Here is a 72089-nt window from a genome sequence, read left to right on the forward strand (position 1 = left end):
GGCATGTGATTTAAGAATGTTGACACTAGCAATTAGAAGGCAAACAGCATGAGGGATACAGAGCGGTAGTTAGTAAGGCACATAGGGTGTAGTTTGTTTCTGACAAAAGGGTGACCGCTACAGGCTTAAAGTAAGAGGGCAAAAATCCAGAGAATAGGGAGAAATTGAAGATGTGGGTGAGAGTGGGGACTAAGAGATGCAGTAAGGTGTGAGGGGATACGATCTAGAGGGCATGTGGTAGAGGGAGAATAGAAGATGATTAGCTTCCAGCTCTGTAAGAGAAGAAAAGGAGTCAAGTGCAGAAGGAGATTTGGGAAGAAGGAGAGAAGGGGGAAGGGACAGAAGGAATCTCCTTTTGGGTGGCATCCACCTTGCCTCTGAAGTAGTCAAATGCTTGAGGAGAAGTGAAGGAAGGATGGCAAGTGGGAGGAGAAGGTCAGTGGAGGGAGTCAAATACAGAGAAAAAAAACAGCGTAAATTAAATTTGAGTGTTGATGAGTGTGGAAAAAAGTAGTGTATTTAGCCCTAGAGAGCAGCTTTATACAGGACAGGAGACATTTTTACTGTAGAAAAATCAAACAAAGTGTGAGATTTCCTCCGTAGGTATTAAGAACAGCGAGTGGAAGTGTGATGAGTGTGTTTGGGAATTTAGCCAAAGGTGTGGGTTAGAGGGATGAGTGTGTCAGAGCCTATAGGGGGCATATAGATAGGAGGATAGCATTGTAAGAGTTAATAAGATTGTTAGTTTAAGCAGAAAGAAAGAGAGAGAAGAGAGAAGAGAGGTTAGAGTAGATGTCAGAGGAGAGTTTAATTAAGCAGAGGCAAATCAGTGGGACAGGTAAGATGCGGTGAGGGGAATGACTGATTGTGACTGATGAGAGCAGAAGAGGTTATGTACAACTAGAGCCTTGTTAGTAAGAGTGGACATTCCAGAGGGCACAGGAGAAGGGAAGAGAAAAGTAAGGAAAGGAATGTGGATTACATTAGATAGGTTAACACTCTTAGTAGGGAGGCCTGATGTGTATATGAGCCGGTCCAAGATTATAAGAGATATCCCCCAACATCAGCGAGCATAGAAGGAGACACAGAGATAGGTGTAGAGAGAGACAGAGATAGGGATATGTAGAGAGAGAAGGGCGTCAAGAGAATGAGACAGATAGGCGTAGAGAGAGGAGACATAGAGAGAGGGGGCTTTGAGAGGGGGGCGTAGAGAATGAGGGAAGGTGGAAGAGAATAGGATGTGCAGGAGTGCATTTCATTGAGCAGTGCAGAAATAGCTGCAATAGAGGTCTGTACAAATGGTGCTTTGTGTAGACACATGCAAAGGTAGGGGAAGGAAAGTGTATAGAACATGTGGATAAAAGCAGGAGTGTGGAAGTTAGAGAAATTAGAAAAGTTTTACAGAGGAGTGAGGAAACAGTAAACAGAAAGAACAAGAGAGAGGTTACATTGGGATGACGTGCTGTGGTAGAGAGAAATGCTAGGAGAGAGCCTCCAGATATTAGAGGACATGAATTGAGAGAGCAAATGTATAAATCAAAACCGGAGGGGGAGGTATAGCACGAAAGCTTGCACAGCAGTTGATGAAGATTATAGTCTTAAAGTTGCGTGTACCTGTCAGGGCACTCAAGAAGGTCAATGCTCACAAGTGCAGAGTTCATGAAGAAATGCTGAATCCAGTTCCCCTCCAATTTAATTTTAATATAACTTTTTCATTCTTCATTACTGCAAAAAGCAAACAAAACAAAACCACATTGCATTACTATTTTCAAAATGGATTGAATGACATATTCAACAGTAACTGTGTGATGCCAATATTGCCTTCTCACTCGTAGGCCAGTACGGTCAGGTACCCAGTACTGATAAAACAATAAGTGCCCGTACTAAGTACCAATATGAATTATAAGGAAATGTAAAATCTCCAGGTCTCTCTCCATCTCTGCAACAGATATATGGATAAGCCCATATTAAGGCATCACGTGACCGGAGCCGTCACTGACTGGGTATACGCAAAGATGCAGGGAGATGCAAAGAAAGGGAGGGAGAGAGACAGGGAGAAGATGGGAAACGGAGGGAGGCACGGATGGCAGGCCTCTCTCTTTCACTGGTGCATGCAAGGAGCTGGTCCCAACATCCACAAAGTGTGTGTGTATTATTGGTTGTGTTTTATGGCGGTAGGAGGATAGTGTGTATATTGTGTGTGTGTGGGAGTATTATATTGTGTGTAGGGTATTATAGTGTGTATATTATGTTGAGGTGCAGAGGAGAGTGTTAGATTGGGTATCTTGTGTTAGGGGGTATTGTGTATATTGTGTTTAAGACTATAATATTATTGGGGAGATTATTATTGAGGAGGTATTAAAGTGTGTATTGTGGGGAGTATTAGTGTATGTATTATTTGTGGGTGACAGATGCTGTGGGTAGGCCAAGAGTACGGGCCAGACTAAGGTGGAGACTTTCTGTACTCTGCATACAGGACTCTACATGCACTGCAGAGGTGAAATTCCCCCAACTCCAATTTGCTACACTCTCCAAGAGAGAATATTGTGATCAGAGGTGGAAGATGAGCAGGGTCACTGCCCAGGGAGTAGCCTGTCAGGGGGCATGGAAATCTCTTTTGGTGCGTATGTTGCCACGTGGCATTGATTGACCGGTCAATTAGCACTGCTTCCTATCACAGTGACATGATCCGGTGCTGTGATCGGTTGCAGCGCTGACCAAGGTGTGTTAGTGCAGCAATTTACAGGGAGGGAACAGAGGTTGTGGGTGACAGATGCTGGGGGTAGGCCAAGAGTACGGGCCAGAGCAAGGTGGAGATATTCTGTACTCTGCATGCCCATCCTGCATGCCCAGGACTCTGCATGCATGCCAGTGGCTGTGGGGTGTGTGTGTGTAGGTATGCCAAGTGTCAGTGTGCATAAGTAAGTGTGCTGTGTGTGTAAGTAAGTTTGCCTGTGTGGCAGGAGGTGTAGGGGGGTGGGGGGCGGGGGGCGGTTCAGCTGGAGGACTTTACCCAGCACAAAAGCACATAGATGCCTCTGATTATATCACCCCAAATGCTGATAATATCCTGCTGTAGATGCACTTTACAGAAGATGATACAGATGTCATCAGTGTTTGGTGGGTTCATTAAATCAATCCATCATATAATAGCCACACTATGCATATGATGTACTGAATCAGTAACACCAATCACAGGAAGACATCTCCATGGTAGGGGTAGTGTTGAAGTTAACAAAATATGTCCAGCACTGTGGTGTGGAGCCCATACATAATAATTGTGCACATTACCAGAACAACATATTGTCAACTGCATGATCATTTTGCTGCTTGTAGTGTATACTCTTGTCCTGTGCAGTGTTGTAGTAGATCCGTCTCTTCGGTGTTCACTGCAATAAAAGTAAGACATTGCATTAATATTACAGAAGTTTGGGGGCTGAAATCCCACTATGCTAATGACAGTTTCCCTTTGCATAAGATTCTTGTGATTATATCTCAATGATGATCAATAACAACTACATCATAACACAGCTGCTCTATACAGAATATGTATTTGCCATCAATGGTCATGGAGGCAATATGTCACACAATGTACATATATAGCAAGGATTATTTCTTCCTCTGGTGTATTATGATGGGAGGGTGAGATTCTGCATTATCAGCATCAGTAAATCTGTAGGAAACTGAGTGATATTCTATTTTTTAATGCAATATTAGGGTAAAATAAAGCTTGCTGTATCTATAGCCATGCTCTACCCATGATGTGCTGAATCAATGACTGCAGAGCGATTTAGAGTGGTAAACATGACTTGAACTCATCTCTGAATAGAGGGTAGCACAGTAGTGCAGAGTAGAAGGTGAATGTATCTCAAATGGAAACCCTTAGCAGCTGTGTGGGGAGTAGACAGTACAGACTGACCAAGTAAATAGTAAAAAGTAGTAACTTCAACATTACTTGGTTTTGTTCTCCACTCCTGTTTTTCTGTTCTTTAAATCACTAATACTGATGCCATATGTAACCTGTACTGAGAGTTATATACTCTACTGGCCTAGATCAAATTAAATGATGCAAACAGGATCCCTCCCACTCAAGATTCATATGATTGCACCACCTCAACCTTTCATAGCAATAACATAGAACTGCAGCAGTGCGCTACTGCACATGTTCTTGTTATGAATGGTAGTAGATGTGGTCTTTGGGTCAGTACTTCATACTGTAGCCACACTCTATTCATGATGTATTGAATCAACAAAAATCTGCATGGTACAGATCACAGGAAGGGGTGGAGTAGAGGTGAATATGTCCAATGCGAAACCCTTAGCAGCCGGATTTTTTGGAGTCAATAAAACGACAAATACTAAATGAGAAATATACACATTGCTTATCTGTCTCTGTGTAGTCATTTTCCTCCTCTTCAACTGTCCTTCAATTTTCTATTTTGCAAGAAAATGAACACATGGCTTCAATATTCACTTCTGTTCTGCAGTCTTTCCTCTTGAAATAAAAAAGTTAAGCATTGCATTATTATTATTATAATTATTATTGACGATACATACAATGAACCTTGCTCCAAACCATGTGATACAAAGCAAATCCACCTCCCTCCCACAGCTGTGCTCCTTCTAGAGCTTCTACCACACAAGTTATTCATGTCAGTGAAACTGTACTGCAGTCCCGGTCTGCACACAATCTACTGAATCAATGACATCACACTGTGTCACACAATGTCATGCTAACGACAGGAAACAATCTTTGTATATATCTTTGTATATATAATAATAATAATAATAATAAAAAAAATAAGACAGGACAGACACTCCTACATTGCAATCAATAGAAAATAACTGGGACAGGCACTTCAAGGATGCATACGGTCCCGGATAAACTGTAGCTACCTATACACGTGTGCCTTGTCTCTAGACTCTGCATATATCTCTATTTATATACCACCCATTGTGTACTCAGCGCTTTACAAGAGAGACCAAAAAGTACAGGAAATTATTATACAATAAGTTCAACAAACAAAAACAGACAATAGGAAAGTAAATCCCTGTCCTGGGTAGTTTACAATCTAAGAGAAATGTAAGGAGACTTACAGAGAGACAACAGGTGGGGGAACAAGTGCAGTAGATGACAATGCTTGTCCTTAATGGTGGGTACTTGTAGTATAAAGCACTTCTTGGGAACAATAGTTAGTGACTGAATGAGTGACAGTAGCAACGAGTAAAAGCTATTGAAATGCTTCATTTAAGTTGTGAATTTTAAGGTTGATCTTAAATGTGGGTGGAAGAGGGTATGTTGGCATATACTGAGTGTGTGTGAGTTTCACAGGTAAATTGATGGGAAAGGGTTTCAGGCAAGAGAGCGAGTGCGCAGTAGAGGTGTAAGAAGTATAATGGAGACAGCTATTAGTAGAGCTTAGGAGACGAGGAAGGGCATAACGAGACCAAAGATGATATGTAGGAAGGAGCAGATGAATAGAGAATAGTGTTGGACTGGGTCCTCAACTATAAAAAAATGGGTAACGGGTACCCGGCCAAAATGAAAGGTTCTACCCGGTCGGGTACACGGTTTGGCACTTACCTTCCGGGTGGCGGTGACATCTAGGATCAGCAGCAGTCCTGTGAAGGTGGCAGCATCTGTGGTGTCTTCAGCCGGCGGGGGAGCTGCAGGCTCACAGACACAGCTTACCTGCTTCGGTGCTGTGGAAGTGATTCCTGCAGCTCCCCCCGCCAGGTGAAGACACCTCTGATGCTGCCAACATCAGAGGACTGCTGCTGCTGATCCTAGATGTCTTAGGAAAGGTAAGTATAAAAGATTATTTCCAGCTGCCCTGACATTACCCGACGCCGGGTATTACCCGGCCAAGTCCACTTCTCAGTGGCCGGTTTCGAGTAATGTCCGGGTAGCTGGAAATGTGTCGGGTAACGCCGGGTACTCGGTACACCACTAATAGAGAACCTTAACAAAAAGGTAAGGAGGAGAACTTTGTAGGTGATCTGAAACTTGATGGGAAGCAAGGAGAGGGATTTAAGGAGGAGGAGGAGATGAGCAGATACTGTTGTGGGAGAAAGGGAAATTATTCAAGCAGCAGAGTTTTGGATAGATTGCAAATGAGAAAGTTGTGAAGCAGGGAGCCCTGTTAGCAGTATGTTAACCCATACGATAAGGGCATGCATTGGCGTTTTAGCAGTAGATTGACAGAGAAAAGGGCAAATCTTGGAAATATTACAGAGAAAGAATCGACAAACTTTAGCCAGTGTCGTGAATGAAGATGGAAAGGGAAGAGTCAAATGTTACTCCTAGGCAATGTGCTTTCATGACAGGATGATGGTAGTACTGTTTACTGCGATGGAGAAAGGTGATATTAGGCCAGATTTAGGGGGAAATATGAGGAGCTCAGTTTTAGACATTAGGTTTAAGGCAGAAGAGTGTCATCCATGGAGGATATAGCCAGGAGGCGACCCGAAACTAGGAACTAAATTGCAGGAGTGACGGTAGGGTGGATAGGTGTGTGTATCATCTGCATAGAGATGATATCAAGGGCCAAAATAGTTGATAAGGTCAACTAGTGATAGTATGTAGTGAGAGAGGTCCCAGAACAGAGTCCTGAGGTATACCAACAGACAAAACAACAGGAGACAAAGACACGTTAGCAACAGAGATGGAGAATGTGTGATGGAGAAGTATGATGAAAACCAGGATATAAGTTTGCTGCGGATACGAAGAAAGAGTTTAGAATATGAATGAGAAGAGTGATTGACAGTATCAAAAGCAGAAGAGAGATCAAGCAGGATTAGTAAGTAAAATGGACCTTGGGAATTTTCTTTATGTACATAATTGGTTACATTGGGAAAGGCAGATTGTGAAGGGCCCAGAGGAGCATGTGATTTAAGAATGTTGATCAAACGGGAGATCACAAGACGTTCTAGCAATTAGGAGGCAAATGGTAGGACGGATACAGGGCGATAGTTAGAAATTCACACAAGGTCAAGGTTATTTTTGAGAATAGGGGTGACCACTGCATGCTTAAAAGGAAGAGTTGAAAGAGCCAAAGGATATGGAGGAATTGAAGATGTGGGTGAGAGTGAGAATATAGGATTGAGAGGGCATGTGGTAGAGGGAGAAGAGAAGATCAGGTTCCAGCTTTGTGACAGGAGAAAAGGAGTCAAGAGTGCAATGAGATCTAGATAGAAAAAGAGAGAGGGGGAAGGGAGAGAACGAATCTACTTGTGGATGGCATCCACCTTGCCTCAAGTGAGCAAAGGCTTGAGGAGAAATAAAGGATGGATGTTAAGTGGGAGGAGAAAGTCAGTGGTGGGACTCAAATACATAGAAGACAGTGTGAATGAAATTGGAGTGTTGATGAGTGAGGAAAAAGTAGTGTTTGACCTTAAAAAAAGGAGCAGAGTTTTACAGAACAGGACAAAGGTTTAGTGTAGAAAATCAGACTGTGAGATTTCCTCCATAGGTGTTAAGAGCAGCAGTGTGATGTGATGAAGTGTGATGAGAGCGTGCTTGTGAATTAAACCAATGCATGGGTTAGGCTGCGTCTATAGTAAGCACGCAACAGATGGCAAAGTTAGCGCATGCCTGTCGCTCCAGAAATCCCTGCACTGAGGTCCGAGGCGACGGGGAGGCCCTGCATCGCTCGCACGCACTGTGGACAACCAAGCGTGTGCCCATGATAATCACGGCCTTAGAGGGATGAGTGTGTCAGAGCCTAGAAGGGGCATATAGATGATGGAGGAGGAGGGAGGAGGAGATGATAGCATTGTAAGAGTTAACAAGATAGCTAGTTTAAGCAGAAAGTGAGGAGAGGTTAGAGATAAGGGTAGATGTCAGAGGAGAGAGTTCAATTAAGCTGAGGTATCGAGTAGGACAGGGGTGAGGGGAATGAGAAGTGGTGGATGATGAGAGCAGAAGAGGTCATGTACAAATAGACCATGTTAGTCGTAGAGCAGACATTCCAGAGGGCACGTGAGAAGGGAAGAGTAAAGTGAGACAAGGAATGTGGATTACATTAGATGGGTTAATACGCTTAGCAGGGAGGTGGAGAGAGAGGCAAGAGGCAGAGGGTGGTGTAGGGGTAGAGGAAGAGATGTTGCATGTACCTTGTCAGAACATTAAAGAACGTCAATTCACACTGGTGCAGAGTTGATGATGAAATGCTGAATCCAGTTCACGTCCAATTCAATTTTAACAGAACTTTTTCATTCTTCATTACTGCAAAAAAAAAAGTAAAAAACAATGCATTACTATTTTCAAAATGGATTGAATTCCCCCACCAATGACTATGTGTTACCAATATATCCCTCTCAGTCCCACTGCAGCACATACTGTACCAGTGTGAAAGTAAGAAGGTACACAGTACCGGTAAAACAATACGTGCCGGTACTATGCACCATATGAATTATAAGGGGATGTAAATCTCCCAGTCTCTCTCCATATCCGCAACAGAGCAGGCTCCGGTCAGTGGCATGGATGCCCATATATGGGTATGCTCATATTTGGGCATCCCATGTCACTGACCGGAGCCGGCTCTGAGTATAGGGATATATGCGGAGACGCAGAGGTGCAAGGAAATGGGAGGAGGCACGGTGAGAAACAGGGAGAGACCACAGGAAGATAGAGGGCAACAACTTCCACAAGGTACTTGTATGGGTATAATTGTTTGTATTTTGTGCAGAGGGGGTAATTTCAGATAAAATACAATTCTCCACCCTCTACGAAACAATTCCACTTTGTTCAGTAAGCCAGAAAGTCTTGGTCCCATGTGGACTGAATTTAATGCAAATAAGGTCCTTAATACACAAGTAAAGAATAAAGTTACTTATTCTCTACTGTAAGAAGTGCCACATTGCCCACTATTTGGGTCCTGTGCCCAGATTGTGACCATGCATGGCAGAGGTGAGATTCCCCCAACTCCAATTTGCTACACTCTCCAAGAGAGATAATTGTGATCAGAGGTGGAACTAGGGGAGGGTGTGAGCAGGGTCACTGCCCAGGGAGTAACCTGACTGGGGGCACGGAAATCTCATTTAGTGCATATGTTGCGGCACTGCATTGATTGACCGGTCAATCTGCACTGCTGCCTGTCACAGTGACATCCTGATCGGGCACTGTGATCAGCTATAGCACTGACCCAGGTGAGATAGTTCAGCACTTTACAAGGAGGGAACAGATGTTGTGGGTGACAGATGCTGGAGGTAGGCCAAGACTGTTGGCCAGAGTAACGTGGAGACTTACTGCACTCTGCATGCCCATCCTCTCCCTGACATCAGGGGAAGGAAGTGGCCCTGGGTGTGTGTAGGTATGCCAGATGTCAGTGTATGCATAAGTAAGTATGCCTGTGTAGTGGGAGGTGTAGGGGCGTTAAGCTGGAGGACTTAAAACAGGCACAAAAGCACATAGATACCTCTGATTATACCGCACCAAATGCTGATAATATCATGCTGTAGCTGCACTTTACAGAAGATGATGCAGATGTCATCATTGGTTGGTGGGTTCATTAAATCAATCCATCATATCATAACCACACTGTGCATATGATGTACTGAATCAGTAACACCAGGAAGACATCTCCATGTTAGGAGTAGAGTTGAAGTTAACAGAATATGTCCAGCACTGTGGTGTGTAGCCCATAAATAATAATTGTGCACATTACCAGAACAACATACTGTCAACTGCAAGATCATTTTGCTGCTTGTAGCGTATGCTCATCCTGTACAGTGTTGTAGTAGATCCGTCTCTTCAGTGTTCACTGCAACAAAAGTAAGACATTGCATTAATATTACAGACGTTTGGGGGCTGAAATCTCACTTCGCTGCGGACAATTTCCCTTTGCATAAGATTCTTGTGATTATGTCAATGATGATCAATAACTGCATCATAACACAGCCGCTCTATACAGAAGATGTACTTGCTCTCATTGGTCATTGAGGTAATACGTCACACAATGTACAGATATAGCAAGGATTATTTCTCCCACTTGTGCATTATGGCATTATGATGGGAAATGTTGTGAGATTCTGCATTATCAGCATCACTGAATCTTTTGGAAATTAAGTGATATTCTATGTTTTAATGCAATATTATGGGTGATCAGCCGGTAAAATAATAATAGCTTGCTGTATCTGTAGCCATGCTCTACCCATGATGTGCTGAACCAATGACTGCAGAGAGATTCAGAGTGCTAAACATGACTGGAACGCATCTCTGAATAATGGGCAGCAAAGCAGTGCAGAATAGGAGGTGAAAGTATTTAAAATGGAAGATCCTTAGCAGCTGTGTGGAGAGTAGACAGTACAGACTGACCAAGTAAATGGTAAAAGGAGTAACTTCAACATTACTTGGCTTTGTTCTCCACATTGAAGCTTTCCTCCTCTTTAAATCACTAATACTGATGCCATGTGTAACCTGTACTGAGAGTTATATAATCTACTGGCCTAGATGAAACCATATGATGCAAACAGGATCCATCCCACTCCAGATTCATAGAATTGAACCACCTCAACCTTTCATAACAATCACATAGAACTGCAGCTGTGCGCTACTGCACATGTTCTTGTTATGAATGGTAGTAGATGTGGTCCTTGGGTCTTTACTTCATACTGTAGCCTCACTCTACTCATGATGTATTGAATCAACGAAAACTTGCATGGTTCAGATCACAGGAAGGGGTAGAGTAGAGATGAAAATATTCAATGTGAAACCCGTAGCAGCCGGATTGTGTGGAGTCAATAAAACGACAAATACTAAATGGTAAATGAGAAATATACACATTGCTTATCTGTCTCTGTGTAGTAATTTTCCTTCTCTTCAACTGTCCTTCAAATTTTCTCTTTTGCAAGAAAAGGAACACATGGCTTCAATATTCACTTCTGTTCTGCAGTCATCCCTCCTGAAATAAAAGTTAAGCATTGCATTGTTATTATGATAATACATACAATAAACCTTGCTCCAAACCATTTGATGCAAAGCAAATCCACCTCCCACCCACAGCTGTGCTCCTTCTAGAGCATGCATGTCAAACTCCAGTCCTCGAGGGTCCCAAACAGGCCAGGTTTTCAGTAGGGATATCCTGAAAACCTGGCCTGTTTGCGGCCCTCGAGGACTGGAGTTTGACATCCTTGTTCTTGAGCTTCTACCACGCAAGTCATCCATGTGAGTGACACTGTACTGCAGTCCTGGTCTGCACACAATCTACTGAATCAATGACATCACACTGTAAAGGCAATCTACAAGATGTATTAGTTGTCCACACTTCCGAAATGTTACTTTTATGTCCAAATCACTTATTCCCATGACCTGATATTTGTATTTGTTATTTATAGGATTGTCACAAAGAGTTGATGAGGTCACCAAATGATAGTATGTAGAGAGAAAGAGAGATCTCAGAACAGAGCCCTGATGTATACCCACAGACAGATCAATAGAAGACGAAGACATGTTAGCAACAGAGATGGAGAATGTGTGACAGGAAAGTTATGATGAAAACCAGGATAGAACTGTGTTACGGATACCAAGAGAGAGTTTAGAATATGAAGGAGGAGAGTGATTGAGAGCATCAAACGCAGCAGATAGATCAAGTAGGATTAGTAGGGAAAAGTGACCTTGGGAATTTGCTTTAAGCACAGTCTGTAGAACGAGCTGTACGAAAGGCAGGTTGTAAAGGATCCAGGAGGGAATGTGATTTAAGAATGTTGACATTCTAGCAATTAGGAGACAAACAGCAGGAGGGATACAGGGCGGTAGTTAGTAAGGCACATAGGGTGTAGGTTGTTTCTGAGAAAAGGGTGACCACTACAGGCTTAAAGTAAGAGGGTAAAGAGCCAGAGAATAGGGAGGAATTGAAGATGTGGGTGAGAGTGGGGACTAAGAGATGCAGTAAGGTGTGAGGGGATACGATCTAGAGGGCATGTGGTAGAGGGAGAAGAGAAGATGATTTGCTTCCAGCTCTGTAAGAGAAGAAAAAGAGTCAAATGCAGAAGGAGAATTAGGTAGAAGGAGAGAAGGGGGAAGGGACAGAAGGAATCTCCTTGTGGGTGGCATCCACCTTGCCTCTGAAGTAGTCAAATGCTTGAGGAGAAGTGAAGGAAGGATGGCAAGTGTGAGGAGAAGGTTAGTGGAGGGAGTCAAATACAGGGAAAAAAAGACAGCGTAAATTAAATTTGAGTGTTGATGAATGTGAAAAAAAAGTAGTGTGGTTTGGCCCCAGAGAGCAGCTTTATACAGGACTGGAGACATTTTTACTGTAGAAAAATCAAATATCAATTGTGTGATTTCCTTCATAGGCATTAAGAACAGCGAGTGGAAGTGTGATGAACATGTTTGGGAATTTAGCCAAGGGTGTGGGCTAGAGGGACAAGTGTGTCAGAGCCTAGAGGGGGCATATAGATAGGAGGATAGCATTGTAAGAGTTAATAAGATTGTTAGTTTAAGCGGAAAGAGAGAGAGAGCAGAGAGGTTAGAGTAGATGTCAGAGGAGAGTTTAATTAAGCAGAGGCAAATCAGTGGGACAGGTAAGATGGGGTGAGGGGAATGACTGATTGTGAATGATGAGAGCAGAAGAGGTCATGTACAACTAGAGCCTTGTTAGTCAGAGAACGGACATTCCAGATGGCATAGGAGAAGGGAAGAGAAAAGTAAGGAAAGGAATGTGGATTACATTAGATAGGTTAACACTCTTAGCAGGGAGGCAGAGGCAGGGAGGCCCGATGTGTATATGAGCAGGTTCAAGATTATAAGAGATATCCCACACATCAGCAAACATAGAAGGAGACACAGAGATAGGTGTAGAGAGAGACAGAGATAGCTCTATGTAGAGAGAGAGGGACGTAGAGAGAATGAGACAGATAGGCGCAGAGAGAGGGGGCGCAGAGAGAGGAGGTGCCAAAAGAGGGGGCGCAGAGAGAGGGGGCACAGAGAATAGGATATTAAAGAGTGCTTTTCATTGAGCAGTGCAGAAATAGCTGCAATAGAGGTCTGTACAAATGGTGCAGTGTGTAGACACATGCAAAGGTAGGGGAAGGAAAGAGGAGAACATGTGGATAAAAGCAGGAGTGTGGAAGTTAGAGAAATTAGAAAAGTTTAACAGAGGAGTGAGGAAACAGCCAGCAGAAAGAACAAGAGAGAGGTTACATTGGGATGACGTTCTGTGGTAAAGAGAAAATGCTAGGAGAGAGCTTTCAAATATTAGAGGACATGAATTGAGGGAGCAAATGTATAAATCAAAACCTGAGGGGGAGGTATAGCACGAAAGCTTGCACAGCAGATTATAGTCTTAATGTTGCGTGTACCTGTCAGGGTATTCAAGAAGTTAAAATTCTCACAAGTGCAGAGTTCATGATGAAATGCTGAATCTAGTCCCCCTCCAATTTAATTTTAATATAACTTTTCCATTCTTCATTACTGCAAAAAGCAAACAAAACAAAACCACATTGCATTACTATTTTCAAAATGGATTGAATGGCATATTCAACAGTGACTGTGTGATGCCAATATTCCCCACTCACTCGTAGTGAAGCACATATTGTACTAGTGTTGAAAGTAGGCCGGTAGAGTCAGGTACGCAGTACTGATAAAACAATAAGTGCCCGTCGTAAGTACCAGCTCCGCAACAGTGCGGGCATCACATTAGTGACGTGGATGAACATATATGGATAAGCCCATATTAAGGCATCACGTGACCAGAGCCGTCACTGACTGGGTATACGTAAAGGCGCAGGGAGATGCAAGGAAAGGGAGGGAGAGAGACAGGGAGAAGATGTGAAACGGAGGAAGGCACGGATGGAGGGAGTTCTTCCGAGCTTCTGCGGGCCTCTCTCTTTCACTGGTGCATGCCGGGAGCTGGTCCCAACATCCACAAAGTGTGTGTGTATTATTGGTTGTATTTTATGGGGGTAGGAGGGTAGTGTGTATATTGTGTGTGTGGGAGTATTATATTGTGTGTAGAGGTGCAGAGGAGAGTACTAGATTGTGTATCTTGTGTAAGGGTGTTGTGTATATTGTGTTTGGAGCTATAATATTATTGGGGAGATTAGTATTGAGGAGGTATTATAGTGTGTATTGTGGGGAGTATTAGTGTGTGTATTGTTTGTGGGTGACAGATGCTGGGGGTATGCAGCAATCCCTGCACTGAGGTCCGAGGCGGCTCTGCATCGCTCGCACGCACTGTGGATGACCAAGCATGTGCCCATGATAATCATGGCCTTACAGGGATGAGTGTGTCAGAGCCTAGAAGGGGCATATATATGATGGAGGAGGGAGGAGGAGGAGGGAGGAGGAGGAGATGATAGCATTGTAAAAGTTAACAAGATAGTTAGTTTAAGCAGAAAGTGAGGAGAGGTTAGAGATAAGGGTAGATGTCAGAGGAGAGAGTTCAATTAAGCTGAGGTATCGAGTAGGACAGGGGTGAGGGGAATGAGAGGTGGTGGATGATGAGAGCAGAAGAGGTCATGTACAAATAGACCTTGTTAGTCAGAGAGCAGTCATTCCAGAGGGCACGTGAGAAGTGAAGAGTAAAGTGAGACATGGAATGTGGATTACATTAGATGGGTTAATACGCTTAGCAGGGAGGTGGAGAGAGAGAGGCAAGAGGCAGAGAGTGGTGCAGGGGTTGAGGAAGAGATGTTGCATGTACCTTATCAGAACATTAAAGAACATCAATTCACACTGGTGCAGAGTTGATGATGAATCCAGTTCACCTCCAATTCAATTTTAACAGAAATGTTTCATTCTTCATTACTGAAAAAAAAGAAAAGTAAAAAACATTTCATTACTATTTTCAAAATGGATTGAATTCCCCCAACAATGACTATGTGTTACCAATATATCCCTCTCAGTCCCACTGCAGCATATACTGTACCAGTGTGAAAGTAGGAAGGTACACAGTACCGGTAAAACAATACGTGCCGGTACTATGCACCATATGAATTATAAGGGGATGTAAATCTCCCAGTCTCTCTCCATATCCGCAACAGAGCGGGCTCCGGTCAGTGGCATGGATGCCCATATATGGGTATGCTCATATTTGGGCATCCCATGTCACTGACCGGAGCCGGCTCTGAGTATAGGGATATATGCGGAGACGCAGAGGTGCAAGGAAATGGGAGGAGGCACGGTGAGAAACAGGGAGAGACCACAGGAAGATAGAGGGCAACAACTTCCACAAGGTACTTGTATGGGTATAATTGTTTGTATTTTGTGCAGAGGGGGTAATTTCAGATAAAATACAATTCTCCACCCTCTACGAAACAATTCCACTTTGTTCAGTAAGCCAGAAAGTCTTGGTCCCATGTGGACTGAATTTAATGCAAATAAGGTCCTTAATACACAAGTAAAGAATAAAGTTACTTATTCTCTACTGTAAGAAGTGCCACATTGCCCACTATTTGGGTCCTGTGCCCAGATTGTGACCATGCATGGCAGAGGTGAGATTCCCCCAACTCCAATTTGCTACACTCTCCAAGAGAGATAATTGTGATCAGAGGTGGAACTAGGGGAGGGTGTGAGCAGGGTCACTGCCCAGGGAGTAACCTGACTGGGGGCACGGAAATCTCATTTAGTGCATACACTACCGACACACTTTATTGAAGTGTGGTCGGTACCGCAAGCCGGGAAATCTCCCGGCTTGCTAGTGGCCGCCCCTCGGCGTGCCGCGCGTCATAGACGCGCGGTCACGCGTCATCGGGAGCGTGCGCCCGCTGCACGCATGTCCAGGGGCTCCCCGAGGGAGCCCTGGTGTCCCGCGATCGCGGGACAGCGGCAGGGGGTTCCGGGGGACCCGGCAGCGGTAGGGAGAGCGCCCCGATCGGAGGGCGCTCTTCCGCTGCTTCGGCGTGCGCCCGTCACACTCGGGCGCGCGCCAGGCTACTGCTGCGGCACAGAACGGGCAAATGCTCGAATAAACTGTGCCGCAGCAGTATGTTGCGGCACTGCATTGATTGACCGGTCAATCTGCACTGCTGCCTGTCACAGTGACATCCTGATCGGGCACTGTGATCAGCTATAGCACTGACCCAGGTGAGATAGTTCAGCACTTTACAAGGAGGGAACAGATGTTGTGGGTGACAGATGCTGGAGGTAGGCCAAGACTGTTGGCCAGAGTAACGTGGAGACTTACTGCACTCTGCATGCCCATCCTCTCCCTGACATCAGGGGAAGGAAGTGGCCCTGGGGTGTGTGTAGGTATGCCAGATGTCAGTGTATGCATAAGTAAGTATGCCTGTGTAGTGGGAGGTGTAGGGGCGTTAAGCTGGAGGACTTAAAACAGGCACAAAAGCACATAGATACCTCTGATTATACCGCACCAAATGCTGATAATATCATGCTGTAGCTGCACTTTACAGAAGATGATGCAGATGTCATCATTGGTTGGTGGGTTCATTAAATCAATCCATCATATCATAACCACACTGTGCATATGATGTACTGAATCAGTAACACCAGGAAGACATCTCCATGTTAGGAGTAGAGTTGAAGTTAACAGAATATGTCCAGCACTGTGGTGTGTAGCCCATAAATAATAATTGTGCACATTACCAGAACAACATACTGTCAACTGCAAGATCATTTTGCTGCTTGTAGCGTATGCTCATCCTGTACAGTGTTGTAGTAGATCCGTCTCTTCAGTGTTCACTGCAACAAAAGTAAGACATTGCATTAATATTACAGACGTTTGGGGGCTGAAATCTCACTTCGCTGCGGACAATTTCCCTTTGCATAAGATTCTTGTGATTATGTCAATGATGATCAATAACTGCATCATAACACAGCCGCTCTATACAGAAGATGTACTTGCTCTCATTGGTCATTGAGGTAATACGTCACACAATGTACAGATATAGCAAGGATTATTTCTCCCACTTGTGCATTATGGCATTATGATGGGAAATGTTGTGAGATTCTGCATTATCAGCATCACTGAATCTTTTGGAAATGAAGTGATATTCTATGTTTTAATGCAATATTATGGGTGATCAGCCGGTAAAATAATAATAGCTTGCTGTATCTGTAGCCATGCTCTACCCATGATGTGCTGAACCAATGACTGCAGAGAGATTCAGAGTGCTAAACATGACTGGAACGCATCTCTGAATAATGGGCAGCAAAGCAGTGCAGAATAGGAGGTGAAAGTATTTAAAATGGAAGATCCTTAGCAGCTGTGTGGAGAGTAGACAGTACAGACTGACCAAGTAAATGGTAAAAGGAGTAACTTCAACATTACTTGGCTTTGTTCTCCACATTGAAGCTTTCCTCCTCTTTAAATCACTAATACTGATGCCATGTGTAACCTGTACTGAGAGTTATATAATCTACTGGCCTAGATGAAACCATATGATGCAAACAGGATCCATCCCACTCCAGATTCATAGAATTGAACCACCTCAACCTTTCATAACAATCACATAGAACTGCAGCTGTGCGCTACTGCACATGTTCTTGTTATGAATGGTAGTAGATGTGGTCCTTGGGTCTTTACTTCATACTGTAGCCACACTCTACTCATGATGTATTGAATCAACGAAAACTTGCATGGTTCAGATCACAGGAAGGGGTAGAGTAGAGATGAAAATATTCAATGTGAAACCCGTAGCAGCCGGATTGTGTGGAGTCAATAAAACGACAAATACTAAATGGTAAATGAGAAATATACACATTGCTTATCTGTCTCTGTGTAGTAATTTTCCTTCTCTTCAACTGTCCTTCAAATTTTCTCTTTTGCAAGAAAAGGAACACATGGCTTCAATATTCACTTCTGTTCTGCAGTCATCCCTCCTGAAATAAAAGTTAAGCATTGCATTGTTATTATGATAATACATACAATAAACCTTGCTCCAAACCATTTGATGCAAAGCAAATCCACCTCCCACCCACAGCTGTGCTCCTTCTAGAGCATGCATGTCAAACTCCAGTCCTCGAGGGTCCCAAACAGGCCAGGTTTTCAGTAGGGATATCCTGAAAACCTGGCCTGTTTGCGGCCCTCGAGGACTGGAGTTTGACATCCTTGTTCTTGAGCTTCTACCACGCAAGTCATCCATGTGAGTGACACTGTACTGCAGTCCTGGTCTGCACACAATCTACTGAATCAATGACATCACACTGTAAAGGCAATCTACAAGATGTATTAGTTGTCCACACTTCCGAAATGTTACTTTTATGTCCAAATCACTTATTCCCATGACCTGATATTTGTATTTGTTATTTATAGGATTGTCACAAAGAGTTGATGAGGTCACCAAATGATAGTATGTAGAGAGAAAGAGAGATCTCAGAACAGAGCCCTGATGTATACCCACAGACAGATCAATAGAAGACGAAGACATGTTAGCAACAGAGATGGAGAATGTGTGACAAGAAAGTTATGATGAAAACCAGGATAGAACTGTGTTACGGATACCAAGAGAGAGTTTAGAATATGAAGGAGGAGAGTGATTGAGAGCATCAAACGCAGCAGATAGATCAAGTAGGATTAGTAGGGAAAAGTGACCTTGGGAATTTGCTTTAAGCACAGTCTGTAGAACGAGCTGTACGAAAGGCAGGTTGTAAAGGATCCAGGAGGGAATGTGATTTAAGAATGTTGACATTCTAGCAATTAGGAGACAAACAGCAGGAGGGATACAGGGCGGTAGTTAGTAAGGCACATAGGGTGTAGGTTGTTTCTGAGAAAAGGGTGACCACTACAGGCTTAAAGTAAGAGGGTAAAGAGCCAGAGAATAGGGAGGAATTGAAGATGTGGGTGAGAGTGGGGACTAAGAGATGCAGTAAGGTGTGAGGGGATACGATCTAGAGGGCATGTGGTAGAGGGAGAAGAGAAGATGATTTGCTTCCAGCTCTGTAAGAGAAGAAAAAGAGTCAAATGCAGAAGGAGAATTAGGTAGAAGGAGAGAAGGGGGAAGGGACAGAAGGAATCTCCTTGTGGGTGGCATCCACCTTGCCTCTGAAGTAGTCAAATGCTTGAGGAGAAGTGAAGGAAGGATGGCAAGTGTGAGGAGAAGGTTAGTGGAGGGAGTCAAATACAGGGAAAAAAAGACAGCGTAAATTAAATTTGAGTGTTGATGAATGTGAAAAAAAAGTAGTGTGGTTTGGCCCCAGAGAGCAGCTTTATACAGGACTGGAGACATTTTTACTGTAGAAAAATCAAATATCAATTGTGTGATTTCCTTCATAGGCATTAAGAACAGCGAGTGGAAGTGTGATGAACATGTTTGGGAATTTAGCCAAGGGTGTGGGCTAGAGGGACAAGTGTGTCAGAGCCTAGAGGGGGCATATAGATAGGAGGATAGCATTGTAAGAGTTAATAAGATTGTTAGTTTAAGCGGAAAGAGAGAGAGAGCAGAGAGGTTAGAGTAGATGTCAGAGGAGAGTTTAATTAAGCAGAGGCAAATCAGTGGGACAGGTAAGATGGGGTGAGGGGAATGACTGATTGTGAATGATGAGAGCAGAAGAGGTCATGTACAACTAGAGCCTTGTTAGTCAGAGAACGGACATTCCAGATGGCATAGGAGAAGGGAAGAGAAAAGTAAGGAAAGGAATGTGGATTACATTAGATAGGTTAACACTCTTAGCAGGGAGGCAGAGGCAGGGAGGCCCGATGTGTATATGAGCAGGTTCAAGATTATAAGAGATATCCCACACATCAGCAAACATAGAAGGAGACACAGAGATAGGTGTAGAGAGAGACAGAGATAGCTCTATGTAGAGAGAGAGGGACGTAGAGAGAATGAGACAGATAGGCGCAGAGAGAGGGGGCGCAGAGAGAGGAGGCGCCAAAAGAGGGGGCGCAGAGAGAGGGGGCACAGAGAATAGGATATTAAAGAGTGCTTTTCATTGAGCAGTGCAGAAATAGCTGCAATAGAGGTCTGTACAAATGGTGCAGTGTGTAGACACATGCAAAGGTAGGGGAAGGAAAGAGGAGAACATGTGGATAAAAGCAGGAGTGTGGAAGTTAGAGAAATTAGAAAAGTTTAACAGAGGAGTGAGGAAACAGCCAGCAGAAAGAACAAGAGAGAGGTTACATTGGGATGACGTTCTGTGGTAAAGAGAAAATGCTAGGAGAGAGCTTTCAAATATTAGAGGACATGAATTGAGGGAGCAAATGTATAAATCAAAACCTGAGGGGGAGGTATAGCACGAAAGCTTGCACAGCAGATTATAGTCTTAATGTTGCGTGTACCTGTCAGGGTATTCAAGAAGTTAAATTCTCACAAGTGCAGAGTTCATGATGAAATGCTGAATCTAGTCCCCCTCCAATTTAATTTTAATATAACTTTTCCATTCTTCATTACTGCAAAAAGCAAACAAAACAAAACCACATTGCATTACTATTTTCAAAATGGATTGAATGGCATATTCAACAGTGACTGTGTGATGCCAATATTCCCCACTCACTCGTAGTGAAGCACATATTGTACTAGTGTTGAAAGTAGGCCGGTAGAGTCAGGTACGCAGTACTGATAAAACAATAAGTGCCCGTCGTAAGTACCAGCTCCGCAACAGTGCGGGCATCACATTAGTGACGTGGATGAACATATATGGATAAGCCCATATTAAGGCATCACGTGACCAGAGCCGTCACTGACTGGGTATACGTAAAGACGCAGGGAGATGCAAGGAAAGGGAGGGAGAGAGACAGGGAGAAGATGTGAAACGGAGGAAGGCACGGATGGAGGGAGTTCTTCCGAGCTTCTGCGGGCCTCTCTCTTTCACTGGTGCATGCCGGGAGCTGGTCCCAACATCCACAAAGTGTGTGTGTATTATTGGTTGTATTTTATGGGGGTAGGAGGGTAGTGTGTATATTGTGTGTGTGGGAGTATTATATTGTGTGTAGAGGTGCAGAGGAGAGTACTAGATTGTGTATCTTGTGTAAGGGTGTTGTGTATATTGTGTTTGGAGCTATAATATTATTGGGGAGATTAGTATTGAGGAGGTATTATAGTGTGTATTGTGGGGAGTATTAGTGTGTGTATTGTTTGTGGGTGACAGATGCTGGGGGTATGCAGCAATCCCTGCACTGAGGTCCGAGGCGGCTCTGCATCGCTCGCACGCACTGTGGATGACCAAGCATGTGCCCATGATAATCATGGCCTTACAGGGATGAGTGTGTCAGAGCCTAGAAGGGGCATATATATGATGGAGGAGGGAGGAGGAGGAGGGAGGAGGAGGAGATGATAGCATTGTAAAAGTTAACAAGATAGTTAGTTTAAGCAGAAAGTGAGGAGAGGTTAGAGATAAGGGTAGATGTCAGAGGAGAGAGTTCAATTAAGCTGAGGTATCGAGTAGGACAGGGGTGAGGGGAATGAGAGGTGGTGGATGATGAGAGCAGAAGAGGTCATGTACAAATAGACCTTGTTAGTCAGAGAGCAGTCATTCCAGAGGGCACGTGAGAAGTGAAGAGTAAAGTGAGACATGGAATGTGGATTACATTAGATGGGTTAATACGCTTAGCAGGGAGGTGGAGAGAGAGAGGCAAGAGGCAGAGAGTGGTGCAGGGGTTGAGGAAGAGATGTTGCATGTACCTTATCAGAACATTAAAGAACATCAATTCACACTGGTGCAGAGTTGATGATGAATCCAGTTCACCTCCAATTCAATTTTAACAGAAATGTTTCATTCTTCATTACTGAAAAAAAAGAAAAGTAAAAAACATTTCATTACTATTTTCAAAATGGATTGAATTCCCCCAACAATGACTATGTGTTACCAATATATCCCTCTCAGTCCCACTGCAGCATATACTGTACCAGTGTGAAAGTAGGAAGGTACACAGTACCGGTAAAACAATACGTGCCGGTACTATGCACCATATGAATTATAAGGGGATGTAAATCTCCCAGTCTCTCTCCATATCCGCAACAGAGCGGGCTCCGGTCAGTGGCATGGATGCCCATATATGGGTATGCTCATATTTGGGCATCCCATGTCACTGACCGGAGCCGGCTCTGAGTATAGGGATATATGCGGAGACGCACAGGTGCAAGGAAATGGGAGGAGGCACGGTGAGAAACAGGGAGAGACCACAGGAAGATAGAGGGCAACAACTTCCACAAGGTACTTGTATGGGTATAATTGTTTGTATTTTGTGCAGAGGGGGTAATTTCAGATAAAATACAATTCTCCACCCTCTACGAAACAATTCCACTTTGTTCAGTAAGCCAGAAAGTCTTGGTCCCATGTGGACTGAATTTAATGCAAATAAGGTCCTTAATACACAAGTAAAGAATAAAGTTACTTATTCTCTACTGTAAGAAGTGCCACATTGCCCACTATTTGGGTCCTGTGCCCAGATTGTGACCATGCATGGCAGAGGTGAGATTCCCCCAACTCCAATTTGCTACACTCTCCAAGAGAGATAATTGTGATCAGAGGTGGAACTAGGGGAGGGTGTGAGCAGGGTCACTGCCCAGGGAGTAACCTGACTGGGGGCACGGAAATCTCATTTAGTGCATACACTACCGACACACTTTATTGAAGTGTGGTCGGTACCGCAAGCCGGGAAATCTCCCGGCTTGCTAGTGGCCGCCCCTCGGCGTGCCGCGCGTCATAGACGCGCGGTCACGCGTCATCGGGAGCGTGCGCCCGCTGCACGCATGTCCAGGGGCTCCCCGAGGGAGCCCTGGTGTCCCGCGATCGCGGGACAGCGGCAGGGGGTTCCGGGGGACCCGGCGGACCCGGCAGCGGTAGGGAGAGCGCCCCGATCGGAGGGCGCTCTTCCGCTGCTTCGGCGTGCGCCCGTCACACTCGGGCGCGCGCCAGGCTACTGCTGCGGCACAGAACGGGCAAATGCTCGAATAAACTGTGCCGCAGCAGTATGTTGCGGCACTGCATTGATTGACCGGTCAATCTGCACTGCTGCCTGTCACAGTGACATCCTGATCGGGCACTGTGATCAGCTATAGCACTGACCCAGGTGAGATAGTTCAGCACTTTACAAGGAGGGAACAGATGTTGTGGGTGACAGATGCTGGAGGTAGGCCAAGACTGTTGGCCAGAGTAACGTGGAGACTTACTGCACTCTGCATGCCCATCCTCTCCCTGACATCAGGGGAAGGAAGTGGCCCTGGGGTGTGTGTAGGTATGCCAGATGTCAGTGTATGCATAAGTAAGTATGCCTGTGTAGTGGGAGGTGTAGGGGCGTTAAGCTGGAGGACTTAAAACAGGCACAAAAGCACATAGATACCTCTGATTATACCGCACCAAATGCTGATAATATCATGCTGTAGCTGCACTTTACAGAAGATGATGCAGATGTCATCATTGGTTGGTGGGTTCATTAAATCAATCCATCATATCATAACCACACTGTGCATATGATGTACTGAATCAGTAACACCAGGAAGACATCTCCATGTTAGGAGTAGAGTTGAAGTTAACAGAATATGTCCAGCACTGTGGTGTGTAGCCCATAAATAATAATTGTGCACATTACCAGAACAACATACTGTCAACTGCAAGATCATTTTGCTGCTTGTAGCGTATGCTCATCCTGTACAGTGTTGTAGTAGATCCGTCTCTTCAGTGTTCACTGCAACAAAAGTAAGACATTGCATTAATATTACAGACGTTTGGGGGCTGAAATCTCACTTCGCTGCGGACAATTTCCCTTTGCATAAGATTCTTGTGATTATGTCAATGATGATCAATAACTGCATCATAACACAGCCGCTCTATACAGAAGATGTACTTGCTCTCATTGGTCATTGAGGTAATACGTCACACAATGTACAGATATAGCAAGGATTATTTCTCCCACTTGTGCATTATGGCATTATGATGGGAAATGTTGTGAGATTCTGCATTATCAGCATCACTGAATCTTTTGGAAATTAAGTGATATTCTATGTTTTAATGCAATATTATGGGTGATCAGCCGGTAAAATAATAATAGCTTGCTGTATCTGTAGCCATGCTCTACCCATGATGTGCTGAACCAATGACTGCAGAGAGATTCAGAGTGCTAAACATGACTGGAACGCATCTCTGAATAATGGGCAGCAAAGCAGTGCAGAATAGGAGGTGAAAGTATTTAAAATGGAAGATCCTTAGCAGCTGTGTGGAGAGTAGACAGTACAGACTGACCAAGTAAATGGTAAAAGGAGTAACTTCAACATTACTTGGCTTTGTTCTCCACATTGAAGCTTTCCTCCTCTTTAAATCACTAATACTGATGCCATGTGTAACCTGTACTGAGAGTTATATAATCTACTGGCCTAGATGAAACCATATGATGCAAACAGGATCCATCCCACTCCAGATTCATAGAATTGAACCACCTCAACCTTTCATAACAATCACATAGAACTGCAGCTGTGCGCTACTGCACATGTTCTTGTTATGAATGGTAGTAGATGTGGTCCTTGGGTCTTTACTTCATACTGTAGCCACACTCTACTCATGATGTATTGAATCAACGAAAACTTGCATGGTTCAGATCACAGGAAGGGGTAGAGTAGAGATGAAAATATTCAATGTGAAACCCGTAGCAGCCGGATTGTGTGGAGTCAATAAAACGACAAATACTAAATGGTAAATGAGAAATATACACATTGCTTATCTGTCTCTGTGTAGTAATTTTCCTTCTCTTCAACTGTCCTTCAAATTTTCTCTTTTGCAAGAAAAGGAACACATGGCTTCAATATTCACTTCTGTTCTGCAGTCATCCCTCCTGAAATAAAAGTTAAGCATTGCATTGTTATTATGATAATACATACAATAAACCTTGCTCCAAACCATTTGATGCAAAGCAAATCCACCTCCCACCCACAGCTGTGCTCCTTCTAGAGCATGCATGTCAAACTCCAGTCCTCGAGGGTCCCAAACAGGCCAGGTTTTCAGTAGGGATATCCTGAAAACCTGGCCTGTTTGCGGCCCTCGAGGACTGGAGTTTGACATCCTTGTTCTTGAGCTTCTACCACGCAAGTCATCCATGTGAGTGACACTGTACTGCAGTCCTGGTCTGCACACAATCTACTGAATCAATGACATCACACTGTAAAGGCAATCTACAAGATGTATTAGTTGTCCACACTTCCGAAATGTTACTTTTATGTCCAAATCACTTATTCCCATGACCTGATATTTGTATTTGTTATTTATAGGATTGTCACAAAGAGTTGATGAGGTCACCAAATGATAGTATGTAGAGAGAAAGAGAGATCTCAGAACAGAGCCCTGATGTATACCCACAGACAGATCAATAGAAGACGAAGACATGTTAGCAACAGAGATGGAGAATGTGTGACAAGAAAGTTATGATGAAAACCAGGATAGAACTGTGTTACGGATACCAAGAGAGAGTTTAGAATATGAAGGAGGAGAGTGATTGAGAGCATCAAACGCAGCAGATAGATCAAGTAGGATTAGTAGGGAAAAGTGACCTTGGGAATTTGCTTTAAGCACAGTCTGTAGAACGAGCTGTACGAAAGGCAGGTTGTAAAGGATCCAGGAGGGAATGTGATTTAAGAATGTTGACATTCTAGCAATTAGGAGACAAACAGCAGGAGGGATACAGGGCGGTAGTTAGTAAGGCACATAGGGTGTAGGTTGTTTCTGAGAAAAGGGTGACCACTACAGGCTTAAAGTAAGAGGGTAAAGAGCCAGAGAATAGGGAGGAATTGAAGATGTGGGTGAGAGTGGGGACTAAGAGATGCAGTAAGGTGTGAGGGGATACGATCTAGAGGGCATGTGGTAGAGGGAGAAGAGAAGATGATTTGCTTCCAGCTCTGTAAGAGAAGAAAAAGAGTCAAATGCAGAAGGAGAATTAGGTAGAAGGAGAGAAGGGGGAAGGGACAGAAGGAATCTCCTTGTGGGTGGCATCCACCTTGCCTCTGAAGTAGTCAAATGCTTGAGGAGAAGTGAAGGAAGGATGGCAAGTGTGAGGAGAAGGTTAGTGGAGGGAGTCAAATACAGGGAAAAAAAGACAGCGTAAATTAAATTTGAGTGTTGATGAATGTGAAAAAAAAGTAGTGTGGTTTGGCCCCAGAGAGCAGCTTTATACAGGACTGGAGACATTTTTACTGTAGAAAAATCAAATATCAATTGTGTGATTTCCTTCATAGGCATTAAGAACAGCGAGTGGAAGTGTGATGAACATGTTTGGGAATTTAGCCAAGGGTGTGGGCTAGAGGGACAAGTGTGTCAGAGCCTAGAGGGGGCATATAGATAGGAGGATAGCATTGTAAGAGTTAATAAGATTGTTAGTTTAAGCGGAAAGAGAGAGAGAGCAGAGAGGTTAGAGTAGATGTCAGAGGAGAGTTTAATTAAGCAGAGGCAAATCAGTGGGACAGGTAAGATGGGGTGAGGGGAATGACTGATTGTGAATGATGAGAGCAGAAGAGGTCATGTACAACTAGAGCCTTGTTAGTCAGAGAACGGACATTCCAGATTGCATAGGAGAAGGGAAGAGAAAAGTAAGGAAAGGAATGTGGATTACATTAGATAGGTTAACACTCTTAGCAGGGAGGCAGAGGCAGGGAGGCCCGATGTGTATATGAGCAGGTTCAAGATTATAAGAGATATCCCACACATCAGCAAACATAGAAGGAGACACAGAGATAGGTGTAGAGAGAGACAGAGATAGCTCTATGTAGAGAGAGAGGGACGTAGAGAGAATGAGACAGATAGGCGCAGAGAGAGGGGGCGCAGAGAGAGGAGGCGCCAAAAGAGGGGGCGCAGAGAGAGGGGGCACAGAGAATAGGATATTAAAGGGTGCTTTTCATTGAGCAGTGCAGAAATAGCTGCAATAGAGGTCTGTACAAATGGTGCAGTGTGTAGACACATGCAAAGGTAGGGGAAGGAAAGAGGAGAACATGTGGATAAAAGCAGGAGTGTGGAAGTTAGAGAAATTAGAAAAGTTTAACAGAGGAGTGAGGAAACAGCCAGCAGAAAGAACAAGAGAGAGGTTACATTGGGATGACGTTCTGTGGTAAAGAGAAAATGCTAGGAGAGAGCTTTCAAATATTAGAGGACATGAATTGAGGGAGCAAATGTATAAATCAAAACCTGAGGGGGAGGTATAGCACGAAAGCTTGCACAGCAGATTATAGTCTTAATGTTGCGTGTACCTGTCAGGGTATTCAAGAAGTTAAATTCTCACAAGTGCAGAGTTCATGATGAAATGCTGAAATAGTCCCCCTCCAATTTAATTTTAATATAACTTTTCCATTCTTCATTACTGCAAAAAGCAAACAAAACAAAACCACATTGCATTACTATTTTCAAAATGGATTGAATGGCATATTCAACAGTGACTGTGTGATGCCAATATTCCCCACTCACTCGTAGTGAAGCACATATTGTACTAGTGTTGAAAGTAGGCCGGTAGAGTCAGGTACGCAGTACTGATAAAACAATAAGTGCCCGTCGTAAGTACCAGCTCCGCAACAGTGCGGGCATCACATTAGTGACGTGGATGAACATATATGGATAAGCCCATATTAAGGCATCACGTGACCAGAGCCGTCACTGACTGGGTATACGTAAAGACGCAGGGAGATGCAAGGAAAGGGAGGGAGAGAGACAGGGAGAAGATGTGAAACGGAGGAAGGCACGGATGGAGGGAGTTCTTCCGAGCTTCTGCGGGCCTCTCTCTTTCACTGGTGCATGCCGGGAGCTGGTCCCAACATCCACAAAGTGTGTGTGTATTATTGGTTGTATTTTATGGGGGTAGGAGGGTAGTGTGTATATTGTCTGTGTGGGAGTATTATATTGTGTGTAGAGGTGCAGAGGAGAGTACTAGATTGTGTATCTTGTGTAAGGGTGTTGTGTATATTGTGTTTGGAGCTATAATATTATTGGGGAGATTAGTATTGAGGAGGTATTATAGTGTGTATTGTGGGGAGTATTAGTGTGTGTATTGTTTGTGGGTGACAGATGCTGGGGGTATGCAGCAATCCCTGCACTGAGGTCCGAGGCGGCTCTGCATCGCTCGCACGCACTGTGGATGACCAAGCATGTGCCCATGATAATCATGGCCTTACAGGGATGAGTGTGTCAGAGCCTAGAAGGGGCATATATATGATGGAGGAGGGAGGAGGAGGAGGGAGGAGGAGGAGATGATAGCATTGTAAAAGTTAACAAGATAGTTAGTTTAAGCAGAAAGTGAGGAGAGGTTAGAGATAAGGGTAGATGTCAGAGGAGAGAGTTCAATTAAGCTGAGGTATCGAGTAGGACAGGGGTGAGGGGAATGAGAGGTGGTGGATGATGAGAGCAGAAGAGGTCATGTACAAATAGACCTTGTTAGTCAGAGAGCAGTCATTCCAGAGGGCACGTGAGAAGTGAAGAGTAAAGTGAGACATGGAATGTGGATTACATTAGATGGGTTAATACGCTTAGCAGGGAGGTGGAGAGAGAGAGGCAAGAGGCAGAGAGTGGTGCAGGGGTTGAGGAAGAGATGTTGCATGTACCTTATCAGAACATTAAAGAACATCAATTCACACTGGTGCAGAGTTGATGATGAATCCAGTTCACCTCCAATTCAATTTTAACAGAAATGTTTCATTCTTCATTACTGAAAAAAAAGAAAAGTAAAAAACATTTCATTACTATTTTCAAAATGGATTGAATTCCCCCAACAATGACTATGTGTTACCAATATATCCCTCTCAGTCCCACTGCAGCATATACTGTACCAGTGTGAAAGTAGGAAGGTACACAGTACCGGTAAAACAATAAGTGCCGGTACTATGCACCATATGAATTATAAGGGGATGTAAATCTCCCAGTCTCTCTCCATATCCGCAACAGAGCGGGCTCCGGTCAGTGGCATGGATGCCCATATATGGGTATGCTCATATTTGGGCATCCCATGTCACTGACCGGAGCCGGCTCTGAGTATAGGGATATATGCGGAGACGCAGAGGTGCAAGGAAATGGGAGGAGGCACGGTGAGAAACAGGGAGAGACCACAGGAAGATAGAGGGCAACAACTTCCACAAGGTACTTGTATGGGTATAATTGTTTGTATTTTGTGCAGAGGGGGTAATTTCAGATAAAATACAATTCTCCACCCTCTACGAAACAATTCCACTTTGTTCAGTAAGCCAGAAAGTCTTGGTCCCATGTGGACTGAATTTAATGCAAATAAGGTCCTTAATACACAAGTAAAGAATAAAGTTACTTATTCTCTACTGTAAGAAGTGCCACATTGCCCACTATTTGGGTCCTGTGCCCAGATTGTGACCATGCATGGCAGAGGTGAGATTCCCCCAACTCCAATTTGCTACACTCTCCAAGAGAGATAATTGTGATCAGAGGTGGAACTAGGGGAGGGTGTGAGCAGGGTCACTGCCCAGGGAGTAACCTGACTGGGGGCACGGAAATCTCATTTAGTGCATACACTACCGACACACTTTATTGAAGTGTGGTCGGTACCGCAAGCCGGGAAATCTCCCGGCTTGCTAGTGGCCGCCCCTCGGCGTGCCGCGCGTCATAGACGCGCGGTCACGCGTCATCGGGAGCGTGCGCCCGCTGCACGCATGTCCAGGGGCTCCCCGAGGGAGCCCTGGTGTCCCGCGATCGCGGGACAGCGGCAGGGGGTTCCGGGGGACCCGGCGGACCCGGCAGCGGTAGGGAGAGCGCCCCGATCGGAGGGCGCTCTTCCGCTGCTTCGGCGTGCGCCCGTCACACTCGGGCGCGCGCCAGGCTACTGCTGCGGCACAGAACGGGCAAATGCTCGAATAAACTGTGCCGCAGCAGTATGTTGCGGCACTGCATTGATTGACCGGTCAATCTGCACTGCTGCCTGTCACAGTGACATCCTGATCGGGCACTGTGATCAGCTATAGCACTGACCCAGGTGAGATAGTTCAGCACTTTACAAGGAGGGAACAGATGTTGTGGGTGACAGATGCTGGAGGTAGGCCAAGACTGTTGGCCAGAGTAACGTGGAGACTTACTGCACTCTGCATGCCCATCCTCTCCCTGACATCAGGGGAAGGAAGTGGCCCTGGGGTGTGTGTAGGTATGCCAGATGTCAGTGTATGCATAAGTAAGTATGCCTGTGTAGTGGGAGGTGTAGGGGCGTTAAGCTGGAGGACTTAAAACAGGCACAAAAGCACATAGATACCTCTGATTATACCGCACCAAATGCTGATAATATCATGCTGTAGCTGCACTTTACAGAAGATGATGCAGATGTCATCATTGGTTGGTGGGTTCATTAAATCAATCCATCATATCATAACCACACTGTGCATATGATGTACTGAATCAGTAACACCAGGAAGACATCTCCATGTTAGGAGTAGAGTTGAAGTTAACAGAATATGTCCAGCACTGTGGTGTGTAGCCCATAAATAATAATTGTGCACATTACCAGAACAACATACTGTCAACTGCAAGATCATTTTGCTGCTTGTAGCGTATGCTCATCCTGTACAGTGTTGTAGTAGATCCGTCTCTTCAGTGTTCACTGCAACAAAAGTAAGACATTGCATTAAGATTACAGACGTTTGGGGGCTGAAATCTCACTTCGCTGCGGACAATTTCCCTTTGCATAAGATTCTTGTGATTATGTCAATGATGATCAATAACTGCATCATAACACAGCCGCTCTATACAGAAGATGTACTTGCTCTCATTGGTCATTGAGGTAATACGTCACACAATGTACAGATATAGCAAGGATTATTTCTCCCACTTGTGCATTATGGCATTATGATGGGAAATGTTGTGAGATTCTGCATTATCAGCATCACTGAATCTTTTGGAAATTAAGTGATATTCTATGTTTTAATGCAATATTATGGGTGATCAGCCGGTAAAATAATAATAGCTTGCTGTATCTGTAGCCATGCTCTACCCATGATGTGCTGAACCAATGACTGCAGAGAGATTCAGAGTGCTAAACATGACTGGAACGCATCTCTGAATAATGGGCAGCAAAGCAGTGCAGAATAGGAGGTGAAAGTATTTAAAATGGAAGATCCTTAGCAGCTGTGTGGGGAGTAGACAGTACAGACTGACCAAGTAAATGGTAAAAGGAGTAACTTCAACATTACTTGGCTTTGTTCTCCACATTGAAGCTTTCCTCCTCTTTAAATCACTAATACTGATGCCATGTGTAACCTGTACTGAGAGTTATATAATCTACTGGCCTAGATGAAACCATATGATGCAAACAGGATCCATCCCACTCCAGATTCATAGAATTGAACCACCTCAACCTTTCATAACAATCACATAGAACTGCAGCTGTGCGCTACTGCACATGTTCTTGTTATGAATGGTAGTAGATGTGGTCCTTGGGTCTTTACTTCATACTGTAGCCTCACTCTACTCATGATGTATTGAATCAACGAAAACTTGCATGGTTCAGATCACAGGAAGGGGTAGAGTAGAGATGAAAATATTCAATGTGAAACCCGTAGCAGCCGGATTGTGTGGAGTCAATAAAACGACAAATACTAAATGGTAAATGAGAAATATACACATTGCTTATCTATCTCTGTGTAGTAATTTTCCTTCTCTTCAACTGTCCTTCAAATTTTCTCTTTTGCAAGAAAAGGAACACATGGCTTCAATATTCACTTCTGTTCTGCAGTCATCCCTCCTGAAATAAAAGTTAAGCATTGCATTGTTATTATGATAATACATACAATAAACCTTGCTCCAAACCATTTGATGCAAAGCAAATCCACCTCCCACCCACAGCTGTGCTCCTTCTAGAGCATGCATGTCAAACTCCAGTCCTCGAGGGTCCCAAACAGGCCAGGTTTTCAGTAGGGATATCCTGAAAACCTGGCCTGTTTGCGGCCCTCGAGGACTGGAGTTTGACATCCTTGTTCTTGAGCTTCTACCACGCAAGTCATCCATGTGAGTGACACTGTACTGCAGTCCTGGTCTGCACACAATCTACTGAATCAATGACATCACACTGTAAAGGCAATCTACAAGATGTATTAGTTGTCCACACTTCCGAAATGTTACTTTTATGTCCAAATCACTTATTCCCATGACCTGATATTTGTATTTGTTATTTATAGGATTGTCACAAAGAGTTGATGAGGTCACCAAATGATAGTATGTAGAGAGAAAGAGAGATCTCAGAACAGAGCCCTGATGTATACCCACAGACAGATCAATAGAAGACGAAGACATGTTAGCAACAGAGATGGAGAATGTGTGACAGGAAAGTTATGATGAAAACCAGGATAGAACTGTGTTACGGATACCAAGAGAGAGTTTAGAATATGAAGGAGGAGAGTGATTGAGAGCATCAAACGCAGCAGATAGATCAAGTAGGATTAGTAGGGAAAAGTGACCTTGGGAATTTGCTTTAAGCACAGTCTGTAGAACGAGCTGTACGAAAGGCAGGTTGTAAAGGATCCAGGAGGGAATGTGATTTAAGAATGTTGACATTCTAGCAATTAGGAGACAAACAGCAGGAGGGATACAGGGCGGTAGTTAGTAAGGCACATAGGGTGTAGGTTGTTTCTGAGAAAAGGGTGACCACTACAGGCTTAAAGTAAGAGGGTAAAGAGCCAGAGAATAGGGAGGAATTGAAGATGTGGGTGAGAGTGGGGACTAAGAGATGCAGTAAGGTGTGAGGGGATACGATCTAGAGGGCATGTGGTAGAGGGAGAAGAGAAGATGATTTGCTTCCAGCTCTGTAAGAGAAGAAAAAGAGTCAAATGCAGAAGGAGAATTAGGTAGAAGGAGAGAAGGGGGAAGGGACAGAAGGAATCTCCTTGTGGGTGGCATCCACCTTGCCTCTGAAGTAGTCAAATGCTTGAGGAGAAGTGAAGGAAGGATGGCAAGTGTGAGGAGAAGGTTAGTGGAGGGAGTCAAATACAGGGAAAAAAAGACAGCGTAAATTAAATTTGAGTGTTGATGAATGTGAAAAAAAAGTAGTGTGGTTTGGCCCCAGAGAGCAGCTTTATACAGGACTGGAGACATTTTTACTGTAGAAAAATCAAATATCAATTGTGTGATTTCCTTCATAGGCATTAAGAACAGCGAGTGGAAGTGTGATGAACATGTTTGGGAATTTAGCCAAGGGTGTGGGCTAGAGGGACAAGTGTGTCAGAGCCTAGAGGGGGCATATAGATAGGAGGATAGCATTGTAAGAGTTAATAAGATTGTTAGTTTAAGCGGAAAGAGAGAGAGAGCAGAGAGGTTAGAGTAGATGTCAGAGGAGAGTTTAATTAAGCAGAGGCAAATCAGTGGGACAGGTAAGATGGGGTGAGGGGAATGACTGATTGTGAATGATGAGAGCAGAAGAGGTCATGTACAACTAGAGCCTTGTTAGTCAGAGAACGGACATTCCAGATGGCATAGGAGAAGGGAAGAGAAAAGTAAGGAAAGGAATGTGGATTACATTAGATAGGTTAACACTCTTAGCAGGGAGGCAGAGGCAGGGAGGCCCGATGTGTATATGAGCAGGTTCAAGATTATAAGAGATATCCCACACATCAGCAAACATAGAAGGAGACACAGAGATAGGTGTAGAGAGAGACAGAGATAGCTCTATGTAGAGAGAGAGGGACGTAGAGAGAATGAGACAGATAGGCGCAGAGAGAGGGGGCGCAGAGAGAGGAGGCGCCAAAAGAGGGGGCGCAGAGAGAGGGGGCACAGAGAATAGGATATTAAAGAGTGCTTTTCATTGAGCAGTGCAGAAATAGCTGCAATAGAGGTCTGTACAAATGGTGCAGTGTGTAGACACATGCAAAGGTAGGGGAAGGAAAGAGGAGAACATGTGGATAAAAGCAGGAGTGTGGAAGTTAGAGAAATTAGAAAAGTTTAACAGAGGAGTGAGGAAACAGCCAGCAGAAAGAACAAGAGAGAGGTTACATTGGGATGACGTTCTGTGGTAAAGAGAAAATGCTAGGAGAGAGCTTTCAAATATTAGAGGACATGAATTGAGGGAGCAAATGTATAAATCAAAACCTGAGGGGGAGGTATAGCACGAAAGCTTGCACAGCAGATTATAGTCTTAATGTTGCGTGTACCTGTCAGGGTATTCAAGAAGTTAAATTCTCACAAGTGCAGAGTTCATGATGAAATGCTGAATCTAGTCCCCCTCCAATTTAATTTTAATATAACTTTTCCATTCTTCATTACTGCAAAAAGCAAACAAAACAAAACCACATTGCATTACTATTTTCAAAATGGATTGAATGGCATATTCAACAGTGACTGTGTGATGCCAATATTCCCCACTCACTCGTAGTGAAGCACATATTGTACTAGTGTTGAAAGTAGGCCGGTAGAGTCAGGTACGCAGTACTGATAAAACAATAAGTGCCCGTCGTAAGTACCAGCTCCGCAACAGTGCGGGCATCACATTAGTGACGTGGATGAACATATATGGATAAGCCCATATTAAGGCATCACGTGACCAGAGCCGTCACTGACTGGGTATACGTAAAGACGCAGGGAGATGCAAGGAAAGGGAGGGAGAGAGACAGGGAGAAGATGTGAAACGGAGGAAGGCACGGATGGAGGGAGTTCTTCCGAGCTTCTGCGGGCCTCTCTCTTTCACTGGTGCATGCCGGGAGCTGGTCCCAACATCCACAAAGTGTGTGTGTATTATTGGTTGTATTTTATGGGGGTAGGAGGGTAGTGTGTATATTGTCTGTGTGGGAGTATTATATTGTGTGTATAGGTGCAGAGGAGAGTACTAGATTGTGTATCTTGTGTAAGGGTGTTGTGTATATTGTGTTTGGAGCTATAATATTATTGGGGAGATTAGTATTGAGGAGGTATTATAGTGTGTATTGTGGGGAGTATTAGTGTGTGTATTGTTTGTGGGTGACAGATGCTGGGGGTATGCAGCAATCCCTGCACTGAGGTCCGAGGCGGCTCTGCATCGCTCGCACGCACTGTGGATGACCAAGCATGTGCCCATGATAATCATGGCCTTACAGGGATGAGTGTGTCAGAGCCTAGAAGGGGCATATATATGATGGAGGAGGGAGGAGGAGGAGGGAGGAGGAGGAGATGATAGCATTGTAAAAGTTAACAAGATAGTTAGTTTAAGCAGAAAGTGAGGAGAGGTTAGAGATAAGGGTAGATGTCAGAGGAGAGAGTTCAATTAAGCTGAGGTATCGAGTAGGACAGGGGTGAGGGGAATGAGAGGTGGTGGATGATGAGAGCAGAAGAGGTCATGTACAAATAGACCTTGTTAGTCAGAGAGCAGTCATTCCAGAGGGCACGTGAGAAGTGAAGAGTAAAGTGAGACATGGAATGTGGATTACATTAGATGGGTTAATACGCTTAGCAGGGAGGTGGAGAGAGAGAGGCAAGAGGCAGAGAGTGGTGCAGGGGTTGAGGAAGAGATGTTGCATGTACCTTATCAGAACATTAAAGAACATCAATTCACACTGGTGCAGAGTTGATGATGAATCCAGTTCACCTCCAATTCAATTTTAACAGAAATGTTTCATTCTTCATTACTGAAAAAAAAGAAAAGTAAAAAACATTTCATTACTATTTTCAAAATGGATTGAATTCCCCCAACAATGACTATGTGTTACCAATATATCCCTCTCAGTCCCACTGCAGCATATACTGTACCAGTGTGAAAGTAGGAAGGTACACAGTACCGGTAAAACAATACGTGCCGGTACTATGCACCATATGAATTATAAGGGGATGTAAATCTCCCAGTCTCTCTCCATATCCGCAACAGAGCGGGCTCCGGTCAGTGGCATGGATGCCCATATATGGGTATGCTCATATTTGGGCATCCCATGTCACTGACCGGAGCCGGCTCTGAGTATAGGGATATATGCGGAGACGCACAGGTGCAAGGAAATGGGAGGAGGCACGGTGAGAAACAGGGAGAGACCACAGGAAGATAGAGGGCAACAACTTCCACAAGGTACTTGTATGGGTATAATTGTTTGTATTTTGTGCAGAGGGGGTAATTTCAGATAAAATACAATTCTCCACCCTCTACGAAACAATTCCACTTTGTTCAGTAAGCCAGAAAGTCTTGGTCCCATGTGGACTGAATTTAATGCAAATAAGGTCCTTAATACACAAGTAAAGAATAAAGTTACTTATTCTCTACTGTAAGAAGTGCCACATTGCCCACTATTTGGGTCCTGTGCCCAGATTGTGACCATGCATGGCAGAGGTGAGATTCCCCCAACTCCAATTTGCTACACTCTCCAAGAGAGATAATTGTGATCAGAGGTGGAACTAGGGGAGGGTGTGAGCAGGGTCACTGCCCAGGGAGTAACCTGACTGGGGGCACGGAAATCTCATTTAGTGCATACACTACCGACACACTTTATTGAAGTGTGGTCGGTACCGCAAGCCGGGAAATCTCCCGGCTTGCTAGTGGCCGCCCCTCGGCGTGCCGCGCGTCATAGACGCGCGGTCACGCGTCATCGGGAGCGTGCGCCCGCTGCACGCATGTCCAGGGGCTCCCCGAGGGAGCCCTGGTGTCCCGCGATCGCGGGACAGCGGCAGGGGGTTCCGGGGGACCCGGCGGACCCGGCAGCGGTAGGGAGAGCGCCCCGATCGGAGGGCGCTCTTCCGCTGCTTCGGCGTGCGCCCGTCACACTCGGGCGCGCGCCAGGCTACTGCTGCGGCACAGAACGGGCAAATGCTCGAATAAACTGTGCCGCAGCAGTATGTTGCGGCACTGCATTGATTGACCGGTCAATCTGCACTGCTGCCTGTCACAGTGACATCCTGATCGGGCACTGTGATCAGCTATAGCACTGACCCAGGTGAGATAGTTCAGCACTTTACAAGGAGGGAACAGATGTTGTGGGTGACAGATGCTGGAGGTAGGCCAAGACTGTTGGCCAGAGTAACGTGGAGACTTACTGCACTCTGCATGCCCATCCTCTCCCTGACATCAGGGGAAGGAAGTGGCCCTGGGGTGTGTGTAGGTATGCCAGATGTCAGTGTATGCATAAGTAAGTATGCCTGTGTAGTGGGAGGTGTAGGGGCGTTAAGCTGGAGGACTTAAAACAGGCACAAAAGCACATAGATACCTCTGATTATACCGCACCAAATGCTGATAATATCATGCTGTAGCTGCACTTTACAGAAGATGATGCAGATGTCATCATTGGTTGGTGGGTTCATTAAATCAATCCATCATATCATAACCACACTGTGCATATGATGTACTGAATCAGTAACACCAGGAAGACATCTCCATGTTAGGAGTAGAGTTGAAGTTAACAGAATATGTCCAGCACTGTGGTGTGTAGCCCATAAATAATAATTGTGCACATTACCAGAACAACATACTGTCAACTGCAAGATCATTTTGCTGCTTGTAGCGTATGCTCATCCTGTACAGTGTTGTAGTAGATCCGTCTCTTCAGTGTTCACTGCAACAAAAGTAAGACATTGCATTAATATTACAGACGTTTGGGGGCTGAAATCTCACTTCGCTGCGGACAATTTCCCTTTGCATAAGATTCTTGTGATTATGTCAATGATGATCAATAACTGCATCATAACACAGCCGCTCTATACAGAAGATGTACTTGCTCTCATTGGTCATTGAGGTAATACGTCACACAATGTACAGATATAGCAAGGATTATTTCTCCCACTTGTGCATTATGGCATTATGATGGGAAATGTTGTGAGATTCTGCATTATCAGCATCACTGAATCTTTTGGAAATTAAGTGATATTCTATGTTTTAATGCAATATTATGGGTGATCAGCCGGTAAAATAATAATAGCTTGCTGTATCTGTAGCCATGCTCTACCCATGATGTGCTGAACCAATGACTGCAGAGAGATTCAGAGTGCTAAACATGACTGGAACGCATCTCTGAATAATGGGCAGCAAAGCAGTGCAGAATAGGAGGTGAAAGTATTTAAAATGGAAGATCCTTAGCAGCTGTGTGGAGAGTAGACAGTACAGACTGACCAAGTAAATGGTAAAAGGAGTAACTTCAACATTACTTGGCTTTGTTCTCCACATTGAAGCTTTCCTCCTCTTTAAATCACTAATACTGATGCCATGTGTAACCTGTACTGAGAGTTATATAATCTACTGGCCTAGATGAAACCATATGATGCAAACAGGATCCATCCCACTCCAGATTCATAGAATTGAACCACCTCAACCTTTCATAACAATCACATAGAACTGCAGCTGTGCGCTACTGCACATGTTCTTGTTATGAATGGTAGTAGATGTGGTCCTTGGGTCTTTACTTCATACTGTAGCCTCACTCTACTCATGATGTATTGAATCAACGAAAACTTGCATGGTTCAGATCACAGGAAGGGGTAGAGTAGAGATGAAAATATTCAATGTGAAACCCGTAGCAGCCGGATTGTGTGGAGTCAATAAAACGACAAATACTAAATGGTAAATGAGAAATATACACATTGCTTATCTGTCTCTGTGTAGTAATTTTCCTTCTCTTCAACTGTCCTTCAAATTTTCTCTTTTGCAAGAAAAGGAACACATGGCTTCAATATTCACTTCTGTTCTGCAGTCATCCCTCCTGAAATAAAAGTTAAGCATTGCATTGTTATTATGATAATACATACAATAAACCTTGCTCCAAACCATTTGATGCAAAGCAAATCCACCTCCCACCCACAGCTGTGCTCCTTCTAGAGCATGCATGTCAAACTCCAGTCCTCGAGGGTCCCAAACAGGCCAGGTTTTCAGTAGGGATATCCTGAAAACCTGGCCTGTTTGCGGCCCTCGAGGACTGGAGTTTGACATCCTTGTTCTTGAGCTTCTACCACGCAAGTCATCCATGTGAGTGACACTGTACTGCAGTCCTGGTCTGCACACAATCTACTGAATCAATGACATCACACTGTAAAGGCAATCTACAAGATGTATTAGTTGTCCACACTTCCGAAATGTTACTTTTATGTCCAAATCACTTATTCCCATGACCTGATATTTGTATTTGTTATTTATAGGATTGTCACAAAGAGTTGATGAGGTCACCAAATGATAGTATGTAGAGAGAAAGAGAGATCTCAGAACAGAGCCCTGATGTATACCCACAGACAGATCAATAGAAGACGAAGACATGTTAGCAACAGAGATGGAGAATGTGTGACAGGAAAGTTATGATGAAAACCAGGATAGAACTGTGTTACGGATACCAAGAGAGAGTTTAGAATATGAAGGAGGAGAGTGATTGAGAGCATCAAACGCAGCAGATAGATCAAGTAGGATTAGTAGGGAAAAGTGACCTTGGGAATTTGCTTTAAGCACAGTCTGTAGAACGAGCTGTACGAAAGGCAGGTTGTAAAGGATCCAGGAGGGAATGTGATTTAAGAATGTTGACATTCTAGCAATTAGGAGACAAACAGCAGGAGGGATACAGGGCGGTAGTTAGTAAGGCACATAGGGTGTAGGTTGTTTCTGAGAAAAGGGTGACCACTACAGGCTTAAAGTAAGAGGGTAAAGAGCCAGAGAATAGGGAGGAATTGAAGATGTGGGTGAGAGTGGGGACTAAGAGATGCAGTAAGGTGTGAGGGGATACGATCTAGAGGGCATGTGGTAGAGGGAGAAGAGAAGATGATTTGCTTCCAGCTCTGTAAGAGAAGAAAAAGAGTCAAATGCAGAAGGAGAATTAGGTAGAAGGAGAGAAGGGGGAAGGGACAGAAGGAATCTCCTTGTGGGTGGCATGCACCTTGCCTCTGAAGTAGTCAAATGCTTGAGGAGAAGTGAAGGAAGGATGGCAAGTGTGAGGAGAAGGTTAGTGGAGGGAGTCAAATACAGGGAAAAAAAGACAGCGTAAATTAAATTTGAGTGTTGATGAATGTGAAAAAAAAGTAGTGTGGTTTGGCCCCAGAGAGCAGCTTTATACAGGACTGGAGACATTTTTACTGTAGAAAAATCAAATATCAATTGTGTGATTTCCTTCATAGGCATTAAGAACAGCGAGTGGAAGTGTGATGAACATGTTTGGGAATTTAGCCAAGGGTGTGGGCTAGAGGGACAAGTGTGTCAGAGCCTAGAGGGGGCATATAGATAGGAGGATAGCATTGTAAGAGTTAATAAGATTGTTAGTTTAAGCGGAAAGAGAGAGAGAGCAGAGAGGTTAGAGTAGATGTCAGAGGAGAGTTTAATTAAGCAGAGGCAAATCAGTGGGACAGGTAAGATGGGGTGAGGGGAATGACTGATTGTGAATGATGAGAGCAGAAGAGGTCATGTACAACTAGAGCCTTGTTAGTCAGAGAACGGACATTCCAGATGGCATAGGAGAAGGGAAGAGAAAAGTAAGGAAAGGAATGTGGATTACATTAGATAGGTTAACACTCTTAGCAGGGAGGCAGAGGCAGGGAGGCCCGATGTGTATATGAGCAGGTTCAAGATTATAAGAGATATCCCACACATCAGCAAACATAGAAGGAGACACAGAGATAGGTGTAGAGAGAGACAGAGATAGCTCTATGTAGAGAGAGAGGGACGTAGAGAGAATGAGACAGATAGGCGCAGAGAGAGGGGGCGCAGAGAGAGGAGGCGCCAAAAGAGGGGGCGCAGAGAGAGGGGGCACAGAGAATAGGATATTAAAGAGTGCTTTTCATTGAGCAGTGCAGAAATAGCTGCAATAGAGGTCTGTACAAATGGTGCAGTGTGTAGACACATGCAAAGGTAGGGGAAGGAAAGAGGAGAACATGTGGATAAAAGCAGGAGTGTGGAAGTTAGAGAAATTAGAAAAGTTTAACAGAGGAGTGAGGAAACAGCAAGCAGAAAGAACAAGAGAGAGGTTACATTGGGATGACGTTCTGTGGTAAAGAGAAAATGCTAGGAGAGAGCTTTCAAATATTAGAGGACATGAATTGAGGGAGCAAATGTATAAATCAAAACCTGAGGGGGAGGTATAGCACGAAAGCTTGCACAGCAGATTATAGTCTTAATGTTGCGTGTACCTGTCAGGGTATTCAAGAAGTTAAATTCTCACAAGTGCAGAGTTCATGATGAAATGCTGAATCTAGTCCCCCTCCAATTTAATTTTAATATAACTTTTCCATTCTTCATTACTGCAAAAAGCAAACAAAACAAAACCACATTGCATTACTATTTTCAAAATGGATTGAATGGCATATTCAACAGTGACTGTGTGATGCCAATATTCCCCACTCACTCGTAGTGAAGCACATATTGTACTAGTGTTGAAAGTAGGCCGGTAGAGTCAGGTACGCAGTACTGATAAAACAATAAGTGCCCGTCGTAAGTACCAGCTCCGCAACAGTGCGGGCATCACATTAGTGACGTGGATGAACATATATGGATAAGCCCATATTAAGGCATCACGTGACCAGAGCCGTCACTGACTGGGTATACGTAAAGACGCAGGGAGATGCAAGGAAAGGGAGGGAGAGAGACAGGGAGAAGATGTGAAACGGAGGAAGGCACGGATGGAGGGAGTTCTTCCGAGCTTCTGCGGGCCTCTCTCTTTCACTGGTGCATGCCGGGAGCTGGTCCCAACATCCACAAAGTGTGTGTGTATTATTGGTTGTATTTTATGGGGGTAGGAGGGTAGTGTGTATATTGTGTGTGTGGGAGTATTATATTGTGTGTAGAGGTGCAGAGGAGAGTACTAGATTGTGTATCTTGTGTAAGGGTGTTGTGTATATTGTGTTTGGAGCTATAATATTATTGGGGAGATTAGTATTGAGGAGGTATTATAGTGTGTATTGTGGGGAGTATTAGTGTGTGTATTGTTTGTGGGTGACAGATGCTGGGGGTATGCAGCAATCCCTGCACTGAGGTCCGAGGCGGCTCTGCATCGCTCGCACGCACTGTGGACGACCAAGCATGTGCCCATGATAATCATGGCCTTAGAGGGATGAGTGTGTCAGAGCCTAGAAGGGGCATATATATGATGGAGGAGGGAGGAGGAGGAGGGAGGAGGAGGAGATGATAGCATTGTAAAAGTTAACAAGATAGTTAGTTTAAGCAGAAAGTGAGGAGAGGTTAGAGATAAGGGTAGATGTCAGAGGAGAGAGTTCAATTAAGCTGAGGTATCGAGTAGGACAGGGGTGAGGGGAATGAGAGGTGGTGGATGATGAGAGCAGAAGAGGTCATGTACAAATAGACCTTGTTAGTCAGAGAGCAGTCATTCCAGAGGGCACGTGAGAAGTGAAGAGTAAAGTGAGACATGGAATGTGGATTACATTAGATGGGTTAATACGCTTAGCAGGGAGGTGGAGAGAGAGAGGCAAGAGGCAGAGAGTGGTGCAGGGGTTGAGGAAGAGATGTTGCATGTACCTTATCAGAACATTAAAGAACATCAATTCACACTGGTGCAGAGTTGATGATGAATCCAGTTCACCTCCAATTCAATTTTAACAGAAATGTTTCATTCTTCATTACTGAAAAAAAAGAAAAGTAAAAAACATTTCATTACTATTTTCAAAATGGATTGAATTCCCCCAACAATGACTATGTGTTACCAATATATCCCTCTCAGTCCCACTGCAGCATATACTGTACCAGTGTGAAAGTAGGAAGGTACACAGTACCGGTAAAACAATACGTGCCGGTACTATGCACCATATGAATTATAAGGGGATGTAAATCTCCCAGTCTCTCTCCATATCCGCAACAGAGCGGGCTCCGGTCAGTGGCATGGATGCCCATATATGGGTATGCTCATATTTGGGCATCCCATGTCACTGACCGGAGCCGGCTCTGAGTATAGGGATATATGCGGAGACGCAGAGGTGCAAGGAAATGGGAGGAGGCACGGTGAGAAACAGGGAGAGACCACAGGAAGATAGAGGGCAACAACTTCCACAAGGTACTTGTATGGGTATAATTGTTTGTATTTTGTGCAGAGGGGGTAATTTCAGATAAAATACAATTCTCCACCCTCTACGAAACAATTCCACTTTGTTCAGTAAGCCAGAAAGTCTTGGTCCCATGTGGACTGAATTTAATGCAAATAAGGTCCTTAATACACAAGTAAAGAATAAAGTTACTTATTCTCTACTGTAAGAAGTGCCACATTGCCCACTATTTGGGTCCTGTGCCCAGATTGTGACCATGCATGGCAGAGGTGAGATTCCCCCAACTCCAATTTGCTACACTCTCCAAGAGAGATAATTGTGATCAGAGGTGGAACTAGGGGAGGGTGTGAGCAGGGTCACTGCCCAGGGAGTAACCTGACTGGGGGCACGGAAATCTCATTTAGTGCATATGTTGCGGCACTGCATTGATTGACCGGTCAATCTGCACTGCTGCCTGTCACAGTGACATCCTGATCGGGCACTGTGATCAGCTATAGCACTGACCCAGGTGAGATAGTTCAGCACTTTACAAGGAGGGAACAGATGTTGTGGGTGACAGATGCTGGAGGTAGGCCAAGACTGTTGGCCAGAGTAACGTGGAGACTTACTGCACTCTGCATGCCCATCCTCTCCCTGACATCAGGGGAAGGAAGTGGCCCTGGGGTGTGTGTAGGTATGCCAGATGTCAGTGTATGCATAAGTAAGTATGCCTGTGTAGTGGGAGGTGTAGGGGCGTTAAGCTGGAGGACTTAAAACAGGCACAAAAGCACATAGATACCTCTGATTATACCGCACCAAATGCTGATAATATCATGCTGTAGCTGCACTTTACAGAAGATGATGCAGATGTCATCATTGGTTGGTGGGTTCATTAAATCAATCCATCATATCATAACCACACTGTGCATATGATGTACTGAATCAGTAACACCAGGAAGACATCTCCATGTTAGGAGTAGAGTTGAAGTTAACAGAATATGTCCAGCACTGTGGTGTGTAGCCCATAAATAATAATTGTGCACATTACCAGAACAACATACTGTCAACTGCAAGATCATTTTGCTGCTTGTAGCGTATGCTCATCCTGTACAGTGTTGTAGTAGATCCGTCTCTTCAGTGTTCACTGCAACAAAAGTAAGACATTGCATTAATATTACAGACGTTTGGGGGCTGAAATCTCACTTCGCTGCGGACAATTTCCCTTTGCATAAGATTCTTGTGATTATGTCAATGATGATCAATAACTGCATCATAACACAGCCGCTCTATACAGAAGATGTACTTGCTCTCATTGGTCATGGAGGTAATACGTCACACAATGTACAGATATAGCAAGGATTATTTCTCCCACTTGTGCATTATGGCATTATGATGGGAAATGTTGTGAGATTCTGCATTATCAGCATCACTGAATCTTTTGGAAATTAAGTGATATTCTATGTTTTAATGCAATATTATGGGTGATCAGCCGGTAAAATAATAATAGCTTGCTGTATCTGTAGCCATGCTCTACCCATGATGTGCTGAACCAATGACTGCAGAGAGATTCAGAGTGCTAAACATGACTGGAACGCATCTCTGAATAATGGGCAGCAAAGCAGTGCAGAATAGGAGGTGAAAGTATTTAAAATGGAAGATCCTTAGCAGCTGTGTGGAGAGTAGACAGTACAGACTGACCAAGTAAATGGTAAAAGGAGTAACTTCAACATTACTTGGCTTTGTTCTCCACATTGAAGCTTTCCTCCTCTTTAAATCACTAATACTGATGCCATGTGTAACCTGTACTGAGAGTTATATAATCTACTGGCCTAGATGAAACCATATGATGCAAACAGGATCCATCCCACTCCAGATTCATAGAATTGAACCACCTCAACCTTTCATAACAATCACATAGAACTGCAGCTGTGCGCTACTGCACATGTTCTTGTTATGAATGGTAGTAGATGTGGTCCTTGGGTCTTTACTTCATACTGTAGCCACCCTCTACTCATGATGTATTGAATCAACGAAAACTTGCATGGTTCAGATCACAGGAAGGGGTAGAGTAGAGATGAAAATATTCAATGTGAAACCCGTAGCAGCCGGATTGTGTGGAGTCAATAAAACGACAAATACTAAATGGTAAATGAGAAATATACACATTGCTTATCTGTCTCTGTGTAGTAATTTTCCTTCTCTTCAACTGTCCTTCAAATTTTCTCTTTTGCAAGAAAAGGAACACATGGCTTCAATATTCACTTCTGTTCTGCAGTCATCCCTCCTGAAATAAAAGTTAAGCATTGCATTGTTATTATGATAATACATACAATAAACCTTGCTCCAAACCATTTGATGCAAAGCAAATCCACCTCCCACCCACAGCTGTGCTCCTTCTAGAGCATGCATGTCAAACTCCAGTCCTCGAGGGTCCCAAACAGGCCAGGTTTTCAGTAGGGATATCCTGAAAACCTGGCCTGTTTGCTGCCCTCGAGGACTGGAGTTTGACATCCTTGTTCTTGAGCTTCTACCACGCAAGTCATCCATGTGAGTGACACTGTACTGCAGTCCTGGTCTGCACACAATCTACTGAATCAATGACATCACACTGTAAAGGCAATCTACAAGATGTATTAGTTGTCCACACTTCCGAAATGTTACTTTTATGTCCAAATCACTTATTCCCATGACCTGATATTTGTATTTGTTATTTATAGGATTGTCACAAAGAGTTGATGAGGTCACCAAATGATAGTATGTAGAGAGAAAGAGAGATCTCAGAACAGAGCCCTGATGTATACCCACAGACAGATCAATAGAAGACGAAGACATGTTAGCAACAGAGATGGAGAATGTGTGACAGGAAAGTTATGATGAAAACCAGGATAGAACTGTGTTACGGATACCAAGAGAGAGTTTAGAATATGAAGGAGGAGAGTGATTGAGAGCATCAAACGCAGCAGATAGATCAAGTGGGATTAGTAGGGAAAAGTGACCTTGGGAATTTGCTTTAAGCACAGTCTGTAGAACGAGCTGTACGAAAGGCAGGTTGTAAAGGATCCAGGAGGGAATGTGATTTAAGAATGTTGACATTCTAGCAATTAGGAGACAAACAGCAGGAGGGATACAGGGCGGTAGTTAGTATAGGGTTAGTATAGGGTGTAGGTTGTTTCTGAGAAAAGGGTGACCACTACAGGCTTAAAGTAAGAGGGTAAAGAGCCAGAGAATAGGGAGGAATTGAAGATGTGGGTGAGAGTGGGGACTAAGAGATGCAGTAAGGTGTGAGGGGATACGATCTAGAGGGCATGTGGTAGAGGGAGAAGAGAAGATGATTAGCTTCCAGCTCTGTAAGAGAAGAAAAGGAGTCAAATGCAGAAGGAGAATTAGGTAGAAGGAGAGAAGGGGGAAGGGACAGAAGGAATCTCCTTGTGGGTGGCATCCACCTTGCCTCTGAAGTAGTCAAATGCTTGAGGAGAAGTGAAGGAAGGATGGCAAGTGTGAGAAGAAGGTTAGTGGAGGGAGTCAAATACAGGGGAAAAAAGACAGCGTAAATTAAATTTGTGTGTTGATGAATATGGAAAAAAAAGTAGTGTGGTTTGGCCCCAGAGAGCAGCTTTATACAGGACTGGAGACATTTTTACTGTAGAAAAATCAAATATCAATTGTGTGATTTCCTTCATAGGCATTAAGAACAGCGAGTGGAAGTGTGATGAACATGTTTGGGAATTTAGCCAAGGGTGTGGGCTAGAGGGACAAGTGTGTCAGAGCCTAGAGGGGGCATATAGATAGGAGGATAGCATTGTAAGAGTTAATAAGATTGTTAGTTTAAGCGGAAAGAGAGAGAGAGCAGAGAGGTTAGAGTAGATGTCAGAGGAGAGTTTAATTAAGCAGAGGCAAATCAGTGGGACAGGTAAGATGGGGTGAGGGGAATGACTGATTGTGAATGATGAGAGCAGAAGAGGTCATGTACAACTAGAGCCTTGTTAGTCAGAGAACGGACATTCCAGATGGCATAGGAGAAGGGAAGAGAAAAGTAAGGAAAGGAATGTGGATTACATTAGATAGGTTAACACTCTTAGCAGGGAGGCAGAGGCAGGGAGGCCCGATGTGTATATGAGCAGGTTCAAGATTATAAGAGATATCCCACACATCAGCAAACATAGAAGGAGACACAGAGATAGGTGTAGAGAGAGACAGAGATAGCTCTATGTAGAGAGAGAGGGACGTAGAGAGAATGAGACAGATAGGCACAGAGAGAGGGGGCGCAGAGAGAGGAGGCGCCAAAAGAGGGGGCGCAGAGAGAGGGGGCACAGAGAATAGGATATTAAAGAGTGCTTTTCATTGAGCAGTGCAGAAATAGCTGCAATAGAGGTCTGTACAAATGGTGCAGTGTGTAGACACATGCAAAGGTAGGGGAAGGAAAGAGGAGAACATGTGGATAAAAGCAGGAGTGTGGAAGTTAGAGAAATTAGAAAAGTTTAACAGAGGAGTGAGGAAACAGCAAGCAGAAAGAACAAGAGAGAGGTTACATTGGGATGACGTTCTGTGGTAAAGAGAAAATGCTAGGAGAGAGCTTTCAAATATTAGAGGACATGAATTGAGGGAGCAAATGTATAAATCAAAACCTGAGGGGGAGGTATAGCACGAAAGCTTGCACAGCAGATTATAGTCTTAATGTTGCGTGTACCTGTCAGGGTATTCAAGAAGTTAAATTCTCACAAGTGCAGAGTTCATGATGAAATGCTGAATCTAGTCCCCCTCCAATTTAATTTTAATATAACTTTTCCATTCTTCATTACTGCAAAAAGCAAACAAAACAAAACCACATTGCATTACTATTTTCAAAATGGATTGAATGGCATATTCAACAGTGACTGTGTGATGCCAATATTCCCCACTCACTCGTAGTGAAGCACATATTGTACTAGTGTTGAAAGTAGGCCGGTAGAGTCAGGTACGCAGTACTGATAAAACAATAAGTGCCCGTCGTAAGTACCAGCTCCGCAACAGTGCGGGCATCACATTAGTGACGTGGATGAACATATATGGATAAGCCCATATTAAGGCATCACGTGACCAGAGCCGTCACTGACTGGGTATACGTAAAGACGCAGGGAGATGCAAGGAAAGGGAGGGAGAGAGACAGGGAGAAGATGTGAAACGGAGGAAGGCACGGATGGAGGGAGTTCTTCCGAGCTTCTGCGGGCCTCTCTCTTTCACTGGTGCATGCCGGGAGCTGGTCCCAACATCCACAAAGTGTGTGTGTATTATTGGTTGTATTTTATGGGGGTAGGAGGGTAGTGTGTATATTGTGTGTGTGTGGGAGTATTATATTGTGTGTAGAGGTGCAGATGAGAGTACTAGATTGTGTATCTTGTGTAAGGGTGTTGTGTATATTGTGTTTGGAGCTATAATATTATTGGGGAGATTAGTATTGAGGAGGTATTATAGTGTGTATTGTGGGGAGTATTAGTGTGTGTATTGTTTGTGGGTGACAGATGCTGGGGGTATGCAGCAATCCCTGCACTGAGGTCCGAGGCGGCTCTGCATCGCTCGCACGCACTGTGGACGACCAAGCATGTGCCCATGATAATCATGGCCTTAGAGGGATGAGTGTGTCAGAGCCTAGAAGGGGTATATATATAATGGAGGAGGGAGGAGGAAGGAGGAGGAGGGAGGAGGAGATGATAGCATTGTAAAAGTTAACAAGATAGTTAGTTTAAGCAGAAAGTGAGGAGAGGTTAGAGATAAGGGTAGATGTCAGAGGAGAGAGTTCAATTAAGCTGAGGTATCGAGTAGGACAGGGGTGAGGGGAATGAGAGGTGGTGGATGATGAGAGCAGAAGAGGTCATGTACAAATAGACCTTGTTAGTCAGAGAGCAGTCATTCCAGAGGGCACGTGAGAAGTGAAGAGTAAAGTGAGACATGGAATGTGGATTACATTAGATGGGTTAATACGCTTAGCAGGGAGGTGGAGAGAGAGAGGCAAGAGGCAGAGAGTGGTGCAGGGGTTGAGGAAGAGATGTTGCATGTACCTTATCAGAACATTAAAGAACATCAATTCACACTGGTGCAGAGTTGATGATGAATCCAGTTCACCTCCAATTCAATTTTAACAGAAATGTTTCATTCTTCATTACTGAAAAAAAAGAAAAGTAAAAAACATTTCATTACTATTTTCAAAATGGATTGAATTCCCCCAACAATGACTATGTGTTACCAATATATCCCTCTCAGTCCCACTGCAGCATATACTGTACCAGTGTGAAAGTAGGAAGGTACACAGTACCGGTAAAACAATACGTGCCGGTACTATGCACCATATGAATTATAAGGGGATGTAAATCTCCCAGTCTCTCTCCATATCCGCAACAGAGCGGGCTCCGGTCAGTGGCATGGATGCCCATATATGGGTATGCTCATATTTGGGCATCCCATGTCACTGACCGGAGCCGGCTCTGAGTATAGGGATATATGCGGAGACGCAGAGGTGCAAGGAAATGGGAGGAGGCACGGTGAGAAACAGGGAGAGACCACAGGAAGATAGAGGGCAACAACTTCCACAAGGTACTTGTATGGGTATAATTGTTTGTATTTTGTGCAGAGGGGGTAATTTCAGATAAAATACAATTCTCCACCCTCTACGAAACAATTCCACTTTGTTCAGTAAGCCAGAAAGTCTTGGTCCCATGTGGACTGAATTTAATGCAAATAAGGTCCTTAATACACAAGTAAAGAATAAAGTTACTTATTCTCTACTGTAAGAAGTGCCACATTGCCCACTATTTGGGTCCTGTGCCCAGATTGTGACCATGCATGGCAGAGGTGAGATTCCCCCAACTCCAATTTGCTACACTCTCCAAGAGAGATAATTGTGATCAGAGGTGGAACTAGGGGAGGGTGTGAGCAGGGTCACTGCCCAGGGAGTAACCTGACTGGGGGCACGGAAATCTCATTTAGTGCATATGTTGCGGCACTGCATTGATTGACCGGTCAATCTGCACTGCTGCCTGTCACAGTGACATCCTGATCGGGCACTGTGATCAGCTATAGCACTGACCCAGGTGAGATAGTTCAGCACTTTACAAGGAGGGAACAGATGTTGTGGGTGACAGATGCTGGAGGTAGGCCAAGACTGTTGGCCAGAGTAACGTGGAGACTTACTGCACTCTGCATGCCCATCCTCTCCCTGACATCAGGGGAAGGAAGTGGCCCTGGGGTGTGTGTAGGTATGCCAGATGTCAGTGTATGCATAAGTAAGTATGCCTGTGTAGTGGGAGGTGTAGGGGCGTTAAGCTGGAGGACTTAAAACAGGCACAAAAGCACATAGATACCTCTGATTATACCGCACCAAATGCTGATAATATCATGCTGTAGCTGCACTTTACAGAAGATGATGCAGATGTCATCATTGGTTGGTGGGTTCATTAAATCAATCCATCATATCATAACCACACTGTGCATATGATGTACTGAATCAGTAACACCAGGAAGACATCTCCATGATAGGAGTAGAGTTGAAGTTAACAGAATATGTCCAGCACTGTGGTGTGTAGCCCATAAATAATAATTGTGCACATTACCAGAACAACATACTGTCAACTGCAAGATCATTTTGCTGCTTGTAGCGTATGCTCATCCTGTACAGTGTTGTAGTAGATCCGTCTCTTCAGTGTTCACTGCAACAAAAGTAAGACATTGCATTAATATTACAGACGTTTGGGGGCTGAAATCTCACTTCGCTGCGGACAATTTCCCTTTGCATAAGATTCTTGTGATTATGTCAATGATGATCAATAACTGCATCATAACACAGCCGCTCTATACAGAAGATGTACTTGCTCTCAATGGTCATGGAGGTAATACGTCACACAATGTACAGATATAGCAAGGATTATTTCTCCCACTGGTGCATTATGGCATTATGATGGGAAATGTTGTGAGATTCTGCATTATCAGCATCACTGAATCTTTTGGAAATTAAGTGATATTCTATGTTTTAATGCAATATTATGGATGATCAGCCGGTAAAATAATAATAGCTTGCTGTATCTGTAGCCATGCTCTACCCATGATGTGCTGAACCAATGACTGCAGAGAGATTCAGAGTGGTAAACATGACTGGAACGCATCTCTGAATAATGGGCAGCAAAGCAGTGCAGAATAGGAGGTGAAAGTATTTAAAATGGAAGATCCTTAGCAGCTGTGTGGGGAGTAGACAGTACAGACTGACCAAGTAAATGGTAAAAGGAGTAACTTCAACATTACTTGGCTTTGTTCTCCACATTGAAGCTTTCCTCCTCTTTAAATCACTAATACTGATGCCATGTGTAACCTGTACTGAGAGTTATATAATCTACTGGCCTAGATGAAACCATATGATGCAAACAGGATCCATCCCACTCCAGATTCATAGAATTGAACCACCTCAATCTTTCATAACAATCACATAGAACTGCAGCTGTGCGCTACTGCACATGTTCTTGTTATGAATGGTAGTAGATGTGGTCCTTGGGTCTTTACTTCATACTGTAGCCACCCTCTACTCATGATGTATTGAATCAACGAAAACTTGCATGGTTCAGATCACAGGAAGGGGTAGAGTAGAGATGAAAATATTCAATGTGAAACCCGTAGCAGCCGGATTGTGTGGAGTCAATAAAACGACAAATACTAAATGGTAAATGAGAAATATACACATTGCTTATCTGTCTCTGTGTAGTAATTTTCCTTCTCTTCAACTGTCCTTCAAATTTTCTCTTTTGCAAGAAAAGGAACACATGGCTTCAATATTCACTTCTGTTCTGCAGTCATCCCTCCTGAAATAAAAGTTAAGCATTGCATTGTTATTATGATAATACATACAATAAACCTTGCTCCAAACCATTTGATGCAAAGCAAATCCACCTCCCACCCACAGCTGTGCTCCTTCTAGAGCATGCATGTCAAACTCCAGTCCTCGAGGGTCCCAAACAGGCCAGGTTTTCAGTAGGGATATCCTGAAAACCTGGCCTGTTTGCTGCCCTCGAGGACTGGAGTTTGACATCCTTGTTCTTGAGCTTCTACCACGCAAGTCATCCATGTGAGTGACACTGTACTGCAGTCCTGGTCTGCACACAATCTACTGAATCAATGACATCACACTGTAAAGGCAATCTACAAGATGTATTAGTTGTCCACACTTCCGAAATTTTACTTTTATGTCCAAATCACTTATTCCCATGACCTGATATTTGTATTTGTTATTTATAGGATTGTCACAAAGAGTTGATGAGGTCACCAAATGATAGTATGTAGAGAGAAAGAGAGATCTCAGAACAGAGCCCTGATGTATACCCACAGACAGATCAATAGAAGACGAAGACATGTTAGCAACAGAGATGGAGAATGTGTGACAGGAAAGTTATGATGAATACCAGGATAGAACTGTGTTACGGATACCAAGAGAGAGTTTAGAATATGAAGGAGGAGAGTGATTGAGAGCATCAAACGCAGCAGATAGATCAAGTAGGATTAGTAGGGAAAAGTGACCTTGGGAATTTGCTTTAAGCACAGTCTGTAGAACGAGCTGTACGAAAGGCAGGTTGTAAAGGATCCAGGAGGGCATGTGATTTAAGAATGTTGACATTCTAGCAATTAGGAGACAAACAGCAGGAGGGATATAGGGCGGTAGTTAGTAAGGCACATAGGGTGTAGGTTGTTTCTGAGAAAAGGGTGACCACTACAGGCTTAAAGTAAGAGGGTAAAGAGCCAGAGAATAGGGAGGACTTGAAGATGTGGGTGAGAGTGGGGACTAAGAGATGCAGTAAGGTGTGAGGGGATACGATCTAGAGGGCATGTGGTAGAGGGAGAAGAGAAGATGATTAGCTTCCAGCTCTGTAAGAGAAGAAAAGGAGTCAAATGCAGAAGGAGAATTAGGTAGAAGGAGAGAAGGGGGAAGGGACAGAAGGAATCTCCTTGTGGGTGGCATCCACCTTGCCTCTGAAGTAGTCAAATGCTTGAGGAGAAGTGAAGGAAGGATGGCAAGTGTGAGAAGAAGGTTAGTGGAGGGAGTCAAATACAGGGGAAAAAAGACAGCGTAAATTAAATTTGTGTGTTGATGAATGTGGAAAAAAAAGTAGTGTGGTTTGGCCCCAGAGAGCAGCTTTATACAGGACTGGAGACATTTTTACTGTAGAAAAATCAAACATCAAGTGTGAGATTTCCTTCATAGGCATTAAGAACAGTGAGTGGAAGTGTGATGAACATGTTTGGGAATTTAGCCAAGGGTGTGGGTTAGAGGGACGTGTGTGTCAGAGCTTGAAGGGGCATATAGAGGATAGCATTGTAAGAGTTAATAAGATTGTCAGTTTAAGCAGAAAGAGAGAGAGAGAGCAGAGAGGTTAGAGTAGATGTCAGAGGAGAGTTTAATTAAGCAGAGGAAAATCAGTGGGACAGGTAAGATGGGGTGAGGGGAATGACTGATTGTGAATGATGAGAGCAGAAGAGGTCATGTACAACTAGAGCCTTGTTAGTCAGAGAACGGACATTCCAGAGGGCATAGGAGAAGGGAAGAAAAAAGTAAGGAAAGGAATGTGGATTACATTAGATAGGTTAACACTCTTAGCAGGGAGGCAGAGGCAGGGAGACCCGATGTGTATATGAGCAGGTTCAAGATTATAAGAGATATCCCACACATCAGCAAACATAGAAGGAGACACAGAGATAGGTGTAGAGAGAGACAGAGATAGCTCTATGTAGAGAGAGAGGGACGTAGAGAGAATGAGACAGATAGGCGCAGAGAGAGGGGGCGCAGAGAGAGAGGGGGCGCAGAGAGAGAGGGGGCGCAGAGAGAGAGGGGGCGCAGAGAGAGAGGGGGCGCAGAGAGAGAGGGGGCGCAGAGAGAGAGGGGGCGCAGAGAGAGAGGGGGCGCAGAGAGAGAGGGGGCGCAGAGAGAGAGGGGGCGCAGAGAGAGAGGGGGCGCAGAGAGAGAGGGGGCGCAGAGAGAGAGGGGGCGCAGAGAGAGAGGGGGCGCAGAGAGAGAGGGGGCGCAGAGAATAGGATGTACATGAGTGCTTTTCATTGAGCAGTGCAGAAATAGCTGCAATAGAGGTCTGTACAAATGGTGCAGTGTGTAGACACATGCAAAGGTAGGGGAAGGAAAGAGGAGAACATGTGGATAAAAGCAGGAGTGTGGAAGTTAGAGAAATTAGAAAAGTTTAACAGAGGAGTGAGGAAACAGCAAGCAGAGAGAACAAGAGAGAGGTTACATTGGGATGACGTTCTGTGGTAGAGAGAAAATGCTAGGAGAGAGCTTTCAAATATTAGAGGACATGACTTGAGGGAGCAAATGTATAAATCAAAACCTGAGGGGGAGGTATAGCACGAAAGCTTGCACAGCAGATTATAGTCTTAAAGTTGCGTGTACCTCTCAGGGCATTCAAGAAGGTAAATTCTCACAAGTGCAGAGTTCATGATGAAATGCTGAATCCAGTTCCCCTCCAATTTAATTTTAATATAACTTATCCATTCTTCATTACTGCAAAAAGCAAACAAAACAAAACCACATTGCATTACTATTTTCAAAATGGATTGAATGGCATATTCAACAGTGACTGTGTGATGCCAATATTCCCCACTCACTCGTAGTGAAGCACTTATTGTACTAGTGTTGAAAGTAGGCCGGTAGAGTCAGGTACGCAGTACTGATAAAACAATAAGTGCGCGTCGTAAGTACCAGCTCCGCAACAGTGCGGGCATCACATTAGTGACGTGGATGAACATATATGGATAAGCCCATATTAAGGCATCACGTGACCAGAGCCGTCACTGACTGGGTATACGTAAAGACGCAGGGAGATGCAAGGAAAGGGAGGGAGAGAGACAGGGAGAAGATGGGAAACGGAGGGAGGCACGGATGGAGAGAGGGAGTTCTTCCGAGCTTCTGCTGGCCTCTCTCTTTCACTGGTGCATGCCGGGAGCTGGTCCCAACATCCACAAAGTGTGTGTGTATTATTGGTTGTATTTTATGGGGGTAGGAGGGTAGTGTGTATATTGTGTGTGTGGGAGTATTATATTGTGTGTAGAGGTGCAGAGGAGAGTACTAGATTGTGTATCTTGTGTAAGGGTGTTGTGTATATTGTGTTTGGAGCTATAATATTATTGGAGAGATTAGTATTGAGGAGGTATTATAGTGTGTATTGTGGGGAGTATTAGTGTGTGTATTGTTTGTGGGTGACAGATGCTGGGGTATGCAGCAATCCCTGCACTGAGGTCCGAGGCGGCTCTGCATCGCTCGCACGCACTGTGGATAACCAAGCATGTGCCCATGATAATCATGGCCTTAGAGGGATGAGTGTGTCAGAGCCTAGAAGGGGCATATAAATATATAATGGAGGAGGGAGGAGGGAGGAGGAGGAGATGATAGCATTGTAAAAGTTAACAAGATAGTTAGTTTAAGCAGAAAGTGAGGAGAGGTTAGAGATAAGGGTAGATGTCAGAGGAGAGAGTTCAATTAAGCTGAGGTATCGAGTAGGACAGGGGTGAGGGGAATGAGAAGTGGTGGATGATGAGAGCAGAAGAGGTCATGTACAAATAGACCTTGTTAGTCAGAGAGCAGACATTCCAGAGGGCACGTGAGAAGTGAAGAGTAAAGTGAGACATGGAATGTGGATTACATTAGATGGGTTAATACGCTTAGCAGGGAGGTGGAGAGAGAGAGGCAAGAGGCAGAGAGTGGTGTAGGGGTTGAGGAAGAGATGTTGCATGTACCTTATCAGAACATTAAAGAACATCAATTCACACTGGTGCAGAGTTGATGATGATTCCAGTTCACCTCCAATTCAATTTTAACAGAACTTTTTCATTCTTCATTACTGCAAAAAAAAAAGTATAAAACATTGCATTACTATTTTCAAAATGGATTGAATTCCCCCAACAATAACTATGTGTTACCAATATATCCCTCTCAGTCCCACTGCAGCACATACTGTACCAGTGTGAAAGTAGGAAGGTACACAGTAACGGTAAAACAATACGTGCCGGTACTATGCACCATATGAATTATAAGGGGATGTAAATCTCCCAGTCTCTCTCCATATCCGCAACAGAGTGGGCTCCGGTCAGTGGCATGGATATGCTCATATTTGGGCATCCCATGTCACTGACCGGAGCCGGCTCTGAGTATAGGGATATATGCGGAGACGCAGAGGTGCAAGGAAATGGGAGGAGGCACGGTGAGAAACAGGGAGAGACCACAGGAAGATAGAGGGCAACAACTTCCACAAGGTACGTGTATGTGTATAATTGTTTGTATTTTGTGCAGAGGGGGTAATTTCAGATAAAATACAATTCTCCACCCTCTACGAAACAATTCCACTTTGTTCAGTAAGCCAGAAAGTCTTGGTCCCATGGGGACTGAATTTTAATGCAAATAAGGTCCTTAATACACAAGTAAAGAATATAGTTACTTATTCTCTACTGTAAGAAGTGCCACATTGCCCACTATTTGGGTCCTGTGCCCAGATTGTGACCATGCATGGCAGAGGTGAGATTCCACCAACACCAATTTGCTACACTCTCCAAGAGAGATAATTGTGGTCAGAGGTGGAACTAGGGGAGGGGGTGAGCAGGGTCACTGCCCAGGGAGTAACCTGACAGGGGGCACGGAAATCTCATTTAGTGCATATGGTGCGGCACTGCATTGATTGACCGGTCAATCTGCACTGCTGCCTGTCACAGTGACATCATGATCGGGCACTGTGATCAGCTATAGCACTGACCCAGGTGAGATAGTTCAGCACTTTACAAGGAGGGAACAGATGTTGTGGGTGACAGATGCTGGGGGTAGGCCAAGACTGTTGGCCAGAGTAACGTGGAGACTTACTGCACTCTGCATGCCCATCCTCTCCCTGACATCAGGGGAAGGAAGTGGCCCTGGGGTGTGTGTAGGTATGCCAGATGTCAGTGTATGCATAAGTAAGTATGTCTGTGTAGTGGGAGGTGTAGGGGCGTTAAGCTGGAGGACTTAAAACAGGCACACATCTCACTTCGCTGCGGACAATTTCCCTTTGCATAAGATTCTTGTGATTATGTCAATGATGATCAATAACTGCATCATAACACAGCTGCTCTATACAGAAGATGTACTTGCTATCAATGGTCATGGAGGTAATACGTCACACAATGTACAGATATAGCAAGGATTATTTCTTCCTCTGGTGCATTATGGCATTATGATGGGAAATGTTGTGAGATTCTGCATTATCAGCATCACTGAATCTTTTGGAAATTAAGTGATATTCTATGTTTTAATGCAATATTATGGATGATCAGCCGGTAAAATAATAAAAGCTTTCTGTATCTGTAGCCATGCTCTACCCATGATGTGCTGAATCAATGACTGCAGAGAGATTCAGAGTGGTAAACATGACTGGAACGCATCTCTAAATAATGGGCAGCAAAGCAGTGCAGAATAGGAGGTGAAAGTATTTAAAATGGAAGACCCTTAGCAGCTGTGTGGGGAGTAGACAGTACAGACTGACCAAGTAAATGGTAAAAGGAGTAACTTCAACATTACTTGGCTTTGTTCTCCACATTGAAGCTTTCCTCCTCTTTACATCACTAATACTGATGCCATGTGTAACCTGTACTGAGAGTTATATAATCTACTGGCCTAGATGAAACCATGTGATGCAAACAGGATCCATCCCACTCCAGATTCATAGAATTGAACCACCTCAACCTTTCATAACAATCACATAGAACTGCAGCTGTGCGCTACTGCACATGTTCTTGTTATGAATGGTAGTAGATGTGGTCCTTGGGTCTTTACTTCATACTGTAGCCACACTCTACTCATGATGTATTGAATCAATGAAAACTTGCATGGTTCAGATCACAGGAAGGGGTAGAGTAGAGATGAAAATGTTCAATGTGAAACCCGTAGCAGCCGGATTGTGTGGAGTCAATAAAACGACAAATACTAAATGGTAAATGAGAAATATACACATTGCTTATCTGTCTCTGTGTAGTAATTTTCATTCTGTTCAACTGTCCTTCAAATTTTCTCTTTTGCAAGAAAAGGAACACATGGCTTCAATATTCACTTCTGTTCTGCAGTCATCCCTCCTGAAATAAAAGTTAAGCATTGCATTGTTATTATGATAATACATACAATAAACCTTGCTCCAAACCATTTGATGCAAAGCAAATCCACCTCCCACCCACAGCTGTGCTCCGTCTAGAGCATGCATGTCAAACTCCAGTCCTCGAGGGTCCCAAACAGGCCAGGTTTTCAGTAGGGATATCCTGAAAACCTGGCCTGTTTGCTGCCCTCGAGGACTGGAGTTTGACATCCTTGTTCTTGAGCTTCTACCACGCAAGTCATCCATGTGAGTGACACTGTACTGCAGTCCTGGTCTGCACACAATCTACTGAATCAATGACATCACACTGTAAAGGCAATCTACAAGATGTATTAGTTGTCCACACTTCCGAAATGTTACTTTTATGTCCAAATCACTTATTCCCATGACCTGATATTTGTATTTGTTATTTATAGGATTTTCACATGTATTACTACTGTGAAACGCTATATACATTAATAGTGCTATATAAATAAATACATACACATTTATATATAATAATAATAACAGCATGTTCTTTTAAAGCGCTGCTAGTTTTACGTAGCGCTATACAGAGACATTTTGCAGACACAAGTCCCTGCCCCATAGAGCTTACAATCTATGACATTGGTGCCTGAGGCACAGAGGATATGAAGTGACTTGCCCAAGGTCACACACACACAAATATATATACATAAATATATACATATATACACACACACACACACACACACACACACACACACACACACACACATATATGAAAACTAACACAGAAAAAAAGAATCCCCTGAATAGCACTCTAACATACACAAATTGTATCAATAAAGGTTTATTAATCACATACACATAAATGGTTAAAATGAGGAGCAGTGGTGACCTACAAAGCTGTTATAAACTGAACCTTAAGGTGTGGGGAAAAATGCTACACTGCAGTAATAAGTACAAAGTATGTAAATAAAGTGTAGAGGCAAGAAATATATGGAAATGAGAACACTCAGACCGGCCGGTCAAGTACTACCTAAGTTGAAGCCCCCTGTGTGAAGTGCTTGTATGAAACTAGTGTATAACTAACAAGCAAATGCTTGTCCGGGGGCTTAACATATAGACAGTTGATAGATGTATTTGAAGTTGCATATTCTGTGCCGTGGATTAATCAGTATACTGAAAGCAACTGAAGATGGTACAGTAGCTGTGATAGGTTGGCCTCATAGCTCCTCCTTCAATGGAGGAATCGGCTCACGGAGCACTTAAATCCCTAAATGCCCACAGAAAAAAATAAGCATGCAGTACTTAAAGTGAAAGTAAAATGAGAAATGAAATAAAATAAACACACACATTGAAAAATCACTCACCCGACTGAGAGCGCCTTCTACAGAGCGCTGTACCACTGCTCAGCTAGCAGCTAAAACTGTCTCATTTTCCCACCATTGAAGTTTACACATGTCCACGCCCCACTCTAACAAGACGCTGTGTACGGAAGCTCGCAGGAGACAAACTAGTGAGAGAAGGTGTAGCTGCTAGCCACACTCCACGAGGTGCATTGTGGGAAATGTAGTTCTTTGCCTGCTAGCTTCTCTGACTGGTTACTGATTACGTGATGTCACTAGGGGCGGGATTAGTGTGTTGCAATGTAACGGCCCGGCTGTATGATTGTCACAGAAGGGGGGAGCCTGAGAATGTCACGGATTTAATTACACATGTAATGATGTAATAACACAGCCATGAACTAAGCCAGTATACATATGGTCATGTGATATTTATAATGCATTTATTAACATTATTGTGTGGATTTGGGCTGAATTAAACTTGTATGGGATTGTCACTTTAATATCACAGTACCACTACTGTTTAACACTTATAATGACCTCCTGATTACAGATTATTAGGGACAGACTTAAAAAGGCCTGTGTAAATATTTATTATAGAGTGGCCTCTTTACTTTATAATATCAGGGAGTATCAGACAGGCCTGTGTTTATTTTTAATATACATTAGGGTGACCTGACTCCAGATTATTGGCCTTTCCCTCTGACAAATGCATATTTTCCTATACTGTGTTAATTTTGTTAGAACAAAATAAATATTCATGCGCTAAATGACAGTACCAGTGTGAGTCCCAATAAGAAGTAGTGAGGTAAAAAACCATGGTACCAGCAACATATGTAACTGATGGGGAGGGTGCTAAAATATATGGAGTGTGGCGTCCTGATTGCTAAATGAGGTGTATTATATCATAAGTGCATATAACAATATCCCTCATAGCAATCTATTAAGAACCAACAAGAACTAGGTAGCACAATAATCAGTGCTGCAGTTATAGCCTAATAATATATATATATATATATATATATATATATATATATATATATACTGCTGTGGCCAAGTTTATTCGAGCATTTGCCCGTTCTTGGCCGCAGCAGTAGCCTGGCGCGCGCCCGAGAGTGACGGGCGCGCGCCGAAGCAGCGGAAGAGCGCCCTCCGATCGGGGCGCTCTCCCTACCGCTGCCGGGTCCGCCGGGTCCCCCGGAACCCCCTGCCGCTGTCCCGCGATCGCGGGACACCAGGGCTCCCTCGGGGAGCCCCTGGACGCGCGTGCAGGGGGCGCACGCTCCCGAAGACGCGTGACCGCGCGTCTATGACGCGCGGCACGCCGAGGGGCGGCCACTAGCAAGCCGGGAAATCTCCCGGCTTGCGGTACCGGCCACACTCGAATAAAGTGTGTCGGTACTATATATATATATATATATATATATATATATATATATATATATATATATATATATATATATATGTAACCCATATTCCCCCACCCAATCGCAGATAGGGTGCATGTGAGGGGAGCTATATGTATTACCCAGTGTGGTGCTTTACCTGTGAGGCTCACAGGAGGCCTGAGCCTCCGCCAATGAGAGCCTGGGGTGTATCCTCCTGAACAATACTATATGGTGCAGCGCCTCCACCTGTGATGGCTCCAAGCAGAGCGGGAGTTGTTCCTCACAGGACAATAATATAATATCACGCACACAGCATATAAAAGAACAGTGACTTTTCTAACAGTAACATAACTATGCATGTCATACATTAAGTGTCTCTCTTCTAGGAGACACAGTAACTCACGTGTCTCGCAGGATGCAACCCCTCACCGTGTACCCACACCATGTCCAACTCCCCACACCACAACCCCACCCCCAAAGTAAGGTATGTGTGTGTGTGACTGCACAGCCACTATGTACTGATTTATAGTTGGTGCACTTATGGATGTTACCTGCCGAGCGCTCCAGCGCTAGGACCTGCAAACAGACTTCGCAAAGGATCCGACGGTGAAGATACGTCAGGGTTACCTTCCAGGGCGATCCCACCCGGTTGGTTGCTGCTGTGCTTGAAGAGGTCTGATCCTAAACCTCTGTAATGGTGCTGCGACAGTCTCTGCTTCCTTCACTTCTTTCTCTCTCTAAAGTGACAGGTTCCTGTACTAGGGCCTGTCCCTGTGACCACCCACCCTCACTAGTGGGAAGTCAGGGCCTCAACTCTAGCCTGGGGATTTCTGGCCTAGGGCAGAATCTCGCAGCTCTCTGCCCACCTTCTTTCCCCCTTTGTCCCCTAAGTCTCACTCACTCATGTGCTTCCCAGTCTGCTTCCTGACTGCACAAAACAATGTATCAAATTCCCTGCTGCAGAGAATCTGCAAGTCTCAGTGGCTGGTTGGTTGCAGGTGACAGGGAACATAGGGCATTCACCAGAGGCTGCTGGGGGATGTAGTCCACTCAGAACCTCTTTCCTATGGGGACTGTGTGCGCGGTCTCTACTGCACCTGTGCAAAGCTGTAGTGGCCACCGCTACACATAACTGCACCTGCGCAACCTACCAGATCTCCTGTACACTTGTAATGGCCACCACTACCCTTGCCAACCTCTGCGTATTGCGCGAACCTCGCACCAAACACAACATGGCCGCTGTGGCTATCTGCGCATGCTCGAGCATCAGGGCCCCCGACGGCGCCGGCACAGATAGCGGCGCCAACTGGGAAAAGTCGCCATCCCCTTCCCCCACTGCCACAGGGGTAAGGCAAGGGGCAAAGGAACATCAGGGAAGCCGGGAGTGGCCCCCTTACATATATATATATATATATTGTGGTTGACAAATCACCCAAAAATCTACTCGCTGAACAAAAAAATCTACTCATCACCTAGCCCCGCCCCAGGCCCGCTTTAAAAAAAATTGAATAAATTCCTAGTAAGAACAACATTCGTTTTTGACATGTTTATTTATTGTATTACATTATACTACAATTAGTCCTTGTTAAGAGTGTGTGTGTGACACAGAGAGAGTGTGCGTGTGTGTGTGACACAGAGAGTGTGTGAGACACAGAGAGTGTGTGAGACACAGAGAGTGTGTGAGACACAGAGAGTGTGTGAGATAGGGTGAGGCAGAGGGTGACAGGGTGAGGCAGAGGGTGACAGGGTGAGACAGAGAATGACAGGGTGATACCGAGAGATACAGAGGTTGACAGGGAGAAAATGGGTGACATGGTGTGACACAGGGTGACAGGGTGAGACAGAGGGTGACAGGGTGAGACAGAGGGTGACAGGGGGAAACAGAGGGTGACAGAAAGTGAGACAGAGGGTGACAGAAAGTGAGACAGAGGGCGACAGAAAGTGAGACAGAGGGAAACAGGGTGGGTGACACACACACACACACACACACACACACACACACACACACACACACACACACACACACACACACACACACACACACTCTCCCTCTTACACACACACTCTCTCTCTCCCTCTCACACACACACACACACAGACAGACATCAAACCCCTCCCCTCTGCGAGAGCGAGGGTCCGCCCTCACAAATTCCTCTATGCCTCTTATCAGCGGTGCAGACAGGAGATGAAATACAGCAGTGACCGCACGACCCTTCTTTTGGCGATGTTACATATATATACTGATAATAGTAAAAAGCAGAACAAATAATATAAAAAGGCAATTGCTTGCTTGGGAAGTAGCTTCTGCTGGGCCCAATTTGAGGAATCCCTTGTCAGTAGGGCCGCCAGCAGAAATCTTGGGGCCCAGGACAAATGCAAGGATCAGGCCCCCCTCCCTACCCCATAGCACACCTACCATGACATTTTTTTTAGGGCACAACTTTTACTCAAATGGTAGTGTTGCAAGGCCTATTTCACACCTCGCAAACCCCCCCATTTTACACTTTTTTATATTTTTATATATATATAAAAAGAGAGAGAGAGAGAGAGAGACAATCAAGTGGTTTCTTCTTCTCTTAGCCAAAGACGTACTACTCTATGTTCCTTTTCTCATTCTCCTATTTTTGTACCTTGGTATAATTGTATATACATACTTCACAGCATATGTTCCACCAAAGTAATTACGTCAGCGATGACAGCGACCAACAGTGGCACTACTGTGTTTAGGGTTCTACAGTGCACAGCCACCCTACACTACCCATCTGGTATTTCCACAGCCCAGATAGTTGAACAAACTGGCTGCGGTCCATATTACCTCTGACTCCAGCAATGCTTGGACAGTTTCCCCTATCTCTTTCTGCTCAATTTATTGGATACATAGCTTTGGATATATTTCAGCATTCTATGACACTCAGGATAGCGCTCATGATGTCATCAACAACCAGGGGACTCCCAATAGTTGCTATTATGTGATCAATTTTTACTGCACGCAGTCCTGAGTATACTATCAGCTTTGCCACAGTTGAGAGTCTGGCACATTTCTCTGCTGTACAAATGTGTCAGAGAACACATCCAGGCATTCAGTATACATCCCAGTTAGGCAGCGCTTATAGTAAGTGCGACGCGACGGGAGTAACGCTGGCGACTCAAAATTTGGAGCTGGGGAAATCAGATTTTTCAGAGGCTGTCGCCACATGTGACAGCCTCTGAACCAATCAATGCCCATGTCGCCAGCGACATCCCCGAAAGTTAAATTATAACTTTCGCAGGTGACGTCACCCGTCACTTCGCCAGTCGCGTTGCTGGCACTATAAGCATGACCTAGGGGAGGGCCCAGGAGACTCCCATACAACTCTGGAGAGTTTCTCTTAATTAAGGTAACTTTCCACTATGTGTCCTGTTCACAGCAATGCAGTACTAACTACATTTAAGCATGTCTGTAAGATACAAAAGTTAACCCATCATGCACCTTGGCCTAGGGAGGATTTGTTCCTATAAAGTACACCCAGTTTGGCAATGATTTTGGATGTCAGATTATCAATATGCAACTCAAATTTTAAATGGGAGTGAAACCAAATGCCAAGATATTTAAAATTAGTGACACTTTAGTTGGCTTCAATTAATTACTGCATTTATAAAATTCTGCAGAGCATCTAGTAACCTTGTAATATTAAGAGATGGCAGCCTTGGTATGTTATGCCTCTTTTTTCCTGTACACCGCAAAGGATTTTGTGGCCTATTCTAGTAACTCTGAAGTGAGGCAAACCACTTCTAAATAGCTCTCTTTATGTGAATTGGCCTACTTTGCTATGCTGTAAGCCAGGCCTGCACAGTTCCAGTCCTCGAGAGCCGCAAACAGGCCAGGTTTTCAGGATACCCTAACCCTAACTTCTTTCACTGCAGCCATTGTAATCAGACACTGCTAATGGAGGGTATGATACATTCTCTACCACTGAAAGAATATACATCTCAGTGGTAGACGGCTGATAAGAAGCTGTTTCAGTCTGGTTCTGCCAATTCGATCGGTTTAAAAAATCCTCCATTTTCAGGTCTATGTATGTTGATCTGATTTTTTAGGCTTTCAAGACGTTATAGCAGTCCTGTTTTTAGTGCTCATTCTCTCCCCCTTTATCTCTCAACTTTTCTCTCTCCCTTTATCACTCACTCCCCCTTTATCTCCTTCTATATGACCCTTGCCTCACTTCCCCTGACTCAAACTAATCAATCTTTAATCACCTCTCTCTACCTCTTCTCCCTCTCCCACTCCCTTCTCGCTCCCTTCTCTCTCACTCTCCCTTCTCTCCATTTTTTCACTCAGACTCCCACTGGTATTAGTATCTCAGATTTATTTTGATTTTTGGTGTGCAACATTTTTCCACATTACATAGCACTTGTGAGCAAGACATCCAGTCCAGCCACTGCTGATGGGACACTGTTCTTTCACTGATCGCTATATCTGAGCTATTGGGAAACAATTTTAAACACTATTACATTCTCTGCTCTTTCTCTCAGCTGCTATCTCGGTCATTGTGCCCAGCATATGGCGTCATCAGGCATATTAATGCTTCCAACATCCCAGGAGAAAATGGTTATATTGTTTTGAACAAGGGGCCTATTTCTGATGACTTATTCCTGCATTAGTAATATGTGTCATATATCTTGGCTCAATCAGAGGCTTGGTTGAAAACTGAGCCCCTGATGGAACCACATGTGCTTAAGGTGGGATATCCTGAAAACCTGACCTGTTGGACAGGCTTGAGTACTGGAGTTGAGAACCCCTGTTCAAACATTTATCTTCCTACCAGTACATAGGTAATTTCAAGAAATTAAACAAAAAAAGGTAGAAAAACTTTAAACAGCAAAATAACCATACAGTAACTTGTAAACCTTGAGAAATGCATCTTAATAGGGTCATGTCACACTGAAAATATAGTATTCCCAGGTTTAACCCTTGCATTCATCAGCCAGATATGTTGAGTCTTTAAGTTGCATTCATTGTTTTGAAATAGACTTGGTATTTTATGTCTCTTTTTTCCTGTACACCGTAAAGGATTTTGCGGCCTAGTCTAGAAACTCTGAAGTGAGACAAATCACTTCGAAAGAGCACTCTAGATGCGAATTGGCATGGTTTGCTATGCTGCAAGCCCTTCTCGCATGTCCAATCTGTATCTAAAAAGGCTTTGTACGAAGCTGTTTCAGTCTGGTTCTGCCAATTCGATCGGTTTTAAAAAATCCTTCATTTTCAGTGTATGTTGATCTGATTTCTTAGGCTTTAAAAACATTAAAGCAGTCCTGTTTTAAGAGCTCATTCTCTCCCCCTTTCTCTCTCCCTTTATCACTCACTCCCCCTTTATCTCTCTCGATATGACCCTTGCCTTACTTCCCCGACTAAAACTGCCCCCTCTTTAAACACCACTCTTTACCTCTGCTCTCTCTCCCTCTCCCTTCTCTCTCCCTCTCCCTTCTCTCTCATTTTCCCTTCTATCTCACATTCCCTTCTCTCTCACTTTCCCTTCTCTCCATTTTTTCACCCTGACTCCCACTCTATTTCTTTCACTCAACCCGTCTCTTGCTCTCACACATACTGCACCGACACACTTTATTAGAGCAAATACCCGGTATGTACCTGGCAGATACCTGGAATGCGCCGCTCCTCACCTCTGACAAGCCCCGTTGCATTTGCCTTCCCAGCCTGGGTTCATGCCTGGCTGATGGGCGGCTGATCTGTTAAATGATAATGATTAGGATTTAATAGGCTGCAATGCTTCGCGTGTCTGCCAGATGGCATAAATTCATGAATTGTAATGCAGTATATATATATATACTGTGCAGTATTGCAGCCAGCGGGAATAAAATGCTTCAATCCCTGCCTGGAAAATAACTCAATGCACTCGGGCAGAAAACAGTCACAAACCTCAATACACCCGGGTATACCCGAATTCGTGGGGCTAGCCAAGCTCGAATAAAGTGTGTCGCCAGTGTACTCCCAAAGAGTAACCCTAGAAAATACAAGAGATATCTAGAAATCTAATTGCAAGGTAATAAGTCACATTAAGTGAAATGCACAATGGAATAGTCCCCCCCTTTTTTTAAAAAAACGGTAGATTCCTTACATTTTAGCTATTTGCACTTCTATATTTGTAACACTGGTAATTGCTATAATAACACTGTTACTTTTTTTTAGTTTGTACATGCACACACACAATTAAATGACCTACTGTATCTCAGTACCTCAGATAGACACAGACACACACACACGCCTATGCAGTAAGCGTTCATAAGCCACTTATCAAGCACTTAATGCCTACTGCTATTCAGTAAGCAGTGATAGTGGGTGATAAGGCGGGAAGGTTGGAAGAGATCACGTGCCACTACATGGGTATTCTGAAGTATACACAGCGTGAAGTGTTCGAATAAAGGCCGCTGCTGCTGCAGCTGTACATTCATATGTGCAATAATGAAAGAAAAATCAATGGCGTCTATCCTCATACAATGAGTTTTGGATTCAAATAAGGCATTTCATAGCACAAGGAGAAAAACATATTAGTTAGTAATTTTGCATTTAAAATGGGAAATGCTCAATAATATAATAATATAATTTATAATAATATAATATAGGTCCCTGCCCCATGGAGCTTACAATCTATGTTTTTGGTGCCTGAGGCACAGGGAGATAAAGTGACTTGCCCAAGGTCACAAGGATCTGACACCAGGAATTGAACCAGGCCCCAGGCTTCAAACTCTCAGTGCCACTCAGTGTCTTTTACTCACTGAGCCACTCCCTCTCCACAAGAGTGCAAGAGTGCAAGAGTGCAAGAGAGCAAGAAAGCAAGAAAGAAAGAAAGCAACTGTCTATACTTCCTAATGTGTGGATTCAGAACCACAAACATGAAAAAATATATAATTAAGCAATAATTAAGAGCGGAGAGAAAAATACTAAAATAATTCAGTCAATTCATAGTGAATTAAAAGAAATTAGAGAATTAGTACATGTAAAATATTTTTATTTGTTAAGAATAGATTGATTTAAGATGACACACACACATACACACACACACACACACACACACAATTAAATGACATATCCCTGGACCTCAGACACACACACTGACATTACAATAAGCAGAATAGATACATTTAGTTTTTGTTACAATTTGTCTCACTCCCAGTTGTAAGACATCAATCATTGTAAACTCTTGAACTCCAGGATGAGTTTGCAGCAAAGCTTCATGGGCACTGTAGTTTTTTTGTCTGCTACAAATTCTCTAATTGGTCACTGATCATGTGATGTCAGATGGGCCTGGGCTTTAATTCAAAGTGTTTAACCGAGTGGTGTGTGTCTCAAATACAGTAAGTTGCTTTATTTTTTTATCTCTGGGAATCTTCTGTGATTAAAGAGGGTCTGTTACTGAAAAAGCTCAAAGCTGCTGATTACTTTCTGTTTAATAGAGAAATATTCATAAGGTATCAGTGTTTATTTGAGATGTGTCTGTACCTGAAAGGCTCAACCACCCCTGTTTGTGGGGCTCTTGTGTATGAAATAGCCCAGAGCAACTACCCCTAGAGATAATATACACACATACACACCCACATACTGTAATGTGTGTGTGTGTGTGTGTGTGTGTGTGTGTGTGTGTGTGTGTGTGTGTGTATATATATCCACTTTTTATTGTCTCTATAAGAGTTCTGATAAAGATTGTAAATACTGTAAATGTTTATCAGTTGATCAAAAAAGATTTGATCAGAAGAGTTGCCCTGTAAATTATCTATTCAGAGCAGCAATACCAGTATATATGTTAGACAGTGATTGTGGTTTGAATGGTGAATTTTGCAAGTATCTATCTGCGAGTTAATAACATACAAAACATTTACAGACCTGCTGTTATTACTCTGTGAGTTATGATATGATCTCAAACTGTGATTTTTGCCAACATTTGTTTGCTAGCTAGCCACATACAAATCAATTACAGACCTGCTGTTATTACTCTGAGAGTCATGATATGATGATATATGGCAAGAGATCCAAATAATCCTCATCCTATTTACATATCAGCCACAAAAAGGGATTTTTAATCATGTATATGTGTTTTTAATTATCTATGTAGAATTAATAAAATTTTATTATTTTCTGATATCCGCAGTGATTCTGGCCAACCTGACAGATCTGCAGTAATATACTGCAAGACCAATTTGTTTGCTAGCTAGCCACATACAAATCAATTACAGACCTGCTGTTATTACTCTGAGAGTAATGATATGATGATATATGGCAATAGATCCAAATAATCCTCATCCTATTTACATATCAGCCACAAAAAGGGATTTTTAATCATGTATATGTGTTTTTAATTATCTATGTAGAATTAATAAAATTTTATTATTTTCTGATATCCGCAGTGATTCTGGCCAACCTGACAGATCTGCAGTAATATACTGCAAGACCAATTGTTGTCTACCTTTACCATACGAATGACAATAGAGTGCTGTATATAAGGGGAACTCTTCTGATCAAATCTTTTTTGATCAACTCTGATAAACATTATATCTATACCCCTTGAGCACCTGTCGTTTGATCCTATATACCTATTCATAACGGTGATTGCGGTCACATTCACGTACTTTAAATACTGTACATGTTAATTTTTCTTTGGTTTGAAATATGGTATTCATTGGTTTATCATCAACCAGCCCTGTTTGTGGGTGGCTCTTTGCATAGTTCTGTGTATTCTCTGTGTTTTTTCTGTTAAGTTTGCTGAGTAACCTTGTGATATAAAGAGATGGCAGCCTTAGTTTGTTATGCCTCTTTTTTTCCCTGTAAACCTCAATGGCTTTTGCGGCCTATCCTAGCCACTCTGAAGTGAGACAAACCGCTTCTAAAGAGTACTCTAGATGCAAATGTAAATAAAAAGTATAATAGAATTTGAACAAATGGCTGCTCAACTCAAGTCCTTAAGCCACGAAACATGTCTGAATTTCAGGATTTTCCAGCTTCAGCACAAGTGGCTCAAACAGAGGCTTGTTTGAAGACAGAGACCCTGATTGAGCCACCTGTGCTGAAGCAGGGACTGATTAAAGCATCTGTGTTGAAGCTTGGATATCCTGAACACCTGACCTCCCTTCTCTCTCTCCCTTTCCCTTCTCTCTCTTTCCATTCTCAACCTCTCCCTCTCCCTTCTCTCTCTCTCTCCCTCTCCCTTCTCTCTCTCTCTCCCTCTCCCTTCTCTCTCTCCCCCTCCCTTCTCTCTCCCTCTCCCTTATAACTCCCTCGTCATTCCCTCTCCCTCTCCCTTCTCTCTCTCAACCATTCCTTTCTCTCTCACCCTCTTCCTTCTCTCTGTCTCTCCCTCTCTCTTCTCTCTCTCGCCCTTCTCTCTCCTCTCTCCCTCTCCTCTCTCCCTCTCCCTTCTCTCTCCCTCTCCCTTCTCTCTCCCTTTTCCTTGTCACTCCCTCATCACTCTCTCTCTCTCCCTTCTCTCTCTCTCTCTCTCTCTCTCTCTCTCTCTCTCTCTCTCTCTCTCTCTCTCTCTCTCTCTCTCTCTCTCTCTCTCTCTCTCTCTCTCTCCCTTCTCCATCTTCCTTCTTCTCCATCTCCCTTCTCTCTACATCTACCTCTCTCTCTCCGTATCCCTTCTCTCTCTCCCTATCCCTTCTCTCTCTCCTATCCCTTCTCTCTCTCCCTCTTCTTCTCTCTCCCTATCCCTTGTCGCTCCTCTCCCTTGTTTCTACTCTCCCTTGTCTCTCCATTCTCTCTCCCTCTCCTTCTCTCTCCCTCTTCCTTCTCTCTCCCTCTTCCTCTCTCTCCCTCTTCCTTCTCTCTCCCTCTTCCTTCTCTCTCCTCTTCCTTCTCTCTCCCTCTTCCTTCTCTCTCCCTCTTCCTTCTCTCTCCCTCTTCCTTCTCTCTCATCTTCCTTCTCTCTCCCTCTCCTTCTCTCTCCTTTCCTTCCCTCCCTTTTCCTTCTCTCTCCCTCTCCCTTCTCTCTCCCTCCTCTCTCCTTGTCACCCCTTCTCTCTCCCTATCCCTTCTCTCTCCCTTTCCTTGTCTCTCCCTCTCCCTTGTCTCTCCATTCTCTCTCCCTTTCGTTCTCTCTCCCTTTTCCCTTCTCTCTCCCTTTCCTTCTCTCTCCCTTTTCTTCTCTCTCCCTTTCTTTCTCTCTCCTTTCTCTCTCCCTTCTCTCTCCCTTTTCTCACTCCCTTCTCTATCCTCTGCCTTCTCTCTCCCTTCTCTCTCCCTATCCCTTCTCTCTCCCTCTTCCTTCTCTCTCCCTCTTCCTTCTCTCTCCCTCTTCCTTCTCTCTCCCTTTCCAATCTCTCTCCCTTTTCCTTGTCTCTCCATTCTCTCCCTTTTCCTTTCCCCTCCCCTTTCCTTCGCTCTCCCTCTCCCTTCTCTCTCTCTCCACTCCCTTCTCTCTCTCTCTCCCCCTCCCTTCTCTCTCCCTCTCCCTTATAACTCCCTCATCATTCCCTCTACCTCTCTCTCTCCCTCTCCCTTCTCTCTCTCTCCCTTTCCCTTCTCTCTCACCCTCTTCCTTCTGTCTGTCTCTCCCTCTCCCTTCTCTCTCTCTCCCTTCTCTCTCTCCTCTCTCCTTCTCCCTTCTCTCTCCCTCTCCCTTCTCTCTCCCTTTCCTTGTCACTCCCTCATCACTCTCTTTCTCTCCCTTCTCTCTCTCTCTCCCTTCTCTCTCTCCCTCTTCCTTCTCTCTCCCTATCCCTTGTCGCTCACTCTCCCTTGTTTCTACCTCTCCCTTGTCTCTCCATTCTCTCTCCTCTTCCTTCTCTCTCCCTCTTCCTTCTCTCTCCCTCTTCCTTCTCTCTCCTCTTCCTTCTCTCTCCCTCTTCCTTCTCTCTCCCTCTTCCTTCTCTCTCCCTCTTCCTTCTCTCTCCCTTTTCCTTTCCCCTCCCTTTTCCTTCTCTCTCCTCCTCTCTCCCTTCTCTCTCCCTCCTCTCTCCCGTGTCACTCCATTCTCTCTCCCTCTCCCTTCTCTCTCCCTATCCCTTCTCTCTCCCTTTCCTTGTCGCTCCCTCTCCCTTGTTTCTACTCTCCCTTGTCTCTCCATTCTCTCTTCCTTTTCCTTCTCTCTCCCTTTTCCTTCTATCTCCCTTTCCTTCTCTCTCCCCTTTCCTTCTCTCTCCCTTTCCCTTCTCTCTCCCTTTTCTTTCTCTCTCCCTTCTCATATCCACATTTATTTTATTGACTATAAGAGTTCTGATAAAGATTGTAAGTACTGTAACTTGTAATGTTTATGTGGTTTTAAATATGGTATTCATTGGTTTATCATCAACCAGCCTGTTTGTGGGGCTCATGTGTATGAAATTCCCCAGAGCACCTACCCCCTTTATTGTCTCCATAAGAGTTCTGTTAAAGATTGTAAATACTGTGAATGTTAATGTTTCTGTGGTTTGAAATTTGGTATTCATTGGTTTATCATCAACCAGTTCTGTTTGTGGGTGGCTCTTTGCATTGTTCTGTGTATTCTCTGTGTTTTTCTGTTATGTTTGCTGAGTAACCTTGTGATATAAAGAGATGGCAGCCTTGGTTTGTTATGCCTCTTTTTTCCTGTACACAGCAAAAGATTTTGCGGCCTATTCTAAT

General features: G+C 44.0%; 2 long non-coding RNA genes across 5 annotated transcripts; both read right to left on the reverse strand.

The window, feature by feature from the left end:
• Positions 1–3972: 3972 nt before the first annotated feature.
• Positions 3973–50355, reverse strand: LOC142475190 (uncharacterized). Of its 4 annotated transcripts, XR_012790779.1 has the most exons (27): positions 50263–50355; positions 48715–48818; positions 47367–47477; positions 44842–44963; positions 43728–43823; positions 42180–42283; positions 40838–40948; positions 38318–38439; positions 37204–37299; positions 35294–35397; positions 33952–34062; positions 31432–31553; positions 30318–30413; positions 28408–28511; positions 27067–27176; positions 24549–24668; positions 23433–23528; positions 21523–21626; positions 20181–20291; positions 17663–17782; positions 16547–16642; positions 14646–14749; positions 13303–13414; positions 10785–10904; positions 9669–9764; positions 8116–8227; positions 3973–4495 (listed from the first exon to the last, which is right to left on the reverse strand). It is a non-coding gene; the product is annotated as an uncharacterized LOC142475190 (long non-coding RNA). The 4 variants fall into 4 exon arrangements; XR_012790781.1 differs by lacking the exon at positions 44842–44963; XR_012790782.1 differs by lacking the exon at positions 38318–38439.
• Positions 50356–51020: 665 nt separating this feature from the next.
• On the reverse strand, positions 51021–59241 carry LOC142475189 (uncharacterized). Its single transcript, XR_012790778.1, has 5 exons — positions 59139–59241; positions 57668–57787; positions 55430–55533; positions 54087–54197; positions 51021–51498 (listed from the first exon to the last, which is right to left on the reverse strand). It is a non-coding gene; the product is annotated as an uncharacterized LOC142475189 (long non-coding RNA).
• Between the last annotated feature and the right edge of the window lie 12848 nt (positions 59242–72089).

This window comes from Ascaphus truei, unplaced genomic scaffold (genome assembly GCF_040206685.1).
Source record: "Ascaphus truei isolate aAscTru1 unplaced genomic scaffold, aAscTru1.hap1 HAP1_SCAFFOLD_1090, whole genome shotgun sequence".
Lineage (NCBI taxonomy): Eukaryota > Metazoa > Chordata > Amphibia > Anura > Ascaphidae > Ascaphus > Ascaphus truei.